Source organism: Dysidea avara, chromosome 1 (assembly GCF_963678975.1).
Source record: "Dysidea avara chromosome 1, odDysAvar1.4, whole genome shotgun sequence".
Lineage (NCBI taxonomy): Eukaryota > Metazoa > Porifera > Demospongiae > Dictyoceratida > Dysideidae > Dysidea > Dysidea avara.
The window spans coordinates 54,221,501-54,293,589 of NC_089272.1; the positions used below are offsets into that span (position 1 = coordinate 54,221,501).

Genomic DNA, 72,089 nt, shown 5'->3' on the forward strand with positions numbered 1-72,089 from the left:
TACGCACACCTAACTGTGCAATATCTTGAGTAAACGCGATACACGCACTACCTGAATGATATGTAACACTTTGACACCTTAGATCAAAGGAATTCCAGAGGATACAATTGCCATGTATACCTCTTTACAGGGAGACATTTAAATATACACCAGTGTACATTGAAATGTATCCCAGGAAACCAGTTGCATTTCTAAAAGAGCAAGCCACTTTCATCAAAGCAAGCATGGCCTTGGGATGAGGTAGTGGTACCACCCCATGTTTTATACCAAAATCAATCATCACTCACTGTGACTCAGAGATACAGTACCACGACTGTAGTATACCACGACTGTAGTGTACCACGACTGTAGTGTACCACGATTTGACGCCATTTTAAATTTCAAATTTAAACAGCGCCAAGGAGCGTGGCACGTACGTCTTTTACAGGGACTTCCCAAGGGATTTTCCGCGTAATGGATCACGTGATATACCATCTATCTCAATCCCTTCTGAAATCATGGTTCAAGAAATGAGGTACATGTTTACGCTTTACAGTATCAAAGTAAGGTGGTTTTGTGTGCTGCTGTGAATCCTCGTGTGAATCTTAAGATACTTGTGATGGTTGGGAAAAAGTTTGTGATGGTTGGGCAAGAAACTGTGATGGTTGGGCAAATGCCCGTCCATGCCCACCCTTGGCTACGCCACTGACGAAATGCGGTTATGTTATACTTGGTTGTATAATTCCTGAAACAAGCTGTAGTGCAAATCACAGTAAAACATAAATATCCCATTATACATTTCCGTTATGATACCTTGGGCACAGTATAGGGATATAACATGCATTTCTTATTGTTGTTAATAATAACAATAAGTTTACTGTTTTACTGTGTCGCGCACTACTTCAGTACTTTTATTGATGTGTTATGGTCCCTACTCTAGTCGAAAATTCCATTTTTTGTGTACTTGTATATAACTATTAAACCCAGCCTGATTCATCCACTGATGATTTGTCTCATACATGCTCTTTCCCAGCTTCTTTTCTATGCCCTGTTAAGTTTTTTTAATATTATAATTATTAGAACTTTACACTGACCAGCACTGAAGGTCTGACAGCAACAAGTGCTGCAGCCTTAGGATTACCTAACCTAATTTCAGGGACTTAGACCTAATGACTTAACTTACTGACTGACTGAAAAGGTGTAACAGAAAAGAGGCCAAAGTAAGGAAAAAATATCCCTCCAACCCCAGGATTTGAGTTTTATGCGGATAAAATTAACAGAAGTTGAATTGTACTATGAAGGAGCCATGCACACAAACAGTATGTGAATCTGCCCACTCTTTGTCCCGAGGAAATTGTGGTTACGCGTATAACGATTTTTGTGACGTAAAAATTAGAGCCGGCACCGGTTACACTGTTTTGCCGGCTATTTTTCCGGCAGTAGAGGGTATAATACTTACTTGCATTTTAAAAAAAAAACTTGTACAAAAAACCTAAGAAAGCGAAAAAAAAGTTGTGTAAGCGAGGGCTCGAACCCGGGCATCCGTTATCATAAGCGATGTTTGTAACGATCATACCACCGGTGCTGCAGCTACTCATCTCCTTTAGTTTCTACCTTATAAACATCTGACTGAAGTGACTTCTATATATAACAAGAGTGAAGAAGAAACCAAAGCTGAACACTAGCCTACCCCTAACGCTAAGGAACTACTTTTCGCGTCCCCTAAAGTTGAATGCTAGGGGAAACCTACTAGACGTGTGCCCTAATGTCGAATGCTCGGGGCATATTGGACGCATACCAACTCTAGCTCGCCTAGACACAACTGGTTTGTTTGATAGTCCAGCAAATGATAGACTTGTGCCGATAAAATAGCCGTTCACGTTCGTAACCGGTGTAAAAATTATCGCTCTATTTAATAGCGATCATCTATATGTATTCATCTCAGCAAGAACCCGTTTAGCTCGCACAACCTCCAAATTTAAAAAAAATATCTCAGCATTATCTGCATTGTCTATGAATGGTTCACCAAAATTTCAGCCTTCTGTGTTGAGTAGTTTTGGAATTATACAGCGCTAGAAAGTAGGAAGAACAACCGGGAAATTGATTTATACAGTGACTATATACTAAAAGTATACTACAGGCGCTTGCATTCACAGCCATAACGTCCGTTTGGATTAGTCTACAAAGTAGTGGTGTGCGATATCAGGATTTTTATTTCGATATTATATCGATACGATATTGGGAGTAAATATCGAAATTTCGATACGATTTTCGATAATTTTTAATTGTGTGGGTGGTGTAATTGCGTGGGCGGCCGATATTTATAAATATGCTTGAAATACAATTTGCACACAAACCATTGCAGAAAACTGGCAGGCAAGTTTTTAAAGTGGCTAGATAGTACAGAACCAACCTTCATTTCTAGCGTGATTGCGCAATCACACACTAAATGCTGTAGATTTATCGAAATAATCTTCGGTATTTCGATAATTATCGCAAATTATTACCTTTTCGATAAATATAGAAATCTGCTAAAGCTGTATCGAAAATCGATACGATAACGATATCGACAAAATTATCGCAAAAATCGATATTTTTCGATATATCGCACATCACTACTACAAAGTTGAATTTTGGCTTACAATGTTCACCATGGATTAGCAGATTAACCAAGGTATAGTTTTAGAGCCTTGCAGTCACTTACGCATAGGCGTGTGAAGGAGGTTTTGTACAAGAATTAGCGATAATTTTGTTTAGCTACATCTACCGCTTCGCAAACAAACGCATGTGACACGCAAACCATTGGGGCTATAGAAATGATACAAAGATTTTCGAACTCCGTATGAGTAGGCGAATAAGGTGGTGTATAGTTTTAATCGACTTGAGTCTTCCTTCTTCGAGTACTGGCCCGATAACTTTTTTCTTTTTTTGTAGCATGCGTAATTTACGGATTATTATTAAATTTCGATTTTCTCAAAAATACACATGCGACTCGTGCGAACTAGACGGGTTTTCGCTGAGACGGTCACATATTTTTAATGGAGTCGAATCCAGCCATGCATGATGCATGCAGATTCCTTGCTAAGGCGTTATTTGTGCCGCACATGATATAGCTAGCTAGGGACTTATACAATGCACATGCGTGAGCGGGCCGGTTTAGCTAGTGCTTCGAAACGCTTTTAACATCCGGCACGGGGCTAAAATTATACACATGGGCCTATAAACTACTTACAGTACTTAGTAACTACAAAATTAAGTATATAGTACTTATACAGCAATATAGGTGTCTATATAGCTTGCAAGTTTGCGTACTTTCTGAGTATCCACTTCATTGCTTTAACAGTATACAACTTTATTGATTAATGACAAACAGCTAAATTTCTGGTACTTCTCAGTACGTTGCATGTTCTACGTTAGATATCAAAGAAGGAAATCCTTATTTTATAGCCATGCATGCAGAATGCATGCAGATGCATGCATGCAGAATTCGATGCATGTATGCATGCAGACAATTTTGTAGGAGCTTTACGTTGGTGCGTCCGCCCCTTTGATTAAAAAGAATTTCTGATAGAAGGGGCGGCCACGCCAGACTACTGTGTTGTAATTAATTTTTATTACTGTGCAGGCTTCCTGGGGGAGCACGTATGCACAAAGTAATCATATTACAATATTAAGAATTAAGATAACAGTCCTGTTATTCCTAGCTTGTTAGAAAAATGATGAGGTCTGAAATAATTACAACATTATCTGGTAAAGAGTTCCACAGCTTAATACTGCTTGGAAGAAAAGAGTTTGAGTAGGCATTAGTTCTTACTGGTAACTGTAGGAATCTCTTTGAGTGTCCATGTGTAGAGTGGGTACAAGGGCAAGGTGGGAGTAAAAAGTCAGCGTTAATGTCTACAATGTGATGAATTATTTTGAATAGCATTATTAATCTATTTTCATTTTGCCTATCAGCAAGAGGACTCCAGCCAAGATTAGTAAGCATGTTGGATACACTGTCATAAGGTGAGTAGTTGTTAAATACAAATCTAACAGACCTCTTTTACACAGACTCTAGGGTTTGAACGTTTTTCTGCATGTATGATGACCACATGGTTGAGAATTGACCTTAGCATACTTTTGTAACAGGTGACTTTGATGTTGACGGGACATGATTTAAGGTTTTACTGGAGAGCTCTTAACATTGTTAGCTTTTGTTGTAATCTGTCTTATATGCTCATTTCATGTTAGATGTTAGACTATAGTAATAGTGGTGTGCGATATCAGGATTTTTATTTCGATACGATATTGGGAATTTCGATACGATTTTCGATAATTTTTAATTGTGTGGGTGGTGTAATTGAGTGGGCGGCCGATATTTATAAATATGCTTGAAATACAATTTGCACACAAACCATTGCATAAAACTAATAATAAGCCTAGAAAACTGGCAGGCAAGTTTTTAAAGTGGCTAGATAGTACAGAACCAACCTTCATTTCTAGCGTGATTGCGCAATCACACACTAAATGCTGTAGATTTATCGAAATATTCTTCGGTATTTCGATAATTATCGCAAATTATTACCTTTTCGATAAATATCGAAATCTGCTAAAGCTGTATCGAAAATCGATACGATAACGATATCGACAAAATTATCGCAAAATCGATATTTTTCGATATATCGGACATCACTATTATAGTAAACTCGAGTGCAGTGGAAATGTATAGAAGGGATGAAGTATGCTTTGGGACTATGAAAAATGTACTTTGATAGCTACTTTTGGTACTTTGTCTGTTTAATACATGCATGCATGCAAGCTGTAACTGCATTATGATTAAAGTACCTGGTAAAGGCAGAGCCTGTATACCAAAAGGCCTTATAAAGGCTTGAGATGTTTATATTAGCTGCACTAACACCATGCAAAACATTTGAAATACATAGGAGTATAACTGATGTATTATTATGATATACACCAAGGATACACATGTGTGGCACATCTGTTATACACCGTGGTTGCACCTGTGTATAGATACCATTTACACTACTATGTATAATATTATATAGTTATACAACGGCCACGAGTGCTCTGCCTGATATAAACGCATGAGCCTGAGGGCCGTCAGGCCCGAAGGCAAGTGTGTTTATACAGGCAGAGCACGAGTGCACGTTGTATAACTGTTATGTACCACTCACCTAATAGGTGGGGAGAGTCTCACAAGACAGCTGTAACACTTATAAAGGCCAGGTTTCTAACATCAATTGTGGGTAACCAAGCCGGATGTTGTGATGATGTTCCCCAGCTGCAGTACTGCAGCCACCTGAGATATTGAAAGCTGGTACGCTATGGGTTATATCACTAACCTGCATTCACTGTTCGACTCTCATCATGTAGTGCTCAGCATGCCATATAGACTAAGCGCCAGACTAATTTCCATAGTGATTCTCTCGAGTGAAAAAAAGCAGCTAAATAGACGGTTTAAGTAAATAAAACCTAATTACTAAACGATACTAGTCTAATTTTTACTATTCACACTGGCTAAACTCGAATCTGGTGGCATGATAAAACTGGTTACCACAATCGAACATAAAGGTTAGTATTATATAGAATATATTTGTTTTATTGAGTCATTGTCGAAGTCACTGCACGAAAAGTAAGATGTCCTGCTTGTGTCAGCACGTAGGAAATTTTTTTAATGATTTCCTTTAGAATTTCCTATTTGAGTTATCATGCAGGAAATGTTTTTGAACATTTTCTGTACAATTTCCTGTTAGTGTCACATTACAGTAAATTGTTTTAACATTTACAAGAAATGTAGATAAAATGAGTATTAAGATTTTCACCACATTCATGACTAGTGAAAATGCAGCTGTAAACTGATCAAATGGATAGTACAGGTTTCTTGTGTTTAGCTCAGTGTAATACTGAGCCAAAACATGGTTCTCAACACAACATAGGCTTTCAACATCATATAACAGAGTGTCTCTATAACAATGTGTAACACTGTAACCCATGTTATGCTGCTGCAATAACTTTTTAGTGGTATATGAATTGTTATACTAAGGAAGCTCTATTTTACTTTTAAAATTAACTTTACGTGATGCCAGAATTGTATCAAAATCATATTTCTCAGTGACTTACCATGCTACAGAAAAAACAAGCTATGGCATACAGTGATGATACTCAACCCTTTAGGGCTTTCAACATGACAATGTAAACAGTCAACACAGGGAGCTGGATAGTTATGTACTGTATGCCAAGGTAAATATTATGGCCTTAATTGTGTTACACTTTGTGTCTTTGTACAATATGGATGTTAGAATTTGTCATGAATAGTGACAGACAGCTGGGGAGTATGGCGTTGTGACAAAGTGTTTATTTTAGTAAATATCTAGCGATGGTTTTACTTACTGTTTCAGCGGTTCACCATCTTCATGCTATGTACTTTAATGTATACTACAATGATATACCTGGATTTGTGGAAAGGTACTGATTACTACGATAAAATAACCTGCACTTGGTTGCCAGGAGATAAAAAAGAAATAGTGCATTTCATGAATATAATAATAAAGGAAATGTAAGTGGCTATGAATATTATACATGTACACCATAAAAATTTCCCCTAGTGTATATATAAGGAATGGGAATATATGCCTTTACAGTTATGTGGGTGATTATGTGTAACATAGCTACAGTGCAGTGACTAAGTTGATGCCATCCTAGCATTCCCGGTTATCGCTCGGGTGACATATTATTGTAATGTTGCTTTACATTAATTTTATAACTGAAGCAAGCTATCAACTTAGCTATGATGATATCACATCATTTTACATATAGCTAGTTTCTGTGTGCAATAGCTGCATCGTACTGTCTACATTACCTGATACATGATGCACGCAAGTCTACATTGACAATATACAATATGGCTAATCTCAACTCTTTGGTCAGTTGTGGATGACGTTAACACAGTATACTGTAATGTTGTGACTTCCCCTAGTTTCTGTTGAGGCACCACAACCAACTGTGGTATAGTCTTTCCCGCAATCCTATAGTGGATGGTTGTCAAACTAAAAGGTGTTAGTCTTTGTGTCACTGCCACTGGGCACGTGTATGTAATGTATAACAATAAATTACTGATTTTTGATTGTATATGTGTACTATCAATAGTTCATAATAAAGAGATCTTATAGTATGGCCTCTTGGTACAAGAGGTTATTGGTAGAACTTTATTGCAGGAAAAAAAACACTAATGACACTTAGATGGTTTATTAATTGCAATGTTGGTTTACAGTTAAATAGAAGCCATGCAAGAATTATGATGGATTACAGCACTCTCATATGGTGATCTATATAGCTAGTATCACATTAAATTTTTTTAGTTCACAGATTTGCTATACAGATTTGGAGACCTGTATGCCTTAATAACATTATGAGACCAACTAGATGTGATCATCATTCACATGTAACTAGTAGCTTGTAATGTGCAAGGACTTGCATGAGGAATAAAGTTCTCTTAAAATTAGCTATTTGCTAAGAAACTGCATGAGTGAGAAGGGTGGTGGCAGCTAATTGGTCATATTCATAGAGTTGAAGAATTACACATAACTATATTCAAATGTTTTGGTAGACCTTTTGGTAAATACATAAACTATAGCTACCTGCCCATTTCTTTGTTCTGTTGTAAATGAGTTTCTGGTCACCTCTTAGCAGCAATGTGTGAACAAAATTCTATCATGTCAGCAAGGTAAGAGTTTAATCTCAGAGGCTCGTAAGATGGAATGCAATCCATCTGTGTACATGTGTCCTGCTTAACTATGTTACCTGATCCTGCATGGTGGTAGCTGCAGCTTTATGTGTTTAAAGTGTCAAGTGTTCACAATTTTCTCACAGCAATATGTGAAACACATTGCTCTTCAAAGCAGGCAGTGAAGTGTAGCTTAGTAATCTACTCTATGAATTTCCATACTGGGCATCCACCACAGCGCATTAGTGTTATTTCATTAGTGGTTATATCCAATTAGTGGCTTGAAGTAACAGCTGTTAGTGTGTTTGTGTCGCCAATGCTTGGAAGGGACTTATATACTTTGCTATTCATTCATGTAAGCATGGTCTATAGACATTTTGAATCACAAAAAAACTTCTATAGCTGCTAACGGTCTGTCACTACCAAATGCATGAATTTTAGTAGGCACAATCAAAGTTTGGTAATTGTAAGGTTTCAGCCAGGGTTGATGCTAAGTTGCTGTTGCTGCTTCCTTGAGCAAGAAAGGTTACTCACATTGCTCCGGTTTACCCAGTTGTTAAATAGGGACCTTTCTTAAATGGTGACTTTTTTGGTAGCCCTACTTTTAAATGCTTTTGGTTGAATACATATTAAACTATAACATTACTTTGTTCTGTTGTAAATGAATTTCTAGTCACCTGTTAGCAACTATTGTGTGCACTATAATACATATCTACATGTCAGGAACATGCATTAAGCATGTAGCAAAGTAAGTTTCAATCACAGAAGCTCTTAAGATGGAATGCAATCCATCTATGCACATGTGTCCTGCTAATGGTGGTAGCTAGCTTTTTCTATATTAAAACTAACTTAAAAGTGCCAAGTGTTCACAATAATCTCCACAGTGATGTGTGAAGCATATTGAGCAAAAGCTCTTCGAAGCAGGCAGTGATGTGTAGTGCAAAAAATTCTATGAATTTGCATACTGGGAATCCACCACAGCACATTATTTCATTAGTGTTAATGGTTATATTCATTTTAATGGCTTGAAGGAACAGCTGTTAGTCTGTGTGCCAATAGTTTGAAAGGACTTATACTTTGCTATTGCTTTTGACTCATGCATGCATGCAAGCACGGACATTATAAATCACAAAAAAATTCTGTAGCTGCTAACAGTCTGTCACTATCAAATCCATTACCTTTGGTAGGCACAATCAGTGCTTTGATACATGGAAAAATTTAATGTTGTGTAGTAGCTAGTGTGTGTGTGTGTGTGTGTGTGTGTGTGTGTGTGTGTGTGTGTGTGTGTGTGTGTGTGTGTGTGTGTATGTGTGTGTGTGTGTGCGAGAGAGAGAGAGAGAGAGAGAGAGAGAGAGAGAGAGAGAGAGAGAGAGAGAGAGAGAGAGAGAGAGAGAGAGAGAGAGAGAGAGAGAGAGAGTAAATGAGGCAGTTAAGATAAGTGGTCTGAGTTTGGTAATTGAAAGGCTTCAGCCAGGTTTGATTCCCAGTACAGTTACCCAGGTGTTAAGTGGCAACCTAATGACAACTGGGGAGGCAGACCATCCATAGCTCTAATATAATATATGTAGTGGGTGAAGGTACAGGTGATACTTAATTGGGCTGCCATACCCACACATTCACATGAGATACTGTATGGTACACCTTTCTGTGAGTTACGTATAATACTAGTCCTGCCCTCGAAGGATTATGCTTACGATGACTCTTAGCACCAGCCTACATGAGTAGCTAGCACACAGATGCAGTCAGGTAGGCAAGTGGTAGCTGAAGAGAAGGTATTGTCTTTTGTGTGTGTGTTTGTATGTGTTTGTGTGTTGGGCTTTGCTCTGTTAGTGTAGGCTAAGGCTGACCAAGAAGTTGACAGGAATGCATTCAAGTACACGAATATTTTTACTAATCAGTGTGGACAATCTAATTAGCCACAGTGCATCCACCGCACTAGCTATATGGCTGCGCATGGATGAGGTCACTGCTCTATCATGCTCGTATATATATACCAACAGCATACATGCATGCACAGATTGCACACAATCACCTTCGCTGCATGTTTCTTCCGACTGTTCTAGTCGCAGTTAATAACGAGGCTCTAGCAATGATGCAGCTTGTTGTCATCCAGAACTAGAACAGTGCTTGTGCTCCATGGCAGACTTACCTGCAGGTATAGCTATAAAGACTGTCACAGCATTTATGATCGTTCATAGATATCGCCTCTTCCATCCTTTTCCACCAATTTCTAGCGACGCCACAATTGTATACCTTTGCTACAGTAGCTAGCTACAGTGCTACACGCATTTGGCGGCTACAAAATCGCATGTTGCTTGCTGGCAAAAGGAGTAGAGGGTAACACCCCCTGGGTCGAGAGACAACTGGGTGCATTCCACAAGCACTCATCATCTCTAGTACAACTACCTCACAGTGAATTGGTTAAGTCTACTTTATAGATGACTGCAAGTGCAAGCTACCCTGACATAGGGAACTTTGCAGAAAGACATATAGGAAGAGTTGCATTTGTAGCAATTGTGAGGTAAGAAGATGTGGCTAATTCATGATTCATTATTAATTTGATATCTATCACTGCATGGCAGTGGGATCTGCCATCAACATCACCTAGCTACATAAAGTTGTCAAAGGAAGTTACAAAGTAGTTATATACTGATGCTTTCAAAACTTGGACTGCTGATGATGTCTTGTGGTAGTACTGTATCATGTAGATGAAATCAGATAGTAAGTTCTGCTATAGTTCTTGGAAATGAGTATTTTGTGGTCTATTGAAGTTAGGCAGTGGAGAAACCTGTGATCATGGCTGGATCTTGTGAAAGCTATGAATGACACTGTACAAGGAATAGTATACATTAATTCAAGGTTTGTCACAGAAAAAAATTGCTATAGCAATGTTTTTATTGTAACAACATTTTTACAGATGCTACCTATAAGAACTATATATAACTAGTGATGAAACAGATTAGGAGAAGAAAGCTGCACTCAACGGACTGAAGTAAAAGAGCAAATCTACATTAATTTTAGTGATGTAACATCCCTCAGAAAAAAAGAATCCTGAAGGTGTCAAGAACTTCAATTTGTGAACTGAAAATTATAGTTGCTGTACAAATGATGTGCTTTTTTACTTATTAATGAAATACGTATTGTGGGTAGTAAATACAATTCAGGAGCGAGACATTGCTAGCTATATTACTAGCGGAGTATAAAGCAGATGCACAATATAGAAAATGTTGATTTCAGCTACAGGATTTTTTACATCCTGTATGCATTTCACAGTGTTAAAATGTACATTTCTTCACTGCCTCATTTCCAGCACCATTCTAGATGCAGTAAATCTTTCTCTATCCTTTGTATGAAACTTTACTGAAATCTACTAATGTTTTAAGTATGAAATGTGGCTGAAATGACAAATTTCATGGCCATTTTATACGCATTACCTACAAGCGGACATGGAACTTTTCGCCCAGTGAGTGGACTACAGTTTAATCTGGGCTAAGATGGCACCAGACTAATAAGGTGTATAAGTACATTTATATATATGTAGACTAGAGTTGTGGCCACCCGCGTTGGCTTTTTCGATCGCCATTGGCTGCTTGTAAACATTATACGTATTGGTGACGTTATGGCCCACAATCGACCTTTACATGTCAGGCTATAAAAGAATTCGAGTGATCTGTGAAGTGTCTTTCCACCTATTAGGTGAGGTGACGTAGTGGTCTTTGCCACTGGCACTTGTGCTATGCTGCATAACCGCAGCCAGTGCAATATCTGTATATTGCGCTGCGGTCGGTGCATTATAACTTATAATGCACTTGTTGTGGTCTACAAAACTACAACCAGTGCGTTATAAGTTATAATGCAATCGCTGCGGTTTACAGCAGTGCAATATACAAATTATGGCATTGGCGATGCCTTTGAACTACCCACGCAGAGTGGTACATATGAGTATAATTGACTTATACACTACTGGTTAACCACATGTATAACCTCTGTTTACATAAGTATAATATGTGCATATGTAAGAAATACATATTTGATATACACTGTTAAAATGTAGGTGTTACCATAACACCCATATTTTTATAAAAATCAAGGGGGTGTTACTACAGCACCCTTCACAATGACAAGCACCTTGATGAGTGTTATAGACACACCCTTTGGGAGTTACATTTTGTGAACACCCTTTCCTGTGTATTGGTACACCTGTAATAAAGCACTAACACCTCATAAAAGGTGTCAGTATTTATGACATATCAATACGTTGCACTTACCCATGCCAGCAAATGTGATTGGCTACTTAAAAATTGACAATATGTTTCACTTCATGCATGCATGGTCATGCTATTTACCAAACCACATTCTTGTCACACTTGTATGGTTTCTGTGATTCTGCATGCTTTCTGGTTGGCTGCTTTATACAGTGCAATTACTAAACATGAACCATGAGATTTGGCACTCTTGCTATTGGAACTAATGTATGGCAAATTAAATCAATATGTGATTAGGAGGCGTTACCATTACAACTCAAGTGTACTGGTAACATGGTGCGAAAGTGTATAATAACATGTTCAAGGTGTAATACACCTATTCGTGGGTGTTATGGAACTACGTTGGTTTAGGAAACTATAAAAACAACTACATTCTACAGTATTTCAAACCTAATTGTTGTGCAATCAGTGGTATACACCAAACTATTTGGATACTGGCATGAAATGGTCCTGTCATAATACAGAAAGCACCACAAAACAATTGCATTTAAATATTCTAATAGATCAATCACCTATCTAGAGACCTTGAACTACTCTAATAGAGCAATCATTTTAATTGTCATGTTACACTATATGGCAATACTTCCACAATATCAAACCAATGAAGTCAAACATATCAAAATGATACATAAGAGTATTATAAAATGTACATCTGAGTAAGTAGGAGCTTGAGATACAAGTATTCCATTTATCCTCCATGCATGCATGCTACAAAACAAGATTATACATAAAACTGGCTCTTCCCACAAGTTAAATGACAAAATTTTGGTAGGACAAAATTTTGGCAAGTACAATGGAAACTCTTTATAGGGCACACACTATATAGGGACCCATGCAGCGATTACCCATTATGCTATATGCTGCACTGCTCAACATTTTACCTATTATGCTCAAATTATATGCCTCAGTAATATTATGCTCGGTCCAGTTTATGGATACATAATAAGTGGCTGATGCACAAACCTATATTTGTCAAAATGCATACCAAAGAAAAGATCAATATACTCTGATTGTTCTATTAGAGTTGCTGACCATTCTATTAGAGTATATCAATCTTTCTCTGTGATAGCTATTTTCATAAGCAAGAATTCATACTATTACACAAATATTCTACCTATTATGCTAGAATTATGCTCAATGCTCTCAGGCACTATTATGCTCATAATTATGCCAGCATAATCTGTGGGTCCTATATAGCACACACCACAAATGATTTGGGAAAACTGTCTCTGCCTTATAGAATGGGGTGATACATGCAGGATTCAAAAATATCAATGCATTATCACAAAAATATCACACGAGGTCACCTATAACACACATATACATATGCAGTGTATTTTTCATATCACATAGTTTTAAACTTGAATTTATATAGAGAAAAACATGAGGTTGAAACTATATATTACTGTAACATGAGCACTTATTCAATATTTGACATAAAACAGTAGTGCATGAGCTAGACTGTATGTTTTTCTATAAACGAGCCAAACTTATAATTCTAGTCTTTTCACTCAATGTTAACAACTTTTTTAATTTACATGTAGCTACCCATTTAAACCATATCACATGTACAGTTTCACACTATAGCTTTCAGTGACTTGGTGCATTAGATGAAGTTGTGGTATGGTACAAAGTTACTATGAGCGGACACTGAGGTTCTCCTCCCCTCTTAAATACACAACAAGGAAGCAAAAGACTCTTGTTACTAGAGTTCAATATATAATTGTGGTTTCAATTAATGTCCCTTTTGAAAAATTATGTTATATGTTACTTGTATACTTACTAGTTCTTTTATATCTTCTATAAGTCGTTGCAATATCACATTCATCCCATATTTCTTTACATGTTTTTGCTTGCATAACCCAATAAGTTTTATTCCTTTAAGCTTTGAACGAAACTTTGGCTGAATATTTCCCAGCATTAAAACATAGCTATAAAATCAGATGGAATTATGCAGTTGTATCATGGACCACATAACATACCTAATTTGTGCTTTATTCTACTGGAGCCAAGAGGATTGCAAACCTCCAAATCATCATAATACAACAATATTTGCAAGGAATTTGGGCTCGTTAACATTGTGTGATTTTTATAATATAATCCATCACAGTAGTCACTCAATATTTCTGGTGATGTAGATTGATGACCTCACTTTACCTGTAATTGTTTATGAGAGTATGTATATATAAGACGGCTTGCATGATAATGTGCCACATGCATACATGTGCCACGTGCATACATGTGCCATATCCAACAATTGTGCATGCACTCTGTATTATCCCCTAGCAATAGTGGAGTTCTGTATATGCTATCATTACATGTATGCATGTGTGCAGGGTTTAAGCCAAAAACTGCTAAATATACTTAAATTGACTTATACAGTTTGTAATAAACTATGAATTTTACGCACTTCTTGTAATATATCATCATTCTTCAACATAGCCTGTAATGTTTTTAGTAGTGGTATATAAACAAACTCATCCTTTTTTTTCTACAAGCCGGCGTTTATGTCCACGACCTCTGTAAGTTAATCGTGTTCCGAGTTCAATCTTCACTGGATCCTAAGTAAAAGTACATGTATTGTATTAAGTGTCGAGTATTATTTGCTTTGCACAACTTACAATTAGATTAAAGTGATTTCTGAAATACTGTAACTGTACACTTTGTGAGTGTGATCCTTGAAGTATGTTAAATCTGCAGCCAGATATATAGGTAGATATTTGGGCTTTTGCTTCTGTGAGATTGGCTGCTTCAGTAAGTATTGAGTGTAAGGTAGATCGTATGTTCTCTGTCAAAACATCAAAAAGTGATTGCAGGTCTTTTGCGATGCTATCCATGACAGACACCGGAATGTTATGAAGTTCTCTTGATTTTAAAATCCATAATGCTACTGCTCATTGAATCATTGTAGTCTCAATCCCTGTATTTGCTGTGATAAACATAGTACTTGCCTTGTATATGTGTTGTGTACTTTATGATAAACCTAACATTAAGAGTTTCCTTCACAGTCAATCCACTTGCAATGCATAATAGTTATATGCTGACATGCAATGGATATCATATTTTTTAATGCTCAAATATTAGTTAAAGTAACAACTGAAATTCAACTGTTCTATAGCCTTTTTATCACTGGATACCTATAAAAGTTGCCTAGTAAAGCAGTGCCCCTACATCCTTGTATAACTATTCTATTCAGACATACCCAGTAGGAGCACTGATCAATAATAATATAGATAAAGCCCATCAAAATGATCAAATAGCTATAGTGAAGCTACAAGACCTTACAATTAATCATGCCTTCTGTAGTCACCAACTAAAATTATAATAACTTGACTGGTGTGCTAGATGATACATGACAACACCATTTCATTTGAGTGCAACATACTTGTTCTAGACTGTGTATTTGTCTCTTCTACTGAAGTACTTTGATCATCCCCGAAAGGTAAGATCCCACCAACACTTGCATGTGGTAAAGATTCAGTTACTAATTCTGCTGCAGAGTTTTCACATAAATTATCTTCATTACTGCTATGTATTGAGTATACATGGTAGCGATAAGTGTGAAAATTGACAAATGTCCTTTGACATCCTTGAATGCCACAAGTAATTTGAAAACCTGCTTAATTGGAGTGTATTAATCGTAAATGAGTCAAAAATACTGAAACTTTAGCAAATCTGCTCCCACAGCAAGGACATATCATTTTAACTATGTTCAGGCATGTGGATATAAATTTTCTAGTGCAACTCTTTCTAGATATACAGAACAGCATGAATGCATGTGTGCATAAATGTACATGCATGCATGGCATGCACACCAATTATATAAATAGTTATATAGTCTACACTAAATCACTAAATTTAATCAAATTTTCACATAAAAGAAAACAATCTGTATGAAGGTGACAAAAATGACAAAAGTAAAGTAATAAAAGGAACAAAAATAACAAAAGCCTTGACCAAAGTTATAAAAGTAACCAAAGTGACTGAAGTAACTAAAGTAACCAAAGTGACTGAAGTAACTAAAGTAACCAAAGTGACTGAAGTAACTAAAGTTATAAAAGTGACTGAAGTAACTAAAGTTATAAAAGTGACTGAAGTAACTAAAGTTATAAAAGTAACAAAAGTGACTGAAGTAACTAAAGTAACTGAAAGTTAAATGTACACAGCAGCAGTTCCTTTATTCAAGATGCCAGCATTCGGGTTACTGCAGGTGGCACAGCTTGTTTATCTTTTATGCCCATCACAAATCTTTGTATTGTCAGCAGTACTGGGTATAATGTTGGTGGATATGTTATATCCAAAGCAAAGTAACAGCCTATCATATCTATGAGTGCATCTTGGAAAGTGATGCTTTGTATTATTATTTTCCTCTCCACCACAACCAAATACTGGGTTTCACCTGCCTCTGTAACCGCAATGTAGGGCTCATTTTGCTTGATTTTAGTTGTATCAAATCTCATGTTTCCCGAATTCTGTAAGTGTTTTAAAGTAATCATCCACATATGTGACTGGATTTTGGAAAAACGATCCAAATCGCACATTAGAAGTTTCGAGATAAACGGTTTTAAAGAATTGAAGCCAGCATAACTCTCCAAGGATAGCAAGCACGCGTATGAAATTTACACAAAAGATGCATCAATCTGTTACCTTTCAAGCCACTTCCAGTACTTGTAACTGCTTGTGCAGTTTCCTGCCAAATAAGATAGAAAATCTGAGCAGTTGGACGAGCGAAGTAGTATCACGAGTGCTCACAAAGGGGTGGAGGCTGGGGGGTGGCGGGGAGGGCAAAAGATAGGCCTCAAAATGGAGGCAGACCACGATTGGAGTCCAGACACGAGATTACAGGGCTGTGCTGGCTCCTTAGTGGCTGATATGTAGCAAAATCTACAGAGAACACGTCTGGCCAACATTATAAGGCTGGCCAACATTATAAGGCTGGCCAACATTATAAGGCTGGCCAACATTATAAGGCTGGCCAACATTATAAGGCTGGCCAACATTATAAGGCTGGCCAACATTATAAGGCTGGCCAACATTATAAGGCTGGCCAACATTATAAGGCTGGCCAACATTATAAGGCTGGCCAACATTATAAGGCTGGCCAACATTATAAGGCTGGCCAACATTATAAGGCTGGCCAACATTATAAGGCTGGCCAACATTATAAGGCTGGCCAACATTATAAGGCTGGCCAACATTATAAGGCTGGCCAACATTATAAGGCTGGCCAACATTATAAGGCTGGCCAACATTATAAGGCTGGCCAACATTATAAGGCTGGCCAACATTATAAGGCTGGCCAACATTATAAGGCTGGCCAACATTATAAGGCTGGCCAACATTATAAGGCTGGCCAACATTATAAGGCTGGCCAACATTATAAGGCTGGCCAACATTATAAGGCTGGCCAACATTATAAGGCTGGCCAACATTATAAGGCTGTCCACCAGTAAACCACTGATTCTTGCCAAGCCAGGTCCTTCACAAGGCCTGAAACCGCCATTTGGGCACTCCACACCACCCAGAAAAGACGTCTATTAAAACCAGCCTCGTGTAGTTTGAGTAGTGCTGAGGGTCAAAACTTGTAGTACGATAGTGTAGCTATCCACTGGTGGTGTTAGTTTGATTTTGCCTGATGTGCGATTTGGTTCGGTTCTGTAAAATCTGGTCACATATTATGTACAACTATTCATATACTTACAGGCAGTGTGAACTTGTAAAAAACCTTCACCTTAGTTCTAGGCAAAAGTAGTGTTGCAATCAAATCAATGGTATTCATATCTTTTATGTTAAGGTTTCCTGTAAAAATATACAGACAAATTGTGTGTGTGCCATGTGCTTGTGTATATACCTTCATCATTTGGTAGGCTAGCTAATGTCTTTTGAATTGCTTTAGATCGTTCTATCTGAGCTTGTGCTTTTGCTTGAAAATGGAGTTGATTGAGTTCTTCTCTGACATTTTCAATATTGTGGGTACACCCATTGTAATCCAATACCTTGATCATTTCACGTCTCACCTGTATGAATGAAGTAGTATTTTATATTTCCATGTTGTTATGCATACATACGTATCTTGACTTTTTGAAAACAGGGTACTTTTGAAGAATCACCGCCACAAGTGGACAATCTACTTCTTCTGCGCTGTGCAAATGTCGACTCCATAGCCTTCTTAACAAATTTTTTGTCTGGGCTTTCTTTCTGTAATTCAGCTTCAAGTCTCTCCAATTCTTCTTGGGCATTAGAATCAGATACATGTATCTTTTTGTGTGTCATCTTAGGTCTTTTAGGAGCATTTGGCTCAAGTTCTTCAGTATTTGTGGGAGGAGGACTTGGCTCAAATGCTTGACTATGTGTGGTGTCCAATGGTAGGTACTCAGATTCCCAAGGATCTCCGTGATCATCAACCTCAGAGTCATCTAACCCTCCAGATTTTCTCTTCTCTTGACCCTTTTCTGATGGCCTCCTCATGTTTTTTAATTTTTGTCGTATCTGTAGTTTCCAAGAGCCCTATATTGGCAAAGAATTGTACATTCCAGATTAAGAAAACTGAACATGCACAAACTTACATATCCATTTCCTATAGTGTCTTTGAGAATGGGGTATTCCTTCACAAGCATGGTACATACTGCATTGTATTCATCTGCAGAGGGGTATTGGGTATGGTTCCAAATTTCAAATGCCAAAGCAGTAACAATTTCTACTCGTACTCCCTTTGTAATGCTCTTAGCCTTTATTGAATCCATGGTTTTTGTAGAAAACTGTGGTAGTTGAAAGCTTTGTAACCATTGTGTAGTTGACAATCCAGCAATGGGGACTTTGAATGATCCACGTCTGGAAGCCTTTAAATCAAAACAAGTCATTTTCAATGTTTTGCCTAATATCATGCAAGCTTACCAGTGTAGTGCTAAATGAATCTAAAATTTCTTTTACTGCTTTACGTTCGCTAATAACTGGTATCATCTCACGGAGCTCATCTGCGCTCAGTTCTTAAAATGTCTTTCCCGATATTTTGTTTTCCTTCATGGCTGTAGTAATTGATTCTGGATTACCGATTTTTCCAGTCAGCCTGGATATGATAAAACTGCTCAACTCAGCAGTTGTAAACCTTCTAACGTCTTGAGCAGTTGCCATTTTTTGTCTATGCAAGAACTGAAAACATTATGATGTTGATGCTGTTCAGCACTCCTTTTATACTATGCAGGTGTATGGCAGGTTCCAACCAGCACCATTAGAGTGCTCATTGATGACCAAAGGCAATTATGCCTTATATACACAGGTTTATATAGTTAAAGAGTATTCATCTTGGGGAGTGTATAAACAGTGGAATGGAATACTGGAATGGTGGAATACTGGAATGGTGAAACGGAATTTTTTAAAGTTCAATATCATTTTTTACATCCAAATAAGTACAACTCGCAAATAAATAGGATTTCCCTTGAAGTCAGCTTATTTAGCATAATTCACCTCACCATATACAAAGTTTACCAATATAATGTAGTGTAAAGTCAGTTATGAATATGCACAATAGCAGTTTATTGGGAATACCAAGAAGACTCCTGACTTAACCCTTGTTCTCAAATGATAAAAAGTCAGCTAGCTAGCTAGCTGATTACATGAATGCATTATAAAAGTGCATTCACTGTATAATGAAGTATTCATTTATTTATTATCAACTTTATCAGTTAGGCACTGGAGGGTGAACACAGAAGGCAGAGCCTGTACGAGGTGTTTACCATTAACCTAGGAACCTAAGCGAAATCTTTGGGAAAAGTGAAATGCGACTATCTTGTAAGCATTTACATTGAGCCTCTTCCACAATTATGTCAGAAAATAAAATTTAAGCCAAAGTTCATTGTGGCAGTGTCATGTTGCACACTGAACTGAACCACAGTTAGTTTCAGACAAGTAATAAAGTATTGAGTTATAATTAAGTCATACAACAAGTGTTATGGTGAGAAAAAGTATGCTAAAAGAGCTGACTTCAAGGGGAATCCTATTTATTTACTTACATAAGGGGAGGAGTTGTACTTATTTGGATGTAAAAAATGATATTGAACTTTAAAAATTTCATTCCACCATTCCAGTATTCCACCATTCCAGTAGTCCATTCCACTGTTTATACACTCCCTTCATCTTGTTGACTTGCATCAAGCATCCAACAAACAGATGGTTATCACATTGAAAAATTAGTTATCACATTGATAAATTAGTTAAGCTGCATTAAAATAATAAATTACCTACTGACCATGATTAATTTGGTAGATATAACATATAAAATGTTTGGTCAGGTCAAGTCTTTGTGTCTCCTACACTACCAGTGCTATGGCAATCATGTTTACAGACATAAATTCTCCTCTTTTTCTTGCAGAGATGCTTTTCATACTATTTGAAATTTGTAACAAGCTAAACACATATTACTCAACCTTAGTGTTGAATATAGCACTACACACACCTATGCACTACAGAGCCACTATCAATCACTAGCAACACTTTGCCCTACAGTTTTTAGTAGTTAGCTATGAACAATAAAACAGCTAATAATGAATATTATAATTTTTCTAAAGGGGAGGGGTAGTAATGAGGTAAGTGCAGTTCAGCTACATTACAAGTTTGGGAAAGGGCTGTAACAGATTATACGCTTTAATCCATAAGGAAGAAAAGTGTGATTGGTCATGAATCAAATGTAAATCTTTCAATTTTTGCAGATCACAAAGTACCATAGTATTACAAATGACTCAGAAATTTCAAGTGGTTATGTGCTTCCATCCCTAAGTTATTAAATGTTTTGAGGATTCAGCTCAATGCTATAGTGGAGTGGTGTAGTAATTTGTTAATGAGAGCAGTACATTTACAACAACAGCCACAGGATGGGCATTTGTTAAGTTTACACTGGACTCTTAGTGTGCAGGGACGTGTACCATGTAGTGGTGATGCATACAATAATTATTGTTGTATGAGTCAGAGATATTGGTGGTGACTGAGTTCTGGTCCTAGCATGAGAAGTCTTTCAATCACTGCATATAACTAATGAAATGTTTGGTCAGGTCAAGTCCCAACCCTAACCTCAGTAGTCCTAAACTTAAAATATTAACTGACCATGATTAATTTGGTAGCTATAACAACAAAATGTTTGGTCAGGAATCCATATACCCTGCACATCAATTAACCTATACTCCAAACTGAAAAAAATAATATTGACCATGATCAATTTGTAAATGAAATGTTTGGTCAGGTCAAGTCCCAACCCTAACCTCAGTAGTCCTAAACTTAAAATATTAACTGACCATGATTAATTTGGTAGCTATAACAACAAAATGTTTGGTCAGGAATCCATATATATACCCTGCACATCAATTAACCTTTACTCCAAACTGAAAATATTGACCATGATCAATTTGCAAATGAAATGTTTGGTTAGGTCAAGTCTTTGTGTCTCCTCTACACTGCCAATGCTATCAATCATGTTTACAGACATAAAATTCTCCTCTTTTTCTTGCGAGATGCTTTTCATACTATTCTTTGTTTTAAATGTGCAACATATAGCTCAAATGAAGCCTTAGTGTTGAGCAGCATTAATTAACACACCCATGCAATAAGACACTACCATCAATCAACACTACAGCTTAGGAATTTTTTAAAGGAAAACAAGTCATCCAACCAGGTGACTAGTGATGACAGTAAGGAAGTAAAGAATAGATATATGCAGTTCAGGTACATTACAAGTTTGGGAAAAGGTTGTAACAGACTATACACTTTTATAGCTTCAGGAAAATTTTGATTGGTTGTTAATTAATGTAAATCTTTAAATAAAATGACTCTGTATCAAAGGCTGGGAGATCTCAAAGGCTGCAGCACATGTTGCTGTAGACCTTTAGTGCTGGTCACTGTAAAACTATGCAATAACAATAACAACATGATTCTGAAATTTGTTTTTTTGCAGCTCACCTAGTTCTACAAATGATCCAAATTTTGTACTTCCATCCCTGAGTTATTAAATGCTTTGAGGAGCATGTACATACTATAGTGGAATGGTGTAGTAATTCCTTGTGTTTGTGTTGATACATGTAATGTGTATGTACGTGTTGTGTGTGTGTGTAGTGTGTGCTATTATTTAATGATGATCATATTTATTAAACCAGGCGCACGCCCACAGCCGGCCGAAGGCCGGCCGGCTGTGGGCGTGCGCCTGGTTTACTGAAATTGTTTTCGTAAAAGTGTGTGTGTACCTATCTACCTATGTTTGTCCGTACACACCCACGTGAGCAAAATCGTTTAATAACGATAAAAGCAGCTTTTACGTAAGAAGTAAAAGTGAAATGAAGTCTGTATTAAACTTCTGCACAGGTGAACTTTGCTCTGAGGTGGTTTCTTTTCGGCGGACTGAAATACGGGTGTGGTGACTTTCCTCAGACTACCTTCCCCTTGAGGTTTTCAGGCATTTAGCAACTGAAAAACAATGGTGCAGGCCTCGTACACTGCCAGAAATAGCCTATCGCTTCGAGTTGAAAGGGGGCGTATCCCTTACGTACGCGAACGAAAATGAAGAGCAGCTTTGAGGCTTTGTCGAGAGAATTTGTGGGAAAAAACACGTTAGTCACACTATAAAACAGTTTAGAAGATAGTTTTGTGCGTAATATGTTGGTTAAAGCGGTTTATTTAACCGCTCGTATTTAACAAACGCTTCCTTAGCAGTGCATAGCAACGAAATTGAACGAATTACGAATATTTCATGAATTACGAAATACGAGAAATAGCTAATTATATTATTGCACAACCCAAACTACCCTATTGTAAAGTAGTAATACATAGTTGGTTAATTCATAGTAGTATATACTGTCTATAGTTATTCCAGATGAGTTAGCTAGCTGCATGGCGCCTGGTTTTTAGAAGTAGCACAACATCAACTTGTTTTTATTTATTTATTACTGTGTAGGACTCCATCAAGGAGTATAACACACAGATACAAAAATAAAATCAAAGTAAATTCAGATGATTTACCTGAGCTTGGATGGAGGTTTGATTATCAGTGCAAAGGTGGCTTACTGCCTCCTCTGCACTATTGACCCGTTTTTTATCTGATAAAGACGGCCATTTTTGTTTCGTTCTTTTAGTTCAGATCTTAGTTCTAATAGCAATGAAAGCCCTCAGGATTTATAACAAAAGCCACAGGGTGGGCACGTGCTAAGTTTAGACTGGGTTCTTAAGTGTGCAGGGGCGTGTACCATGTAGTGGTGATGTATGCAATTGTTGTATGAGTCAGAGACATTGGTGGTGACTGAGTCCTAGCATGAGAAGTCTTTCATAATCACTGCATATAACTAATGAAATGTTTGGTCAGGTCAAGTCCCTACCCTGCATTAATTAACCTCAAACATCCACTGGATCAGGGAAATGTGACATTTGTTGTGGCTAGCTATATACATCTTCTGTACGACTGGTAGTTAATGTTGGTGTTTAAGTCTTGCTAGGCTACACCAGTAAACTAGTGGTACTATGGAATTTGTACAAGTAGAACGTTGTTACAGTCATATACCTGTACTGAGTTGTGTTTCTGTCTGTCCGTGTGTAGTGTGTCTGTGCGCGTGTATGTGCGAGACAGATACACAGCATAGCCAAGTGGCTAGGGCATCAGCTTGTCAATCAAATGGTTACAGGTGCAATGCCCAGTGATGCCACTTTGGTATTGCTGCCATTTCCTTAAGCAAGAAACTTTACTCACACTGCTTCAGTACCCAGCTGTTAAATGGGGGACCTGGTGTTAGTTAGGGAAGCAGCCCACCCAGCTGTAACATCAATGGGTACCTGGGGAAGCTAATGCCAACTGTCCATGTTTCACACTGTGGGTTATAGGAGCAGGTGAGACTTCAAAGGGGGCCCACACTTTCACCTCTATGGCATAGACAATCTCTTTTGGGTTACTAGTTATGGATTTACTTGAGCTGGCTCATAGCCCCTGAGTATTGCACACGCCTCCCACTAGGTAAGCATGACACGTAAGTGGCATCTAAAGGTTATTGCTTTCGACTGTGTGTGTATGTGTAGTGTGTGTATTACATGTACAATGTACGTACAGTGTAGAACATCAAGTGCAGCTATGTACATACAGTATGTTACCACTATATCAAAATGGTGGATTGATATATCTATCTACCAGATTTTGTCTCTTGGTATGTACCTTACAAGAGGACCAATTAGATGAATGTCTTTCCTTACAAGAACTCTACCTTGACAGGATGATGACATCATTGAACTAAACTTTGTACCAAAATTAGCACTACTTCAGCATTATTCCCCTGGAGGGTCCTGCTTATAAAAATAAATAAATAAATAAACACGTGCAATATTTTGGTGCGTCTGGATTTAGTGGAATGGAATGGTGGACTGGAATGGTGGACTGGAATGGTGGACTGGAATGGAATGGAACGGTACTTTAGTAATTTCAATTGGTGGTCACCTCTTTATAAAGACCACCTTCTAACAAAGACCACCTCTTTATAAAGACTGTTTTACTTTAATGTTTAAAATGCTGCTATCTTGTTGTTTTAGAGTGTATCCCCGTAGAATGATCTTATTGATCAGTTGTGCGCCACATGCGTAGAAAAGTCAGAGTGATATCTGATTTGTAATACAGCAATATACCCCATGCAAAAACAGAAGTGACATCCCCGTCTAACTAAAAGTAACTGACAACTAAAGGAGCTAATATTTGGGTGAGGCCAAGAAATACTGGCAAATAACTTGCTATAATTTATAAAAGTTTGGTCCTTTATCACTGACTCATACAGTCTTGCTGCATTCCTGACTAATTCCCTGTAACTCTAATTGGCTAGTAATTTAGCCGCCTTTTTCTCCTCTACAATGCCAGACTATTGAGAAAGTTACCAATTTACTAGCCTATTAGATTTATATAAGGAATTAATTAGGAATACAGTCAGACTGCACAAGTCAATGATAAAGGACCAAGATTATTGTAAATTATACTTAGTTGCCAGTGTATATTAGCATTCATTTCTTGGCCTCATCAGATATTAGCTCCTATAGTTGCCAGTTGTTTTTAGTTTTGTGGACACATCTTTTTAGCTGTTTTTGTACGGGGTATATAGCTATTACTGTATTGTATCATAAATCAGATATCACTGGCTTATCTAGACATAACATGTGGGCACACAATTCATCATAAGACTGTCTTATATTAACTTAAAGGCTATAAAACAGCAATTCAGATATTAAAGTAAAACGGTCTTTGTAAAGAGGTGGTCTTTTTTAGAAGGTGGTCTTTTTGAAGAGGTGACCACTAATTGAAATTACCCAAGTACTGTTCCATTCCATTCCACCATTCCAGTCCACTGAATCCAGACGCCCAATATTTTGAACTGGTGTATATGTAAGTATTTCTCTAAGTATGTAGAGCATGTCTTGACGTGCAGACAATCCTTTGATATTAGTTTTGCAAAGTATGCAGGGTTTTTTATTCCACACTGAAACCTGTCTAATCAGGTCACTGTATAATAAGGTCACCTGTCTAAACTGACCATTGTAAAAATCCTCAACTGTATCATTTGTGTACAAAGTGACCTGCTTAATGCAGCCACCTGCCTAAGAGGTCACAAAGTTTAGGCCCAGAGGCGACCAGAATAGACAAGTTTCACTGTATATACTAGTTTAATACTTTTAACACAATATTGTTCTTTACTAGTTGTTTGGACTGTACAGAGTAGAGGGAGCTGGTAAGGTTATCAGGACACTCATCCAAATTCTCCACACTGGCCGTGGCCGTCCTCACTGGTCACAGCTGGCTTGTGGATGTCCAGCACAAATAGCACACTGTAGAAAGGACAACCAAATTCACTTATGTCAAACATACCAGTCCATCCTCAGACAGCAACAGTAGTGACAGGGGACTTTTGCAAGCTTCAGTAGGAGACACATACATATTCATAAGTGTGACATCACAGGAGCAGTATTCAACTTAAACATGTGGCATTTATACAGCCAGGTGCTGGAAATATTGCATAGTTTGCTGTCCAGACTGACTATCAGCCAAAATATTGTGAAGCATTTTCTCAGTCATGGAAAATTAAGCTATACCTTCAAGGAAATCTTAACACAATGTAAAAAATAAGCCACACGATTAAATAACAAAGCCCTAAGGTCTGGCCCCATTACAAAACCACAAAGACCAGTATGCAGAATACAATTTGCGGTATTCAGTAGAACCAGGTGTAGAACCAGGTGTCCTACAGACCTTCAGTAGTTGTGTTGTAAAGCCTTAATAAATAAATAAAAATTCAATACGGTGTTAGAGGTTTTTGCATGAAAAAGTTACAGGTGTTATGGCACATAAATCAAAAAGGCAAGAAGCTGTTGGGCTAGGGCCCAAGCAGCCTTGATCCTGCAGCCATCCAATTTACACTCAAATGCTTACAGGAGTCTGCCAGGTGGTCAGGTGGTTTTTCCTTGTTAATTTTCATGTATTTGTATCCAGGGTGCTAATAGTCAGCACAATGATTATTGGGACCAAGGTAATTAATGCCACAGCATTTAATTGAGAGGAACTCTGGTGAAGGTGTTGGTACTCAGCATGACGTGACATGATCAGTAGAACTATCCATAGACCACACCACAATCCTCCCACACTCCAACACATCTTTGTACCTTAGACAATAATTTAGAGTGATAGACAATAAATAGTTGTACGTTAGCTATTGTGGCACTCACTTCTTCTGTTGGTTTCTGCTTAGCAATACAACTTTTGTCCTTCTCCCAGGCCATCCGCTTGTGTACCAGTTCCACCTACAGTGAACACATCATTAACATGCTGTAGCCCCACCCACCCATCACATTGAAAAGGCCCCATTCATCATGCTGCAGAGAGCCCCCCCCACCCACTAGTTTGATTGACCAACATCTCCTCCATCTCGGGGTCCAAGATGAAGTCATCACGGGACAAGTGGAGATGAGAAAGCAACTCCTTGTTCTTCATCAACACTCGGTAGAACTGTTTCCTCAGTCCTGACACTTCCAGAATGAATAACGTCCTATTTCTTCTCCTCAGCTAACTTCATCTTATGATCATATTTGGCTTTTTGTTGGGCATCTTCAATACTACAATAACTGTGAGGGTGTGAGGTGAGGGCCACTAGGGCTGTGTGACTAACCTGTAAGCCTTGGGGTCCTCTATGTCTTTGAAATCTTTTGGAGGAGTTCGAGTCTACACACACACACACACACACACCACACACACTGCACTTACGTGATCAGTGCTGGAGCTGACAGCAACTTATTTGTGTACAAGTTTAACTCCGCCTCAACCTCAAGTACCAACCACTAGTTTGTTAACCAAATACACTAGTGGTGAAAACAGTATGTACATGTTATCCCTTATGATAAGTCATGCATACTAGTGCTCCAGTGAGTAGCGAGGTCTGTAGCATTGTACAAGTTAGCCATTGCCAGAGTCAGAGGGCGTATCCTGATCACATCATTGTCCATTCCAGTCAGTAAGTGCTGTCCCTTATGACTGCATCCAAGCGTCTCTCCTTTCTCTTACGCTCCTCAGCATTACGAGATGCCTCCTCTTTGGCCCTCTATGCCTCACTAATAAAGACCAGTTCATTCTGGCAACTTGCGCTATAACAACATGTTAAACAATTAAAATACAGCATTACAACTTACAGTATGGGAATGATGTAAATCTTCCATATATTGCACTGGTAGCTTAGCACTATGATTCTACCACAGGTGTGGGTAGTGTTCGTCTGCTGATCTTATGAGGGACTTGAGACTGACATCAGATCCCACCTACACAGTAACATTACACGTGACATGCCTGTAGTCACTATGACAGAAAACTATTATTGTCACAAATACACCATGTCAAAACAACCATCCTACTTAGTCTTGCGTGGCCAGACCTCTTATTCTTCGCATGGTGCTTATTGGTTAGAATTATTAGCGCCTGCTTTAAAAAGAGTCTGGTCCAGAATCAATAGCCTACTTGTTTTCGCACCCCAAGGAGTAGTATTAAAAGTGAAGCAGTAGTAGTGGAACTTCCAATCATTCTTCATTTGTAATTGGAACGATACAATACATTAGTCTGGCACAGCTGGCCCTTCACGTAACTTTCCTCTTTATGTGAAGGAATGGTCGTGCTGGACTTATCAATGCATATGGTTGTGAGGACCTTAAGCTTCAGCCAGTAGAGGTGGCAATACCAGAGCGATTTGCTTAGTGACTAAACACAGACCATGTGCTATGCACAAATTGGACTTCACAGGTGAGCTAATTCTTAGATCACATGATCATTGCTAAGTAACAATCAAGAGGCTTTCGGGCATATAATAGCTTATATACTCAATTTGTCCAATATACGATCACCTATATGCTACTCTGAATCTTTTCTTCAAAAATGACATACACATACCAACACACACACACACACACACACACACATCATAACAAGTACTTACATGCTTCGCAAATCTTATTCCCTCATAGACAGAGACGATGATGCAATCCTAGATGAAACAATGAATAAATGATAACACTTAATGATGATCCCAATACTTATAACATAACTATACCACCACTGGCATGCTGACAGGTACATGCACAATCCCCCAAAGCCTAAATAGATAAATGCATAAATTGTTGCTTGTAATAATGGAGTGCATAAGTATAGTAACACAAGCTAAAAGTTAGAATTAACCGCTTAGGCCCCTACTTGGTGATTATTAGTTTCTCATCTACCGCCTGCATCCTTCTTAAGCTACCACATGGTAAGCCATTATTTACTCTGCGCATGCTCAGAAGAACACGTGATATCAAACTGTTATAATTTTTGCTGATGAACGCTACAATTCGCTATATATCACCAGGAGAACTGTTGTTTTCCTTAGCAAATTGCTGCAGTGCCAGTTGCAATCGTGCTCTATCGACTTCATCAAAGCAGGCTTTCAGTCGACTGTCGAAAAACAGTTGGCGATCACGAAAAGTAGAATCAGCTGGTGAAGGAAATATTTTTAGTAAGAAAGAAAGACAATTTGGACAAGGTCTGTACATCAGTGTGTTAATATTATAAAATAATGGCATAATGGTAATACCCTCCCGCCCGCATCATAATAATTAGAAAGGCTGGATGAGAAACTAACAATCACTGAATAGGGGCCTTACTACTATCTTAGAGCTGACTGAATAATGCGACATGGGTACAGCATTTTATCTAGGAAGATACCATACATTTACATCATGCATTACACATTCACACTGCTCAAGTTTGTTGGCCACAAAATATTATGGAGTACAAATTAAGAGTGGCCTTGTTTATACCCCAGTGTATTAACAATGATAAAAACACGTCAGTTCTGAAACACGTAACATGCTTGTCACCTCACATGCATGGCTCTCCCCAGGAGAGTCCATTTCCATTCCCTGCCAGTCTCAGTCAATGTGAGATATCCCACAACATAGCAAAGGAGTGTTGAAAGGGATTTTAAAGTGTTTTAGACAAGGTGAAGGGACCCTCACACAAACAACACATGTGAGTCAAGGAAAAAATCATTAAGAAGCCTGTGCATCAGTTCAGTATCTATCAACAATTCCTGTTACCGCTATTGGGGAAATGTCAGCCCCCAAGAATGTACATATACCTAGTAATTTGTTCCCCAGAATTGAGTTTAAATACCCTACTGATTATGTGCTACACTTACAGCAGTTTAGCTCTGCGAATCTCCCGATGTACCCCTGTATCTCCGCACAAGGTGTTCTGTGCGCGAGCCCTGGTGCGCGAGTGACTCGGTCAGGAAGTGATCACGTGATATCTTTACTTATCGATTAGACATTATAAGCACCCCCTCTGTTTATTTTTTTGGGTGTTTCAGGAACAATCTGTGATTTTTTGTGTTGGTGTTGTTTTTCTGTCACTTGGTTGCTGTCTAGTTACGCGAGACTAGTTCCTGTCAGTCCTGGCACGCTGTTATTCTGTGGAGAAGTATATTATATTACTGTAACTAGTGCTTATGTAAAAATTTGACGAACTAAAAGGATTTGATAGCCCAAGGTTTTGTTTTCACATGCACCTTTCAATTGTATTCCCCGGTATCCCCCTGGGGCAGTGAGTGGGTAAGGGTGTGGGTTAAAAATACAGTGGAACCCCTCTAAAAGGACACCCCTGAATTAACTTGAACTACCGATTGTTTTCGGTGGAACTACTTATAGTACAAGGACACCAGTATATTTTGCGAACATACCTATGTTCCGCTTATGCTTTACTCAACGTTTTTTTTCGTTATAAACCATTCAATGGTTGAATGCATTACCATCATCTGTAACTGACTGTATTAATATTCTCCATTTTATGAGTACGTGGATGTCCTTAAGCAGCACTGTGACTCACTCCTTTGATAACATTAACATGATTGTGTAACTATGCATGTTTTTTGTGTGTGTGTGTTGTAAGTTGTTTACCTTGGTTGTCTTTGTATCAGTTATACCTTGCTTTGTTTAGTTTTGTGTATCATTTATGTATTGTAATGTGCCCCTCTGGGCAAGGAAGAACAGCTGCAGCCGATTGCTCGGAGGTTAAATATATAAATCAAATCAAATTAAGGACAAACTCTATAAAGGACACCTGTCTAGACTAGTATAAGTAGTACTTTATAGACCCCTGAATAAAGGACACCCTTTTTTTTAAAGGACAAAAATAAATTCTCCATTTGTGTTCACCTTAGAGAGGTTCCACCATTTGGGCAGGTCAGGTGATCTATCAAATCGAAGATCAAATTCCCCACCATGGGCACATTTTATTCAAAACTGATGTTCCTGTAAACAGGAATTAGAGCCCTACATACTTGGCAAATATCAAAGCATTCTTTGCATGCCATTGTCTAAATAATTTTGGTGTGATTCATAAGGATTCCATCAGACCTGTTGACATGCCCACACTGACAAAACAAAAAAAAATGTGATGATTGCACACTGGGAAAGCAAGGAAATTTGATAATCTCCACTTCTATCCCCTTGAATCACACAAATTCAGGATGTTAGATACTCTTCTCTTGTTAACTCTTGACACTATAATAAAAGCAAGAGTTCATAATATTATAGGGGGGAAAAGTATCCTACTTCAGTATAGCCTGTATAAACGGTACTGTGAAGTTATGATGCAATGCCTTGAAGAATTTCAGTAAAACAGTTTCTCTAGGATATCACTTTAACACTTCGAGTGTTGATAATACCTCCACTGGGTTGCTTATTGAAGCCACTGTACCGCTACCTTTGTTGCTATTTGCTGAGCAAAAGCCTGACCAACTAACACATTTTAAGGTGATTACAGTGTTGCATTATAATTTCACAATACAGTATGCATTTATACAGGCTATACTGAAGTAGGATACTCCCCCCCCCCCCCCCCCCCATAATATTATGAACTCTTGATAATATCATACAGTATGGTAGTACTGTATATTAAGGATCACAAAAGTTTGAGCTAAAATTTCACCCAAAAACCAGCCCAAATTTTGATAGCTTGGCAGTATTGGTTAGGTATAGCCGAGCCCAAAATGTCTTCAGATCTAACCCATTCCAAAAAACTTGCCACAAAATTAAAAATTTACAGAGTTTTCTACTAATTAACTAACTTATATATGCCTTCAGACAAACATAACTTGACTATGGATAGAGGAATTTTTCACTGTTCGACTCAGTTCATCCCGAGATGCACCTTTTCACCAATCGCAGCAGCTACAATTCATACATCATGGGGCTACCTTTGTTCTCCTTTGTGTCCTGTTCCTTTCTCCACTACTGCGTAGGTGACAATTTGTGGTACGCACATCATGACTTCCTTGCGAGACTTAGCGATTGCTTTGATTTCAGAGGCACTTCTCACCCATTCTTTGCTCGGAATGTTATGTAATATGTTTGACATAGCTGAAAACAAAACATAATAGCAGATTTGCTTTTCACTAATCAAAAGTTGGGGCACGCATTTTGATGAGTAAATCTTCTGTATTTTTCGTAATGTGTGTTTTGATTGTAGAGGTGCTTTTCATGCTGTTCTTCATTCATAATACTGTGTAATGGGCTGAGCATAGCTGAAAACGAAATGTACTGGCCTATAAACTTTCTACTAATTAATGCTCGGGGGTGCATTCAAAAAGGAATAATAGAGTTCACCTGACCATGACCGACTGTAATTACTTTTAAAAAATAAACAAGGAAACAGTTAGGGATCATAGAAAGTAAAGAAACAAGATGGTTGCCTACACCTACAGATATCTAGTAGACATTTAATCCCTAATTCAGTTTGTATCCCTAGCTATACAGACTGAATTAGGGATAAAATGTGTCTGCAGGTGTAGGCAACCACCCTTGTTTCTTTACTATGATCCTTAATTGATCGTAAAATTAATTTTTTCCTTATACTTGTAAAGAAAGAGTGTCAAACTGGAATACTGCCAGCAAACATACTGAGTAAGTAACACCTCTATATAGTCTGTTCAGAAAAAAAGCTTTTATCAACACCAACTTTCATCAATCGACAGTTCTGTATCACTATAGCGGAGGTATTGACATGATCAAAGTGACCTATGCAATGTGTTTGTACAGGATATATTGGAAGTTAGACACTCTCTCTATTATATTATGAACTCTTGATACAAGCAATCCCCCACCCTGTACATCAGGTCTAGAAATCGCTACTGCTGTATTTTGTACTTTTTATTTATTTATTGTACTTTTGTTCCTGATACAGTGTTGACAGAGATTATTTTAGTTTTGCCCTGCTGAAATGAATCACAGTGAAACAAAAGTGATCATAAACTATCTCCCCCAGTACATGACTGACGAAGACTTACAGTTATTGTTTTCAAAGTTTGGCAAGGTGACTAGTTGTCGGATAGTCCGAGATAGTAACAGAATTAGTTTGGCATATGCTTTTGTGCAGTATGACTCTGCAGCGTCAACCGCTAACAGTATTCTGGAACTAAATGGACACCAAATTGGTACCAAAAGAATTAAAGTCAGCTATTCACGGCAGTCATCACCAAATATTAAGCATGCCAATTTGTATGTAGCCCAACTACCTAGGACCTACACAGCAACTGAATTTGAGGCATTATTTTCTGAATATGGGCAAATCATAACCTCAAACATTCTTTTTGATGAAAGTGGAAGCAGCAAAGGAGTTGGTTTTATAAGGTTTGACAAAGACTACCAAGCTGATCAAGCCAGGGTGGCATTAGATAAGCACATACCAGATGGGCACAGTGAACCCCTCTTGTGCAGTATGCACATCACAAGGCACAAGTGGATGAGACAGGTGCTAGGAGGCTAGGATCACCTAGAAGTCAGTACCACTGTGTTTATATTAGTAATCTTCCTCAGGACAGCAGTGAAGCAACTCTGTACAAGCTGTTTAGTCCATGTGGGGCTATTGCTAATGTAAATATTGTGATAGATTACACGGCGAACTACTGTAAAGGGTACGGATTTGTGTATATGAAGACACTAGAAGATGCTGGCCATCAAACAACTCCATGGGTTGTTTTTAGGGAATAGACGACTGTATGTTACATTCGCTAATAAGTAATACAGCAATCATCTTTTGTTAATGTAATTTGCACATTTCATCTTTTGTTATATCATCTTTTGTTAATGTAATTTGCACATTTCATCTTTTGTTAATGTTATATCATCTTTTGTTAATGTAATTTGCACATTTCATCTTTGGTTAATGTAATTTGCACATTTCATCTTTTGTTAATGTTATAGCCATCATCTTTTGTTAATGTAATTTGCACATTTCATCTTGTTAATGTAATTTGCACATTTCATCTTTTGTTAATGTTATAGCCATCATCTTTTGTTAATGTAATTTGCACATTTCATCTTTTGTTAATGTTATATCATCTTTTGTTAATGTAATTTGCACATTTCATCTTTTGTTAATGTAATTTGCACATTTCATCTTTTGTTAATGTTATCGCCATCATCTTTTGTTAATGTAATTTGCACATTTCATTTTGTTAATGTAATTTGCACATTTCATCTTTTGTTAATGTAATTTGCACATTTCATCTTTTGTTAATGTAATTTGCATGTTTCATCTTGTTAATTTTCCTTTGTTGCACAGATAAACGGTGGGCTTTAATTAGAATTCTGGGCTTCATAAACACCAGAGTATAGAAGTCAGCCTAGGGTCATGACTTCAGTATTCATTTTAACTGGTTACTGGTGACAATTTCCTTGCAGCAATTAAGTCCCAAGCTACAGCCTGCTGGATGTGGGATTTTTCGCAGTGCATTCACAAGTTTGCTTTTCAATCCCGGCACAGGCCTTGCAGGCTTTCTCACAGGTCCCTAGTGGGTGATGATTACAACTCTAAACTGGCATTCAGCGTCAGCATTGTAAAGAATTTGGAAAGTTTGATGATGTTCTACACATCATGCAAACTTTGGCTATCATCAGTGGACGGCTCAATCCAGTAAAAGAACATAAATTTCCCTTAAGCAAGTTTATTATGGAAACAGTTTACTAGACTCTCCTATCCTGTTTGGTCCTCAACATGTGTATTTCACTCAGTGCCCTTCAACATATGCCAACATTAACAAACATTTAATTATCATAAACTCAAACATTAATTTTTTACCAGTATCAACAAGCAAAGTGGTGGAATCAAATTTATTAGAATATTTTTTCTGAATGTAATTTGATGTCCTCTCTGTATATGTAATTATGTATTCAGTAATACTGTTGTACGTGTGTAAAAGGTCATTTTGTACTTTACGGTTGTATTGTTTTGTATGTAGCTACATTATCTCGTGGAAGAATGGCTCTGCCGAACGTATTGCGTTTTAAATAAAAATTTCAATCAAGTGCTTTAAGGATCGTGCACATGGCTACATTTATTTAACTGACGCATCCATTTTGTGTGTTGTTGCTGTTGTGTTTTTTTTTGTTGTTGCCTTCATACAATGCATTTTGATTTTAATTTTTGCAGTGTAACCTTATATGTTGCATGGGACTGAATGTGCAATTTCTCAGCGCTGTTATCTTTGGGGAGGAATACAGTAGCTGGTTGTCAATCATTTGGCTATTATTTTCTCTGCTGTTGGCTATATTTGCTTGCCTGTTCTTTTTGTGGCAAAAATCTCAAAGTGGTGAATAGTGGTCTGTGTAGCCATGTGATTGACTGAAAATATGTAAGATCCATGCACTCAACATGTGCACTAATAAAAAATAATACGAACTAATGTAATACAATAACGTGTGTGACGTGAGTTTATCAGGGCTAAACTGACTCGCTCAGTAGTTTCTGGGCCTTCTGCCGCAACTACTCTGCTCTTGACACAATTGTATGGTTTATAATCAATCATCTAGTTCAGTAGTACAGCTGCAAGAAGTTAAAGTCAGCCTGGACGAGAGCAACAATGAACAAATTCATTTAATGAGCGATGTCAAGCTGAAACTGGGCTACCGGCAGTGACATGCTTGTAAGATGTGCTTGAAAAGAGAACTGAAATATGAAGTACAAATAGAATACTAAGTATGCTATAATATGTAAAGGGAGTGCTTCATGCATATGCCGGTTTATTCATCAATTTAGTTGGTGTAATGTATAATAAAATATTTTATATCTGCTAGAAAACTACTATGTCACTGATAGTGATGTTAACATGAAGGCAGCACCCACTACCAATTCGAAGACATGAAGCTTGTCATGATCACAACTCATATAGACATTTGCATGCAAGATCTCTCATATTAACTAGTCTTGATGTATATAGGGTGGAGTGATTGTCAAATTTGTTACCTTCACAATTGTGAGATGCAACATAATATTACAGCTATGCTAACCATCACAATGTTATAACGTCATGTATAATAGCGACACATATGAGTAGCCTTGTACAGACAATCTACATAACGACATTCAGAAACATCACAATTAATCCCATAATCCCCAAACCTTGTATGCTTATACCAAGAGTCCGACTCTTGCTTATACTCGTATCACAAATTTATATCTCATATGGTCATCTTAATGAAGTCAACAGCAATTAAACATACAACAACAAAAGATGATACAACAACAAAAGATGATAAACAACAAAAGATGATAAAACAACAAACGATGATAAAACAACAAAAGATGATAAAACAACAAAAGAATAAACATACAACAACGAAAGATTAAACATACAACAAAAGGTGATTAAACATAATAATTATAATGTCATTAAATGTACAAGTAACTAAAGCAAAGATAACACTGACTTTCTCACATATTTGATTAGAAAAGAATAATCCAATAACGAATATGTTTCATAGTCTGTATCACAGGAGAAAAGTTTCATAATAATAACCCTGTTTGAGCACTTGCTGACACAAAACACCTCCACCTGTAAATACAATAAAAGCCTGTAAACACAATAGTTGCATTTTTTTTACAGCTACTACCATATATATTTGTGACTGAATCTTGGAAAATCGACCATATGGGTGCATTGGTGATTTAGAGAAACATGCACGTATTTCAATATTTCAAAGTAGTGCAACTCACCACCCCTTTCAGTTATGCATACACCAAAGATGGAGCTATTCAAGACCTTTAAAAGTACCTGGCAGCCACGGTAATCCTTGTAGAGTTTCCCACTATTTTAGATAGTTTTATCACCAGTGTAGCAGTGTTACGAGTGCTCAAAAAAAGGGTGGGAGGCGGGGGTGGAACGGAGAGCAAAAGATAGACTACTATAAAGGATGGTTGTGGTAAATGAAGCCACCAGGCCCCAAAATAGCCCATTAGAGGCTGAAATATCACAAAACAGACAGAGAACACACATTTAGCTCTCTACTTGTCCATCCAGAGTGTTTCAGAGCTCCCCAGTCTTCACAGAGTCATGAATGCATCTGGCGTAGTTATGAAGGCCGCCTGAAAGCTACCTGGCAAAAGCAGACCAGATGAGTTTGAGGGATGCTTGGTGTGGAAATCAATAGCCTAAGTGTGGCAACTTCGTGATGGTCTCATTTTAGACTTGTGCGATTTCCCAAGATTCAGTCACATTTACTGAAAACTTGCCAGAAGAATGCAGCATACAGTAGAGTAATATCATACCATATTTGTTACTTAAAGCACCGCCACACGTATGTATAGAAAATACAGCACGAGGCACAGCCTAGTGCTGTAATAGGCCACAAGACACTCCACGAGTGCTGTGTTTTTCATACACACAAGCAAGGTTGTGCTTTGAGTGTTACTGTATATTGTTCTTCCTGGTCGTCTTGGCAAAGCACTTATCTCAAGTACCAGAACCGCTTCAAATTTCGTTGGTCAGACTATCAGTAAGTATTTATATAATCTATTTCTTGTTGTAGAACAAGTTGGTAGCATTAGTTAGGTTAGTTTTAGTGATGTATCATGTTACGTACATGATCAATCCTGGGTTGCGTTTATCTCAAGTACCTGAACCGCTTCATATTTTGGTGGTCAGGCCATTAGTAAGAGTTTATATGATCTGTCTCTAGTCGTATAGCAAGTTGGTAGCATTAGTTAGGCTAGTTTTAGTGATTTACAATGTCATGCACTTGACCAATCCTGGTGTCTGAGTGGGGTTGTTTTCATAATATTCCTGGCATAACCAATTATCCACATAATTATTCTGTATATGCCCAATTAGCTGCATAACTGTTCTGTATGGCTCATACAAAACAGTTACGCAAGTAATGAGTACTGTAAGGAAAATACAGCACACTTCAACCCTTTGATCTTCCCACTCAAAGTACAATATAACAGGTTATTTTCGAAGAATTTTAACTCTTCTACAGGTTCCACAAAAATATGATCACTGATTAATAACTGGGTGCATGTCCAGATGAAATTCATCAGTCTGGTGCCTCCCTCTTCAATTAACCCCAGAGATGGTACGATACCACGGCTCAACCAGAAAGATAAAGCTAGGGGAGACTAAGTAATTGGTTTGGAATACTGGGGATCATTCACCTATAAGTTTACTTAGCAATGACATTTCCTAAGTTAATATAAATAGTTAATATTTAAGCCAGGCAAAGGGATTCATTTTTTCCCATCAGCCACTTTCTAAATTTTGATCCAGGCGGCAGTCATTTTTCATTATTCATTATGCTGAAATACTTCACATGATCCACTATTTATAAAGCCTGAAAAATGTTTTTCCTGGCAAAATACTAGAACAGTCCAAAAAATAATAAGCTGTCTATATATCTATAGAACAACTGAAAATCACATGAGGAACTCAAGTGTTTAAGAATGACGTGTAAATAAGAGGGTGTGTCACATTGAGAGTACAATAATGAAAGTTAAGGCGGCAGTGTATTAGTACAGCGAGCACTGATGGAAAACAAGAAATCTATATTGCCTGGCCTTAAGCGTTACCAAAATTGCACATTATTTTCCTAAGGGGACAATGTTAAATGAGTCGATGGTCTTCCTTACTTGATGGTTAATACTCATTGGGATGCTCAAAATGATTGGTAATGTGCTTGACAAAGCTTGAAATGAAGTGTAATGGCATTCACCTATCAATATTTTTGGGTGTGCATTTTTACGAGTGAATCTTTTGTATTTTCTGTACAGTGGCTGGATTGATTGCAGGGGTACTTATTATATGCTGATATTGTTACGAAGCATACAGGCTTGTGAACTTTCCACTAATTAATACGTGGGCACATACTATGACAAAATCTTGTGGCCATTATATCTTTTGAAGCGAGTTCAGCAATTATGTATACAGGCCTTAAATTAACATGTGGTCAACAGACAAAGGACAAAATCCGCACAAATAGCACTACGTCTGCACATAATTAGTTTTGGGCGGACACATGTGTCCTTGCAAAACCAATAGTGGTGCCATAAAAGCTGATGTGTGCATGTTTGTTTGCAGTGCTAACAATAACTGTCACTTGGTTGCTAGGAGATACTACATTTTCCCAACCCAAGGATTTACCAATGCCAATGCCACCTCCCCTTTGTGTACTGCTATCACCAGTAGCTGTAATGACCACAGCCTGGTGATATGTTGCAGCTATGTGGTTGTATTTAACCTCAAAACTTTCAGTGGAAACTCCCTATTCCAATTCCAGCAGTGTAAAGTGCTCCTCTAGCTCATGTCGAGTCTGTACAATTTGACTCTATGTCTGTACATTTGTGAATATGTAAGGACATTTGTCCTCAGCACCTTAAAAATTAAATTAAGGCCTGTGTATAGGAGACCATCTTTATTTCTTTACTTTTTATTACTACCATCCCTAAAATCTCAGACACCTCATGCTCCACATTTTGGTAGTGACAGTTATTCTCTCTCATACTCCCGTATAGCCATAAACCTAGGATAAGATAGGGAGGGATGGAGGCAACAGCCAACCCACGAGTGACCAGTCCTTTCCCAAACCCCACACTACAGAGTGACCCCTGACTAAAACAGTCCACTTGTGGTACAATATGGAAGTATATGGTAGTTGCTTGCCCACTTTTATTTCCAGTGTACAGTATGTGCAGGATGGCGCTTAACTACAGTGTTATAAAAAAATCACATACAATTGACTAACATGACTAGGAGATAATAATACTCCATATATGTTGTGTGCTCCACCAGCTTGGACAAAGCTGCACAACATGGCCAGCACCAATTGTCCTTCGCCATTTATATGCTTATTTTCATCATCAACTGATTTGCCCTGTAAAAATTTGTCACAAAGTATGGTAGTAACATGTACACACATCATTACAAAAAAATGGTCTGTATTGGGGATACCCAGCCAAAGATGCTAAGCGAGAGCCACATACTATAATAGAACTCTTTATTTTTTTAAATAAGGGCAGCAGTGAAGAAAATTGTGCAATGTTTAATTTAGTTTAATAGCTGAATTCAAATAGATTAGTAAAATATGTTTACTAATCTATTTTTTGTTCATTGATTCAAAAATGAAGAATTTTTTATTATCCAGTTTTGAGTCAGTGACTTAAACCCAGCTTATATTTTTATACACTTTTTGCAGCACTGGTGAGTTATGCCTATCAAGCCCAAAAGTACCTCCAGTGCAACCAAGAAAGCTTTAATATGAAGATTGGATGTTTTTGCCAGAGGAGTACTTTGCTGGCTGACTTACTAATGGCTACTATTGCCTTCAGACAAGTAGTGCTTAAGGTAGTGTTAAAACAAGTAGCAAAAACTAGTGTTTAACATATTACTACTAAAGTACAGCATTGTCCTTACTTCACAATACAACACCTTCCGTGCTTTGTTGTCATGAGTCACAAAAATCCCCACATCTGGCACCCCCTAAAAGAAAGTTTATCATACCAAAAGGCTACGTCTTCAGAATTAAAAAAACCTTACCTTTATCACAATCCTGGTCCGGGAAGTTTGCGACTCATGTACAGCAACTGTACATAATCCTAGCATTTGACTGCTTGCGCAGTTGCTGGTGGACATCATTCTAGAGATATTGCAATGCAACATTATTTGTGACCATCATGACAACCCTCTACACACATGTACTGTAACAACAATAAAAAAAAGAATATTGGTATTAAACAGCACAGTACTACAGTACTGTATAGTAGGGATCCCCCCTAAAAGTGGCACACAACTCCAAAAGGCTTTCCATTAAAAAAAATTTAAAAAAAAAACATCTTACAAACATCTTGCACGACAAAAAGCACCTTTATGGTACAATCTTAGCATCACTAAAGCCAAATAAACAAGAGAAGTGTTGTTTGCCCTCTGCACCTTTTATTATCTTTCAATCATGCTGGTTGTCGTCTTCTTCACATAATGAAACCATGCATGAGCATAATTATACTGTATGTGAGGCATACCTAGTATATGCGTACCACCTAGTTTATGTAAGGCTGCATAGGATTTAGCTGATATACCCTATAGCTAAAGGACAGCCTGAGGGCTATTGGTGTATATATCAGTTGATCAATTCGGTGACTCACACTTGGCAACACAAACAACAAATTCATAATATAAAACTATGGGCAGGGCTCAACCCAGGAATCGAGAGCCAGAGGGGAAAAATACATTTTTTTTGAATGAAGGGGATTGCATTTTCATGGATTTACAAGAGAGGATCATAAAATAGTTAAAGGGGATCTAGGGACATTGCCCCTAGAAGAGTTTTAATACAGGTATAAAAGTAGTTGATTTTAGTCGAATTTTGCTAAATGTAGACTGTGAGAACATTGTATGCATCAATAAAGGTTTCAAGTATAAACCTAGAGGGGGCAGCAACTAACCCAGAAGGGGGGCAGTGCCGCCACCCCCTTAAATTAACCCCTCCCTGATGGGATCATAATATTTTCAAGTGTACATGACAAGATGCCACTAACCTGACTATTACTTGTGTTCAGGATTGAACACTCTGTACTCTGTTGGAGTGGCGTGTCGGGACTATCCATTCCCTCAGGCTGTGTCAATTGCTGTTGTAGTGACACAAAAAAGATTTGGTGACTCACACTTGGCAATACAAACAACAAATTCATAATATAAAACTATGGGCAGGGCTCAACCCAGGAATCGAGAGCCAGAGGGGCAAAATACTTTTTTTGAATGAAGGGAGTGTTGCGTTTTCGTGGATTTACTAGAAAGGATCACAAAATAGTTAAAGGGGATCTAGGGGCATTGCCCCTAGAAGAGTTTTAAATACAAGCATAAAAGTAGTTAATTTTAGTCAAATTTTACTGAATGTACACTGTTAAACTTTGAGAACATAATATGTATCAATTTAAGGTTTCAAGTATAAACCTAGAGGGCAGCAACTAACCTAGGGGGGCCAGTGCCGCCACTCCCTTAAATTAACCCCTGATGGGATCATAGTATTCTCAAGTGTTCATGACAAGGAACACAAGTGCCACTAACCTGATTACTACTTGTGTTCAGGACTGAACTTGCAGTATTTGGTGATCTGTCACACTCTTGGATGTTAGTAGGGATAGGGTATTTGGCCATACGCTGTTGGTACAGCTTGGGTTTTGTTACTCGGTAGTCCCGATAGAAAATCTGAGTTTGAGACTGTAGGAATAAATCAGCAATTATTAGGAATACATCAGCAATTATTAGGAATACATCAGCAATTATTAGGAATACAACAGCAATTTACTCACTAAAAAATCAAAGAATTTGAAGCTACAGTTTTTGAAATATTAAAATTGAAGATTTTAGTGAAGTTATATTCAACCTTAATTAAGTTGATATCCCATAATTTACGGATTACTTGAAAAGTCAACCAACAGTCTTTTATCAAGAAAAAAAATTGTTTTAAAATATTAACAGTGTGAACTACAGTTGATTTTGTAACTCAAGACGGACCAATTTTTCATAAAATATTTAAAATATGTAGTTGTGGTCATAAATCAGAAACTATGTGGTGTATGGGGCTATAAGTTGGTATTGGTGATGAGACCCATAGGTACAACAAACACATCAAGTTTCGTCAAAATCCGAGAGGTGACCCAAAATTCCTTGTTGATTTGACACAGAATGACCCAAAATAATATAGGTTAAATATCTAAATCAAATCAAGCTAGTAAAGTCAGTGTATTCAGTCAATACTGAAAAAACCTGTTTCTGAAACCAGCAACCATTATAGAGCACTTGTCTGTGGTAATCTGTGGCTGCACTTAGCATATATGGTGTAACATACATTCCACTGAAACAACAGCAAGAGTCCATAATAAAGTCCTCTTCTTTATTATGGACTCTTGATAACAGTAAACGACACTCTAACAATAAACGCTTCCAAAAATGGATCGGGGACGCTACCTTAATCCAAGAGGTGGTAGAGATAACAACAACTATTGTCTAACAAGACTTGTACACAAGGAATGTCAACAGCAGCTGCACTATAATTTTGTTCAGTTGGTTTGTGAGAATGAATTAACATTCGAGTGTTTCTGTAACTTATAAACTACGCAGTACAATGTGCAACACTCACAACTTGAGATGTAGGTAGCTGTCTCAAGCCATCTAAACTCCAGATAAAACATACAAGTAACAACTCGCGAATCAGGCACTAATATAAAACGTAAAAATTAAAAGTTTAATTAGTGCCCCACCCATAGAGTTCCCCGCCCCACTGAGATTGTCAACATTTGAAACCAGCCATGGTAGTTTATCACAGCCTCTTACAACACTCAAAAGTACTAATATTGATACAACAGTACGGAGAAAATGCTACACGGGTAAGTTCTTCAATGTGATTGTTTTCCTGCGTGGGTGTAAAATGGCTGTGTAAGACTATGTCTTGTTCAGAGGGGCTGAATGTAGGTGATCCGCTGGAATTTTTCACACACAGTAACATTTTAAGTAAGCGTGGTTAGTTTTTATCTCAAAATATGATTAATTCCTGTAGGCCTGTGAAACAAGAAGAAGAATATTACGGAGAATATAATATGAACAATCCGGCCTATTTTGGAATCCTCCTGTATTCAGGTATGAGTTCTTTTCATTATCCTGAGGGTATGGCTGGCCTACAATAACAATGTGAATGCTGTTTTAAATGCAACTCTGCTTTCTAAGGTGGTTTTTCGGTGAGCGTTCTATTAGAGTTTTGGAAAAATTCCCCGTCGATCCAGAAGTATCTACAGTAAAAAGTTACTTGTTTGTGTTTTGCCTTCGTTTGGGATAGCACCAAACTGCTGATATCTGCCCCTTCCTGCTCCTGCACCTTAACCAGGTAGTATGCATGATATTCATCATCAAGCTAAGGATAGTGATATGTGTAATTTATAGAGTCTACACTTGAATTCTAGGAAAACACAAGCATATATGCAAGTATGAATGCACATATACACACAAAATGTATCATACATACTGTATACCGTATAATAGGGATCCCCCTGTTCCCAAAAATTCTGTCCATTGTAGAAACATTGTTAGCCTTACAAAAGAGTCTTGGTGTTAGCAATAATTGCCAGTGTGCGAAATAACTTCTGGACACCTGGACAATTCCAGTCAAATTGTCAGCCATAATTGCATTTGTCCAGAAATAGTGTCCTTTCAAAGTTTATTGAGTGGCCATGGGCTGGGAGGGAGGCCTGACATAATGTTATTGACATGGGGTAGTTTGAAAAGGCGGATATGGTCGGACGCGGACACTGACGCGGACACAGAGATTTTCAAAAAGGACTTTTACATTTATATAACAGTTATTTTTCATACCTAACGCTGTTTTTGCAGCAGTCTTCGCCTCCAGACCCAGGCGTCGATCTTTTCATAGCACTATCCATTTATAAGCGCACGTGCGAAGGATAGACTAGCACTCTAAAGACCATTATGGTGTTGTATACGTGCTCTAGAAATCTAATTCAGAGTCACAGAGATTAATCTAGCATGTCCCAACTTAATCTCGTAGGCCAGGTCCTTGAAATCCTCAACAATCGGTATAAGCACCTGCGCCTTATACTAAAAGGAGTAAAATTGTGGATTTGGCCTGTTAAGCTAAGTTGCATGGGGCATACAAGCTAATCTCTACAACTATATAACTCTGTATTAGACTTCAGAGCATGTGTACAGCACCATTATGGTCTTTGGCATGCTGTGGGGTGCTGGTCTGGTCCTTCGCACGTGCGCTTGTAAATGGATAAGCGCTATGAAGGGATCGACGCCTGGGTCTCGAAGCGAAGACTGCTGTAAAAACAGCATTGGGTATGAAAAATAACTGTTACATAAATGTAAAAGTGCTTTTTGAAAATGTCCGTGTCCGTGTCCGTGTCCGCGTCCGACCGTATCCGCCTTTTCCAACTACCCTATTGACATGTAATTGAGGTAGCTGTTGTTTATTTGTGGTAACCACAGGACATGCCCAAGATGTACTCTAGGGTTAGCAGGTTGCTATAGTGTGCCAGCCCGCTTGTCTCAGTTGCCTGTACTGCAGTAGTAAAAAGTATTTATAAACTGATGGTCGTTAGTAGCTTTTCCTTGTGGGATTCATTTGTACATCCAGCTTGTATTTTAAGATAGAGTGACTGATCAGCATTGAGCAACACTAGCAAAGTACTACACATAGCTACTACTAAGGCAGATAAAATGCCTTGTATTTCCTATTCTGTAAAAGCTCCTGTAATGGGACTGATTCCATATAGAACTTAATATGTGACCGGTACCCTTTAAAATGCTACGCTTTACAGTTCTGTTACTATTAGCAAGGGAAATTGAGTAGTACAGTACATTAGCGATCTGTAATAAAAATTTACTATCTAAGTTGACAGAAACACATGCAGGAAAGGGTAAACAACAAAAACTTGAAATGTCCGGACAAATGGCTTGATGTCCCCTTAACTTTCAGATTGTCCTGACACTGCATAAGGACATGTTTGAAAAGTTATTTCGCACACTTATTGGCAGTGTTGGGAGTAACGCGTTACATAAGTAACGCGTTACGTAATATTATTACTTTTGTGGTAACAAAGTAATATAACAAAATACGCTATGAAAACAGGTAATATAACGCAAGATACTTTACTTACAAACGTAACGCGTTACCTAAGTAATATAATTACTGTAACGAGTCTAATATGATGTAATATTATTACTAACAGTAACAAAGTTACTAATCTCGTTAGTAATCCTCTGAGTAACGCCTAACCAAATGGAGTAACGAGGCCTATTGAATGAAGCTTATTCACTAGCTTCTTACTTATAACCAAGATTTGTACATTGTCCAACAACGCAATCATGTCATGTTATAAGGTGGTAGTTTCACACGTGACAGCTTAAGGCTGTGGACACAAAGTAATATAATATGTAATACTATTACAGTTACTTTATTTTATGGGTAATATGTAACTGTAACTAAATAGTTCTGTTGCAAGTAATATGTAATATGTAACTAGTTACTTTTACAAAGTAACTTGCCCAACACTGCTGATTGGCAATATAGAGTTTTTTTTAAAAAAAAGGTACCTACAGATGGCCAAACATTCAATTAAAAAATAAATCTCCAAAGCTCAATTTTTGGCCATGCCTGCCCTGTACAGTCGCGAGGCTAAAGACAAAATATTATTACTTATACAGTACATACCTCAGATATGATGTTAAGTTTAACCACCTTGTCCTTGGTCCTGTCATTGAACATCCAACAAGACTACATATTAACAATACCTTCATATACGTATTAGCCAACGTTTCATTTCAATCTATACTAGACAGGCATAGAATATTCAAACATTTGTTCTTTTAATTAAAAGTATTCCATTTGTTTATTCGTTTTAGCCTTGGACACCAGCTTATTGGTGGTGCCTTAGCTAAAATATAGTGAGGTTGAGTCACACATAAGTAGCTCCTTAATGTTCTTACTGTCCTTATCTTAAGGTGGTGATCAAATCTTCACCCACACAATCAATTGAATTCAAATTTCCAGTGTTTTCATTTTGCAATCCAAGGTTAGCTTTGTTACTGCAACAGCCACAAAGAAAATGTGCTGTTCTGCATTTTTGTTATAGTGCAACTAGGTTTAAAACTGATTTTAAAGGAGGATGGTTGGTGCAACTTTATTCTATCAAGCCGCTTGACCACCACCTTAAGTTGTAAATATCTTGGTGTTGAAACATTTTAATGTTAAATTATTTTCGTATGGATCTGTGATTAAAAAAAATCACTCCAAACTTTAGTGATTAATTTTATAACCCGAAATTTCCCGATCTAAAGTACAAATTGGTGCTATAACACAAATACTCTACCACAACCACACACCTCTCTATTCACTTCACCACAGCCCACACGGCACTTGATGGCCTGTAACAGGACAATAGTGATTATTTAAGGAGTGGGGGTAGCAAACCTGCTGGGGATAGTAGAGGTATTTATCCGGTAGGCTCCTCAACTGGGATACTGCATGTTTTTCACTATTACCATAGTCAATGTAGCAAATGTTCACCTGTAGGTAATTACACATGCATATAAACGTTTGGCTAGCATATGTCATATCAAGGCAAAATATCAATTAAATTGAGGTCTGTATGGATGTGACCATTGGTCAATGCATAGATGCATTATTACGTATATTACATAAAGAAAGTAGTAGTGACCTTGTTGTTACAGCCAAGTGCCATCTGGCTATTACAAGTAATTAACTAACTATAACAGCAACAGTGACTAAGCAATATCATAAGATCAGTCAGTATACAGTAGATGCCAGCTAAACACAATACTACTGGAAGGTCCTGTATGCTATACAGCAGGGATGAGAAACAATCTGGGTGATCACCATGCTATGTATTGCCTTTATACTTTTTGAAATATTGCAATATTTTTGGAACTGCTCAATTTAGCATTTTGTGCGAAGAACACTGCAAAATGAGAAGCATGAGCACTCTAAGGGGTCTGGGGGCAAAAATTTTACTTACCAAGATGTAAAAAATAACGCGAGCATTCTACTCAGCTGTTTTCGCTCTTGAATTTGTGGCTATGTACAGGTAGAAGTCAAAATAATAGTTATACGGGCACAATGTGGAGTCTATGAAATTTATAAACCCGGGCTGTAGCGCACGAGCAAAGTGAGGGCGCTACTAAGGGCCTGAGGGTTTATAAATTTCATAGACTCCGCATTGTGCCCGTATAACTGCTTTAGACTCTATTTCACATTACACTCAGATTACTTACCTCATCCACGGCTGTTTTTGCTGCAGGCTCGGCTAAAGCAGCTGGTTTTCTTACGATAATACTAGCGCCAGGGCAACTATGCATCTTCACGTGACTAAATAATCGTGCTCGTTAAATCACTGCATGTGAACAACGCATAGCGATTGGACAAACCCGATTTTGAGCATATGTCATATTGTGCTTGAAGGCGTGGAGTATATTAGAAAACAAGGTGGAGTATATGAGATTTATTACCCACCCAAAACAGCCTAAATAGAGTCTAAATAAAGTTAGCGCTTTGTATCAAGACACACGGTAGTGTGTCGTGCGGCCCAAGAAGCCGGCGCGCAACCCCGTGAGTATATTGACAGGAAGAAAGAAAACGCAATTTTCGCACCTCCGTGGCTCTGTGCTGCCTTGATGAAACTAGACAAATTTTGCTGTGTACATTCCCTCCAACTTCAGTACTCCACATTCCAAACTTGAGCGAAATCGCTTCAGGCATTCCTGAGATATGCGACTTCAAAAATTGGCTTAGTTTCTTCGTTTTTTTTTTCTTCTTATTTTTCTTCCTCTTTTCGCACACTTACAAAAACTGCTATAAAACGCGAACGCGTTATCCGATTGCCTTGAAATTTGGCACACAGAAGGGGGATATAAAGGCGCATCTCTGTACCAACTTTGGCTGGAATACCATAAACAGGCAAAGAGTTATGAGCGATTATGCACGAAAAATAACACCAATATGTTGTCACGCCTACAGGGTAAACCGCGTATGCGAACAAGCTGAAAATCGGTGGGTGAATAGGTTAACTATTGAACCTCAAACCTTTTGTGGTTTGAAAGAAATCGATCTAAAAACCAGGAAGATACAGCGAAAAAATCAACAGTGTGTAACAATTACGCAATGGAGATTAGCTAATTTTAATTATTATTATTATTATTATGCTTGCCACGCCTACCAGATAAACCACTTGGGGTAATGCTTTGAAAATCGCTGTACAGATGGAGTTATCATCTTAGAAAGGCTTTTCAATGGTGTAGAAAAATCAGACTTAAAGCCACGGAGTTATAACACAAAATCCAACTTGGTGTAGCAAGTGCGAGATCGAGATACTCTAATAGAGCAGTCATCCTAATAGAGCAGTCACCCTGAACAGAATTCAAGAGATCAGTTAGAAATAAGTAACCTGTATAGAGATCAGCTATAAACAAATCACCCTGTAGAGAGTTCAGCTACCCTGTTCACACATCAGTTAGAAGAAGTTTTCTTGTAGAGAGTTCAGTTACAAACAAATCACCCTGTTGAAAGATCCGCTAGAAGATGTCACCTTATAGATAGTTCAGTTACAAAGAAGCCACGTTGTAGAGAATTCAGCTACAAACTAGTGACCCTGTAGATACATCAGCTAGAAGAAGTTACCTTGTAGAGAGTTCAGCTACAAAGAAACCATTCTGTAAAGAGCTCAGCTGCAAACAAATCACCTATATAGAATTCAGCTACAATCAAATCACTCTGTAGAGAGATCAGCTAGAAGAAGTTACCTTGTAGATAGTTCAGCTACAAACAAATCATCCTGTAGAGAGATCAGCTAGAAGAAGTTACCTTGTAGATAGTTCAGCTACAAACAATTCACCCTGTACAGAGCTCAGTTAAAAGAGGTTTCCTTGTAGAGAGTTCAGCTACAGACAAATCACCCTGTAGAGAGATCAGTTAGAAGAAGTTACCTTGTAGATCGTTCAGCTACAAACAATTCACCCTGTAAAGAGATCAGCTAGAAGAAGTAACCTTGTAGAGAGTTCAGCTACAAAGAAACCATCATGTAGAGAATTCAGCCGCAAACAAGTCATGTATAGAGAGTTCAGCTACAAACAAATCTCCCTGTAGAGAGATCAGCTAGAAGAAGTTTCCTTGTAGAGAGTTCTGCTACAAACAAATCACCCTGTAGAAAGATCAGCTAGAAGAAATCACCTTGTAGAGAGTTCAGCTTCAAAGAAGCAATCATGTGAAAGTTCAGGTACAAACAAATTGTCCTGTAGAGAGATCAGCTAGAAGAAGTTACCTCGTAGAGAGTTCAGCTACAAAGAAACCATCATGTAGATAGTTCAGGTACAAACAAATCACCCTGTAGAAAGATCAGCTATAGAAGAAATCACCTTGTAGAGAGTTCAGCTACAAAGAAACCATCATGTAGAGAGTTCAGCTACAAACAAATTGCCCTGTAGAAAGATTAGCTAGAAGAAGTTACCTTATAGGGAGTTCAGCTATGAACAGATCACCCTGTAGAGAGTTCAGCTACAAACAAATCACCCTGTAGAGAGTTCAGTTACAAAGAAACCACCATGTAGAGAGTTCAGCTGCAAAAAAAATCAATCACTCTGTTGAGAGTTCAGCTAGAAGAAGTCACCTTGTAGAGAGTTAAGCTGCAAATAAATCACCCTGTAGAGAATTCAGCTACAAACAAATCACCCTGTAGAAAGATCAGCTAGAAGAAGTTACCTTGTAGAGAGTTCAGCTACAAAGAAACCGCCATGTAGAGAGTTCAACTGCAAACAAATCACCTGTAGAGAGTTCAGCTAGAAACAAGTCACCCTGTAGAGAGATCAGCTAAAAACAAGTCACCCTGTAGAGAGTTCAGCTAGAAGAAGTCACATTGTAGAGAGTTCAGCTACAAAGAAACTACCACGTAGAGAGTTCAGCTGCAAACAAATCATCCTGTAGAGAGTTCAGCTAGAAGAAGTCACCTTTTAGAGAGTTCAGCTACAAAGCAATCACCATGTGAAGAGTTCCGCTGCAAAAACTCAATCACCTTGTAGAAAGATCGGCTAGAAGAAGTTACCTAGTAGAGAGTTCAGCTATAAAGAAACCACCATGTAGAGAGTTCAGCTGCAAACAAATCACCTATAGAGAATTCAGCTAGAAACAAGTCACCCTGTAGAGAGTTCAGCTAGAAGAAGTCACATTGTAGAGAGTTCAGCTACAATGAATCTCCCATGTAGAGAGCTCAGCTGCAAACAAATCACCCTGTAGAGAACTCAGCTACAAACAAATATGCAGTGTAAAAAGATCAGCTAGAAGAAGTTACCTTGTAGAGAGTTCAGCTACAACAAAAACACCATGTAGAGAGTTCAGCTAGAAACAAGTCACCCTGTAGAGAGATCAGCTAGAAACAAGTCACCTTGTAGAGAGTTCAGCTAGAAGAAGTCACGTTGTAGAGAGTTCAGCTACAAAGAAACCACCATTTAGAGAGTTCAGCTGCAAACAAATCACCCAGTAGAAAGTTCAGCTATGAACAGATCACCCTGTTGAGAGTTCAGTTAGAAACAAGGAATCCTGTAGAGAGATCACCTAGAAGTATCGCCTTGTAGAGAGTTCAGCTACAAACAAATCACCTGTAGAGAGTTCAGCTACAAACAAATCACCCTGTAGAGAGATCAGCTAGAAGAAGTCACCTTGTAGAGAGTTCAGCTATAAAGAAACTACCATGTAGAGAATTCAGCTGCAAACAAACACCCTGTAGAGAACTCAGCTACAAACAAATCGCCCTGTAGAAAGATCAGCTAGAAGAAGTTACCTTGTAGGGATTTCAGCTACAAACAAAATCACCCTGTAGAGAGTTCAGCTACAAAGAAACCATTCTGTAAAGAGCTCAGCTGCAAACAAATCACTTGTACAGAATTCAGCTACAAACAAATCACCCTGTAGAGAGATCAGCTAGAAGAAATTACCTTGTAGATAGTTCAGCTACAAACAAATCACCCTGTAGAAAGATCAGTTAGAAGAAGTTACCTTGGAGAAAGTTCAGCTACAAAGAAACCATTTTGTAAAGGGTTCAGCTGCAAACAAATCACCTGTACAGAATTCAACTACGAACAAATCACCCTGTAGAGAGATCAGCTATAAGAAGTTACCTTGTAGATAGTTCAGCTACAAACAAATCTCCCTGTAGAGAGATCAGCTAGAAGAAATTACCTTGTAGAGAGTTCAGCTACAAAGAAACCACCATGTAGAGAGTTCAGCTGCAAAGAAATCACCCTGTAGAAAATTCTGCCAGAAACAAATTGCCCTGTAGAAAGATCAGTTAGAAGAAGTTACCTTTTAGAGAGTTCAGCTACAAAGAAACCATTCTGTAAAGAGCTCAGCTGCAAACAAATCACCTATACAGAATTCAGCTACAAACACATCACCCTGTTGAGAGATCAGCTAGAAGAAGTTACCTTGTAGATCGTTCAGCTACAAACAATTCACCCTGTAGAGAGAGCAATTAGAAGAAGTCACCTTGTAGAGTGTTCAGTTACAAAGAAACCACCATGGAGATTTCTGTAATCAATATAATATTATGTGACCGGATTTGCGAAAATGGGTCTTCCACACACATCCAATTCCGTAACCGTTGGAGACCATAACTCAGTATTCAAGTAACATATTAACCTGAAATTTTCACCACGTATTCAGCTATAGTGGTGCTCACCACTGTCCAAAATTTATGGCAATAGCTCTTTCCAATCTGAAGTTATCAATTGTCAAAGTTGGCAAATTGGATGTGTGTGGAAGACCCCTTTTCGCAAATCCGGTCACATATGTATTATACAGTATATATAATTTGTACATTTACTAATAAAATATTTAAAGTACATCTACTTCATCTTCTTCTTCCTGTAGTAAAGAAAAAAACATAGGTTAAAAAAGTCCCAAAGCTGGCCATAGGCCGGCTTTGGGGTATACAAATACAAAAAGAAATGAAATCTAATCCAAAACAGCCAAGCTGTAAAAAAAGGGTGCGGCCCTCAGAAAGGCTATGGTGAAAAAAGATGTGAAATCCAAGGTGGCGGCCAAGAAATGGCTGTGATGGTAGGTTAATGGTAAAAATTTTAATAACGACAATTCAGGTGAATTTTTGTGCCGCTTCACAAAATTTACCTAAATTGTCATTATTAAAATTTTTACCATTAACCTACCATCACAGCCATTTCTTGGCCGCCACCTTGGATTTCACATCTTTTTTCACCATAGCCTTTCTGAGGGCCGCACCCTTTTTTTACAGCTTGGCTGTTTTGGATTAGATTGTAATTACAGCAGCTACTATTACACAAATTGTAATTTGCCCATAGCATTCTCCATGTAGGTCTTATTCTTGAATATTATTTTGGGAGGTTGAAGAAGCATATGATATCAAAAATCCTGGTAATGAACAGATCATCAAAGACATCAAAATTTCTACACAATGCAATTACAGTAAAACTACAATCATAATTACTGCGGAATTACGATTACATTACGTTAACTTTATTTTGACTTCTACTGTATGTAGCTGCATGTGTATACTATTCAAATATTACATGTATTAGGACTGTACAATACACATGCATCTTTTTTATCATATTGTATTGCACGAGAAAATATTGCAATGTATTAAGATATTGTTGCTACATATATAGCAAGGTATATTTCAGAGATTAAATATCATGCTACTTACTAAAAATGGTGATATAATACTTGTCACTTGTGCTCTGTGCCAATGATCGTCCCACTTAAAAAAGGCACTGCAGAACTGACCGACCTTAGGATAGGTGATCCGCTGAGCAATGCATTGCTCTACATCAACTCTATACAGGTGTAGATAAAGATCAAAAATGAATTATCAGCATCTGATCATCAATTATCAACAACAGATCCACATACTTAATGGAATGACTAATAACAGACAATACTCCCTCGCTGCTTTGTCCACTCAACCTCACCCAGAAGAATCCTTGTAGTGTCATATTGGTGATCACCATACCTGATACTGATTCTCCTATGAGTTATACGTATAACCAAAATCATGTAATCACTAAGGGGTGAGTTTACCAGGTTGCACTTGTGCTGCTCGGAATGGCAACACAATTTTATTGCCTATTTGATGTTTCACCATGCTATTAGCATGGTCTAGTGAAAACGTAGTATCACTCTCAGGTAATACCAACTGTTCTAACATATCTGACACCTACCAGTACCACAACAAAATATTACCATGATCCTAATTATTGCATACTTGATGTAATACAGAAGCCTTCTTGTTCGCAGTTTGGTATTGGACACCTACTGAGTACTGCAGAGCCTCAGACATCACCTGATGACTTACAGTGAGGAAGGTTACTCTGACAGCATAGCTGACCTCTTTAATCTTGTCATTCAAATTAGTACATTGTCTCCTTAACTGTTCAATCTTGTCATTCCGCATCTCGGTCAGTCCAGCTATTAACATCTTTTTAGGGAATAACAGTAATAATAGTAGAGCTGAGTGATAGTTGCTATTTGATTGTCATAACAACTGTGGTAATTTGATTAGTTAAGCAAATCCATGCTTTGTCACGAAACATGGACACGTGATAAAAATCAGAAATTTTTACAATTGCTTATGGAACTGCAGATATAAAACTTGAGATGTCAAATTAATGAACAAACGCGAAGTGATGTTGAATTGCCCACCATTTTTGTAACCTGTTAATCATAACAGTCTTCGTGTTTTTATGTATTAATATCAATATTGGCATTATGGAAGGCTTTGTACAAAACTCACTCTTTGCCTTGAAAAAGTAGCTCTACTGTTAAAATTCCTAGCTGCAGCACGATGGCCATACAAGGTCACATTCAGTAGCCTATCCACAACTAGCATTCAAAATTAGCCTATTATGATGAGCCATTGCAGAAAAAACCTGCTCAGCAGGTTTAGTTGTGGATTATAACAATAAAAGTTTATAAAGTGATTCCAAACTCTGTATGTGAAAGTTACAAAAACAAAACCTACATATACAATGCACATGTATTATACATGACTGACTGATTGACTGACCTGCACATTGCTGATTAAGTCCAGGTAGAGCTACATCGCACCTACCTTTTAAAGAACATTATTATGACTGAAATGGCACAAACCGCTTCAAAAGAAAGAATGCTGCCAAGCTAAATACTTTCATCTAGACACGAGCCTCAAAATAATTAGTAAGTACATAATATACTGTACTATTCTGCTTTGTTTTCAGCTATGCTCAGCCCATTACACAGTGTTACAAATGAGGGATAGTAGGATAAGCACCTTTGCAATAAGTTCTGAAAATACCAACAATCCACTTGTGAACGTGTACCCCCAAATAGCGATTGAAAAGCGAATGGCCAAGAACGCTTCGTTTTCAACTATATTCAAGCACACTAGATTAGCATTGGTACCAGCCTTACATACAGAGAGAAAACCGTCAATGAAAATGTACAACAGAGCGACCTCCTAAGAAGGAGCCAGCATTTATGCCTAATACATAGGCCTGGTCATGTCTAACCAATACTGCCAAGCTGTCATGAGGAAAAGTTAAGCTTGTTTTAGGTGATATTTTTGACCAGAAAGGCTGCATAACTACATGATCACTAACCATACCAAGAGTTTACGAACTCTTGCTAACCATACTTACAATTATGATTTACTGTTGCTTAGCACCATGCATGCAAAATGGCAGGTAACACTGTATATACGTAGCAACACACAGATAGTATTCACCTTCTCTTTATCATTGATATGTTCTTTTAGTTCAATTATCATCTTCTTTACATGTCTCACTGACCGGCTATAGCTATATACAATACGGTGTAATACTACTACATCACGTAGGCAACATACTAGCCATGACACACTACTACATGATAGGGCTGAGCGATACTACCGTTTTAGCGATATATCGCGATATTTTGAAAGTATCAATATCGCGATATTTTGTTATTAACTATCGTGATACCATGCCTGTACATTACTGTCATTAAAAATCCATTTGTTATGAAACACTAGGCTAAGAATCCTTGTAGATAGTTCAGCTACAAACAAATCTCCCTGTAGAGAGATCAGCTAGAAGAAATTGCCTTGTAAGCAACCTCAGATGCTTAGCAACCCTGTAGAAAGATCAGTTAATTTGTAAACTTCTGAGATTGCTAAGCAACCTCAGATGGAAACGGTAGTAAAACGTAAGTACTAGTTCTTAAAAGGCTTTAGCTAAACCTGTATAGTAACAGGCAGCTTGATTTGGACTTGGAGTATTTTCTTTAATAATGAATATTGAAATGAATTCCTGCCCTCATGTAAATCCAATTTTTGGTGGATCAGAAACAAGTAATCTGGCCTAAGGTGATAAATGATAGGTACACTTGTAAAATGGGAATCTAGGAAACATAATTTCTGACTCCCGGCCTTCTGTAGCCTCCTTGCAGGATCTTAGAGGGGTAGTTACTAAATAATAAATACATTTGCATAAAGAGCAAGACACTCTAATGGAACAGTCATGTAAATATTGGCAATGTGTAGGAGATTATGTTGAGCATAATTAGGGAAAATGAAAGAAAATAGGTAGGACAAAGCTTACCAGTGTAGGACTTAAGGTCTATCATAACATCAAACAATCTAACAATCTTTGTTATTGAATTGTATTGGAATATGACAATTAAAAAGAAAAATTATTAGTAGCTACCACTTAATTATTAATTCCATCTCCTGTCCACATTCTACTGCACCAGTAATTATTATTGTATTTAAGATTTAAATTATCCAGAAATACAAAATATTTTTGTGTTGAACATCAAGATACTCTAACAGAGTAGCAAATACAACACTCAGTTAATCTGCTACAGCAATCAAAAAATGTTCCTTTTTGACAATATACTACTATAAGGGTAGCTGAGACCAAATTTGCAAAAATGTACCATTTTTGCATGTTGTATATATACAGTATAGAGATATAGTCACTGTGGTTTGAAGTATTCAGTCCAGCAATCACAGCTTGCTGATGACTTAAGCCATGTGCACTATGAGTGAAGGCCATCTGTCTACCAAGAACACTTGTATCAGTTCTGGGAAGCATTCAGCCAATTGTTACTACACTAATAACTATTATATATCCTTCTGCCATCTACTGTCCGTGTTTTTGAACCCATGTATATCCATGGGTGATGATCTGAGGTCTTGATACAACTCTGACTTGCTGGAGCAGCTTGGATGGACTCAGTCTCACTACTATTATAATACCTAGTGACTGTTTGTGACATATAATACTTATTAATGTAATGATAGGGTCACCCATGGGACCCACAATTGGTGGCCGTATTAGTGAGGTGATCCTATCACTGAAAACCTCATTAAAGCAGCCATAAAACAAAGTGGCCTTTTTATCAAGGTTCTCAACAAGCCAGCACCTGGATATTTGTTGAAACAATTGGCATAAATACACCATGACTGTACAATAGAGCTTTATCACAGGGAAAGGTAAGAATCATTAGGTCATACCAAATTAATCATATGCTTCACAGATTTTTTGCCCTCTAGTAGTGACCCGACAGGTTGTAAAATAATAAAATGTAAACCATTTCAGCTGCAACTGCCTGCCTTGTTAGAGTTTATATGACTGTTCTATTAGAGTATCTCAAAAAAAAGTGATGGAACTCCATTTCCTTTCCTTCTGCTACTACACCAGTTATTGCTTGTACAATATTAAATAGTCTACAGCCATACTAGCAATCTTTTAAAGAGATCATGTGATTTACATTTATTTTTGGGTTTGCCAAAACATTGATCCATCGCATCTGTGAAACACAACATTAGGCATAATAGTTAGTAAAAGCATGAAGTACAGTATGTTGCTAGAATACTAAGTATGGATATTGGTGGCTAAATTTGGCTTAGGAGCAGCTGCTTTTACAGTGATATATACTGTACCTTAACTTGCTACTCAGCTGGCCCTTTATTGAGGGAATATTGTGTTACATAGTTATACCACTTTGGTATGTGGCCACTGCCCTTATTAATAAAGTGGCCTTATTAACAAAACTAAATCAATATAATATAATATGGAAGATACATCTTGATTTGCTGGACCTGGGAACTATAATGAGGTGGCCACTTAATGGGAATTCATTGTACAATGTATTTTCTGTGTGGAAATGGTAAAATTTGCAAATCTGGTAGCAGATTTAGTTTACAGAATGGCTGGATATACTTAAATAGAACATCCAACCTCTGTTACAGGGTACTAGGTATTAAAACAATTAACCTTCAATCTTAACAGATTCCCCATTGATTTAACTTTGCATTGCACTTAAAAGTAATGTCAGCAACCAAATTTATTATCATACTTGCATACATAGTCCTTAATGTTTTTTCTCTTGAATATTTGACTCTTTTAGTACAGTGAAATGTTTCCTTCCCTGCATGGCGGTCTTCTACTTTTTGTACCTCAAAACATCATAGCAGTAACAGTTTTACAATACATACTAAACAAAAAGGTTTGTTGCAGTTGCATCAGCTACAGCTGTTTTATTTGCAGCGTTATTTGTGCATGGAAGGCAGAGTTACAGAGCATGAAAGTGTGGCCACACCTTTGAGTTTTAAAATATACTTTTCTTCCCAGTAACAGTAGTTTAGGAGAATATAAAACATACACTTCATTGCTGAGGCTGCCAACTTGCTTTCTGATCAATGTTTTACTGTGCTTGTAACAATGAATGTGCAGAATAAAATCTACCAAAGAAGGTTCCTGCCTAGACAACGGAAGTTCCACTGTATAATCTACAACAATGTACATTGCAGAATTATCAAAATCAGTAAAAGTGGGACCTCTCTATAATGGACATTTGGTGACCCAGAATTATCAATTTTGCTGTTCTCCTCTTTCAATGGTAAAAATGTATGGAGTCAGGCCTGTTGAGACATACAGACTGACTTGAGGATTTTAAAAAATAGTAATTTTATAAGCTATATAATATTATGTTTGCTGGGGATAAGGAATTGTCTTAGCTGGCAACTTTTACACAGTTAGATATATGGAATATCCTATGACGACTGATCATCCTAATTATACATGGACCTAAGCTTATGTGTATTCAATGTAATCTCTGTAAAATATCAGGACAAAATGTTATATCTCTAGTAGATATGTGCGCATACTAGCTCTTTACTTCCTTCCCTAGAAGTATGTATGCTAGCTATACAGTGTCTGATCACACTGTTATATGAAATTGTAAAGCATTTAACATAAATCAAGTCGGCTTGTGGTTAACATACTATACTTCATCCTACAGTGAAACCTCTCTTACCAAACTCTGAATTAGGCACAAAATAGAAAAATCTCCATAACAAGGACAAATCCTTTTAATGTAGGCCTGAATTTAAATAGCAAACCAAACTTGGCTTTTCTAAGAATCAATTAAAGCCATACAAATTAGTTTTAACAACATTTCTAGGAATACAATTTTTATTCCCTTCTGTCCCCAGAATCCTAGTAAATGCATGCTTTGGGTTGTATATATGTAGCAGACCCCAAAATAGCTCAAGTGCAATAACGCACAACGCACTCAGTGAATGGAGAGCCCAAGCAAATGCACATTGACTATAATTAACTAAATGCAAGTTATAAAAGTTTGAGGGAAACTTTTTTTCTTTTATACATGATTACTTTAATGCTGTTTTAAGAATAAAGTGAAAGATAATTTCAAAAAAATGGCAAACCTTCAAATGACATACAATCACACTGTCACAGCATTCTGTTAATTGGGTGCTGGACAGTTAATAACTTGTTTGCAACAGTTTGGTTGAAATTGATGTATAACCTTGATTTAAGCTTGATGTGTGAATGTGTCCATCAATTTCAACACCAAACATACTGCCAAATTTTAGGGAAATGTCACAAAGATGTACATATTGCTTTCATTTGTGGATGATTTGGGTGACACACTCAAAAAGGCTTGTGAGCATAACCATGATAATGATGTACTTATTTGGTGTGAGCTACAAATGTTGTACAGAAACATTATTTTAATAGGAGATTCTCTCAAGAGATGTTGCTGCACACTATATTGCTAGCCCTTGTGAAAATGAGTCTGTTTTTGTCTGAACTTTTAAGTAACTCAATGAACACAGCAGTGTGTCAGAATCCCAGTAGATTTCTTAGCTCTTAATGTAATTCTGTGTCAAATCAACAAGAAATTTAGGGTCACCTCTTGGATTTTGATGACACTTGGTGTGTTTATCACCCATACCAATATTTAGTCCCATATATCTGATTTATCACCACAAATATTCATAAAAATTTGGTCCATCTCAAGTTACAAAATTGATCGTAACTTTGTGCTGCGTTGATGTCTTAAAACAAAACTTTCACCAATCGAGAAGACTGTTGCATGACCTTTCAAGCGATGTATAACATTTTGGGATATCACCTTAATTAAAGGACCATCCATAATTTTCAGTCTTTATGCAAGCATACAAAGAGTACTCTTTTTTCTAACCCCCTCCCTCCTTCACAAAGCATACTGCATAAATGTTGATGCTATGTACAGTATATACACAATGATTATTCATCATTTTATAAGCGTACGCATGCTTTAACCGCCTCCCCCCTAGCGTACTCTTTGTACTCTTGCGTAAAGGCTGAAAATAATGGATGACCCCTAAGGGTAAAAGGTAAAACTTTAATTTTTGATATTTCTAAAAATGCTGTTTAAAATTCTTGGGAATAAGCATTGGGTCATGGTCTACGTTTGATAAAATTTTGTGGTGGGACCACAATGGGTTCAAGAGATACTGTGGTATGCAGTGGAACTTTGTACTCTATTATTACTGTGTGGCCTCCAGTAACCACTCCCATCTAGGTCATGTCAAGTTTGTCTTAAACAATTGAGGTGTACAAGTGTAGTGCAACCTGCACTAATGACCACCTGTATTGAAGGACCACCTTTATGCAGTACTGTTAATTCTTATTTCTTTAGTTGGACATTAATGTTATACCAGTAGATTCAATGCAGCCATCCTGTCTGACGGATCCAAAAATGATCCTGATAAACAGGTGAACTTCAAAATAAAGCCATGATGTGCTCCAGAACAGTGAGCATTATGCTTTCTTTTCAAAAGTACCTTCTTTATTAAGTCAATCCCACCACAGTACACTAACATAGGTCCACTCCACACTACAGTACCATGTGGGTGCATTGTTACAGTGGAACTCCTCAAATACGACACCCTGAACAGCAGGCACTTAGGAGGATACCTGCTATTTTAATAGTATATACATTTTGTACCACTTCTATAGCTTCTCTAATAATGAACATTTTATCATGGTCCCATGCAGGGTGTATAATACTTTTTACTATTTGAAGTATTTGTTTTCACTCATTGAGCTGCAAGTGATGTACATGTGCTGTGTCATGTGCTTAGAAAAAAACAAGTCCTGTATTCATGCAAAGGAGATAAATATCCAATGCCGTAAATTTTGCATGGGTATTTGTGTGAATTTAAGACTTGCTTGTACTGATCTTCAAAGTGCACATGGATGTTATAAAATACTGTAGCATATACAGTAATTACTTTCACACACTGGGTTACAGTATACATACAGTGAAGCCTTACTATAATTTCTGGGACCATGATAAAGTGTTCGTATTAGAGAAATCACAGAAGTGTCTGGGAACCAATGTATACCCTGTATGCCATTAAAATGAAACAAGTATCCAGGTTATCAAGTTGACCACATTTTCAGGGTGTCCTTTTCATTGTAACGACACAGTCACGCATGTAGCATAAAAGGTGAGGAATGGGCCTATGTATTCGATGAGGTACAGAGAATATTTCATGTGGGACATAATTCCAGAAAAAAGATACTGTTTACAAAGAGTATGGTAGTGTACCCCTCTAATCACCACTCCGAACTACTGTAGGTCATACCAAGTTTGTCCTACATAATGGAGGTGTACAAGTACAGTACAAGTACAGTACAGCCTGTATTGGTGACCACCTGTATAGTCCCCCTTTAGACAAGTGTCATATAAGTTTCTATGTAATTAGGAATCTGTTGTAGAAGTTCATTTAATTCCTTTGTACTGATGTGTATGTATAGTTCGCCGTGTTTTTTTTTGTATCTTGTGTTTTTGTAGGTGATAAACCTATAGGCTTTTGCCTTTTGTACCCTTGTTAAATAAATAAAAATAAATAAAAATAAATACAGTAATAATAGAGTACAAAATTCCACTACATTCCACAACATATTTAATTATATCTCTTGAACCCATTGTGGTCCCATCACAAAAAAATTTATCAAACATAGACCATGATCCAGTGCTTAAACATCCACCAAAAAATTCAGAGAACTTAAAACAGCAGTTTTGAAAATATTGAGAATTAAAGTTTTCACTCAAGTACTTTTTTAAGGTGATATCCCATTATGCACCACTTGAAAGGTTAATCAACAGTCTTTAATCAATAGAAATTTTATTTGAAATACTGATACAAAGGTATAGTCAATTTTTTTTTCAGACGGACTAATTTTTTAATGAAATATTCAAAATATTTGTGGTCATAAATCAGAAACTATGTGGTTTATGGGGCTAAAAATTTGTATGGATGATGAGCACCACAGGTACTACAAACACACCAGGTTTTGTAAAAATCTGAGAGGTGACCCTAAATTCCTTGTTGATTTGACACGGAATGACCCAATAGTGACAGATACAAGCCTCAGGCGCCTCTTCACAGAACATACTCCAGTCTATGTTGGACTAAAGATCTATTCTCGAGCACAAAGAATTGTCGTTAGTAAAACTTTTACCTATCAAAATCATTTCTTGGCTGCCACTTTTGATTTCATAACTTTTCCACCCCCTGGCCTTTTTAGGGGGCCACACCTACTTTTTTACAGTTTGGCTGTTTTGGCATTAGATATCATTTCTTTTTATAATTGCAAGCCACAAAGCCAGCTATAAGCCATTCCTTTCAGCTTGTGTTGTTTCATTATTACAGGAATTGTCTAACAAACAAAGAATCTTCTATATATTTGTGTGTATACCTATGATCCTACGTAATTGAAATATGAAATGGAATATTAGTACATTGTAAGGGTGACTTGTTTGTAGCTGAACTATCTGCAGGGTGACTTTTGTAGGTGAATTATCTTTCTACACACAGTAAAAACAAACTAGTGAAGGTCACTACTAATTTCTGCTACAATACTCACTATTTTTGTGTAGCTAGTGATGTTCACTACTTTTGTAGTGACCCTCACTAGTCTATTGTAGTGACCCTCACTATATAGTAGTGAACGTCACTGCACAAAAATAGTGAGTATTGTGGCAGCGACCTTCACTTGTTTGTTTTTACTGTGCAGGGTGACTTGTTTGTAGCTGAACTCGCTCCCTTCGGTGGACTTAATAATATGTAAATGTAGTTGCCACGAAGATAATATAGCACAAAATACCAAGCAAGGTAAAAAAACTGCACATAGGATAATTTTGTAAATTTCTGACAGTGAGCCAGCAAGACAACCATGTAACACTACAATAAAATGTATATTGGTGCATATGTGATGAGCTCTAAATGTGATATGCATAAAATGCAAGGGCGAATTTTGGGGGGGAGGGGGGGGGTGCTTGTGGGGCTGAAGCACCCTCCTCCGAAATTTTACAATGAGCAAGCTAGGAAGCTTCTAGAAGCTGTAGTACAGGTGCAGTTGCATTTTAAGCACATGTATGGGTAATAAAAAGATGGAAAGAGGAAGGGGAATAGCTAATCTTATCCAAAAATTACTAAGAAGGGTTCAAAATTATACTTTTGGAGTAAGTTTTACTTTATAAGCTGCTAGAATCAAAATACTCTAATAGAACAGTCAACTACTCTAATAGAACATCCATCATTAAAACTATAATTTTCAAGAAGTTACCAGAGTGTAAGCTGAAATGAAACCTATTCTTCCAGACCTGTGCACTGCTACCCTCACCACTGTACCAAACATCCTGCCATATACTAGTCACTTTAGGTAAAAGATTTATACCTTTAATGTATTAAACATCATTAATATTATTGAAAATCTATTCTGAAAACAACTTTTTCTGTCAAATAATTTAGGCTCTGCTACAAACCTGATTCTTGGGTTGGAATGCTTTTCTCACAAGTAAAACAATAGTCTTATATAATAGTGAATTTCATAGCATTTATAAAGTTCACAAGGCTGCAACATCTGAGAGCTCTTTGTTTTCGTTTTCCATACTTGATCAAATCCCATGCTACATTTACCTAAATCTAGCAGCTTCTGGAGTTTGCACTATCAAATCCCTTGAAGCTCAACTTTAAGCTTAAATGACACTGCAGCATTTATGTTGCCATGATCATTGTGAAGGGTTTGTTGTGGTCAAAAATTAGTTGTATTTGTAGGGTTTTAAAACAATTATGCATGAATGGATCCATCATTTTAAAAGTTAGATTGAAATAGCAACCTGCACCATAGAACAGTGGCTAAATATGAAGTAGATCCAATCCTGTGTTTTAAATATTCTCACATTCAATTAAGCATACACTCTTTATTCTCTTTGACAAGCCACTATTATATATTTTCTTAAATTCCAATAACAAGAAACAGTGTATAGTTCTGTTTTTTTAAATTAAAATTACTTCCAACTGAACTCATTCATCTTGTACCCACATTTGGTTAAAAATAGCTTCTAGATTCAATCTTGTGATAGCCATTTTCCAAAAATTTCCAGGGGAGTATGCCACCAGAGCCCTCTAGCTGGAGAATTCTATACATGCTGAGTGTACATGCACTCCACACACTGGTGAGTTTACTTGCCCTCTCCACTCACATTTACCCTCTCTACTGTTTTGACAGCTAGTGTAGTTTGAGCCTTGAGACTGTAAATTATGCTATATTTCAAAACACTAAAATTGATCATGTGTAGCTGATACCCATATGTTTCCACTACTAGTTCTTTAAGATGTTAGTCTAAGATTGAATTTTAGCTACTGGCTGTGCTCTTTAGCTGCGTATATTGACAAACTGTAGGGGAATAATGGTATCACATAAACAAAGTGACATCATTTTCACTCAAATCACTCCAAATTCAATCTCAGTAGGCCAAATTCGCTAAATTTCCTGTGGGGGCATGCCCCCAGACCCCCCTAGATAGAGCATGCTCTGCATGCTGAGTGTGCTTTGCACACTAGTTGTATTAACGTTCATGCCACATAATATAAATGTCCATGTTAGCACCCCCCCTTCTGAAATCCTAGATCCGCCCCTGAAATGTACTTAGGTGGGGTATATGATGTGTAGGAGATGATAGTTCACATTTGCTATTTATTGAGGCAAATGTGAACTATCATCTCCTACACATCACATACACCACGGGAGTGCATGCTATGTACAACACATTTAGAGCATACCACATATGTACAAATACACTTTTCATTGTAGTGTAAGAAACCAGTCTTACAAGGCTTGTTAGAAAACATGGTAGAGAAGCAGACCTGTCCTTAACTCAGCTGCAACCACCTTGTAGCACTGCATTAACTCAACTTCAATTAAAATGATTTTCAATCAGTCAGTGACACTGATTGGCAGTGTTGGGCAAGTTACTTTGTAAAAGTAACTAGTTACATATTACATATTACTTGCAAATAAACTATTTAGTTACAGTTACATATTACTCATAAAATAAAGTAACTTATAATACATATTATATTACTTTGTGTCCACAGCCTTAAGCTGTCACAATACCATTATGGAAAACATTGAAACTAAAAATAATTAATATAGCATTGCTGACACTAGTAGTGCTGATAGAAAACTTAAACGCACTACAGAAATAGAAAAAGCTAGAAACTTCCGATTTTGTATAACGTAGCTCACTGGTTATTGACCACCTAAGGTTAATGCACCATAACTCAAGTATCCAACTAGAACAGCAATTTTTTGACAGAGTTATATGCATTATCTGCCAACACTTGCAACAAAAATTGATCCCATGTGATGATTATTGTGAACAGCATGCATCCATCAGATATCAACCATCTCTTACACCTATTATTATAAAATGTGACCAGACTTTACAAAACCGGTCCAAATCACACATCAGGCAAATCAAACTACAGCTAACACCAACAGTGGATGGCTACATTATTGTGCTACTAGTTTTGACCCTTGGTACTACCCAAGCTACTTGAGGCTGGTGTTAACTAGTGTTGTTCCAGTATCAGCTAGTTATTACAGTTCTAGTTCCAGTTTTGGAACCATAATCTTTAAAATTACAGTTCTAGTTCTGGAACCATAACCTTTAGACTTACAGTTCTAGTTCCAGTCTGGAACCATATAATCTTTAGAATTACGGTTCTAGTTCCAGTTCTGGAACCATAATTTTTAGAATTACAGTTCTAGTTCCAGTTCAGGAGCCACGACATTTACTTGATATTCTAGAACAACATTTATTTTAACTTAAGTATTACCAAAAGCCCATAATGAAATATGGAGACTCACTATTAAGTTATATAAGCTAATATGCTACAGGTTTACTTGTTTCATATACGTAGCTAATACTGTATAGTATGTAGCCAATACTGTATAGTAGTTATCAGCATTATTACACTAACAACTATAACCCTAACACTCTATAGGGTGGTACTAAAAGACTTGTAGCTACATGTAATTATCAAACACTGAACCAGACATAACATGTGACTGAGCCAGCATTTTGCATTCTGTTCTAATATTATAGCTAATCAGTTGTTTCAAGCAGTTTTTAGCACATTGATGTATACATGGTTGTAATACATACATCTTTTATGAAGTTATATACTATATTAAGTGCTTTTGTCTGCAGATAAATTCTGGTCTTATAAGAACATAAAATCTCATTGGCAAAAGCTGTATGGTTATGACCAATTCCAGTTCCAGTATTAGTTCCAGTACTTGATAAAATTTCTTTATAGTTCTAGTTCTAGTTCCAGTCTTGAAGAAAGTAAAATTATAGTTCTAGTTCCAGTTCCAGTCTTAAGAAAAGCAAAATTATTGTTCCAGTTCCAGTTCTAGTCCAGTTCTAGTTCTAGAACTGGAACTGGAATAAAAAGGGCAGAAACTGGAATTATTTTTGTTCTAGTACTGAGAACTGGAACAACACTAGTGTTAGCAGACATCTTTTTTGAGTGGTGTGGAGAGCTTGAATGGCAGTTCTGGCCATGTAAAGGACCTGGCTTGGCAAGAATCAGTGGTTTACTGGTGGATGGCCTGAGAAATTGACCAAAATTAATGTTATTTCTTTGCATATAAGCCACTAAGAAGCCAGTACAGCCCTGTATTCTCATGTCTGGACTTCATTCGTGGTCTGCCTTCATTTTGAAGTCTACATGTATCTCTCACCCACCCCACTATCCTTCCCTTTGTGAGCATTGAGTGATACCACTTCGCTCATCCAACTGCTCAGATTTTCTATCTTATTTGGCAGGAAACTCTACAAGTACTGGAAGTGGTCTGAAAAGTAAGATTGATGCATCTCTTGTGTAAATTTCATAAGCGCACTTGCTGTCCTTGGAAACTTGAATTCTTTAAAACTGTTTATCTCGAAACTTCAGATGTGTAATTTAAATTGTTTTTCCTCCTGAGATGACAAATTTACAGCATTGAATTCCTTGTTTGAATATATTCCTTGCTGAATAAGTGTTCATGTACTAGATAAAGCAATGGAATTTGCTTTAAAATAGATATGTTCCCTTGTATCGTGATGAATTTATGCAGGCACCTAGTGGTGGCTGTTTTGCACTACTCAGTGAAGAAACATGTGTTAATGTGTGGCTGTTTTGCGCTGCTCAGTGGAGAAATACATGTTGTGTTGTAGGAGGCTCAGGAAAGAGAACTCCAGCATGTGAATACTGATTACTGCTACTTATCATTGTAATCTCCTTGACAATACTCAGTTATCCAAACACGACCGAAAGTGACTAAATATTTTGTTGCTAGTGTGTGTTCTATTAGGGTAATTGTATATTTCACAGCTACCTCTGTAACTGTTGATAGTATTGTTTTTCTCTGTCTCTGGTATGAACGTTATGGTAGTAGGATTTTACAGGTGACCAAAAGTTTAAAGTTGATATGACATACCATGAAGTCAATAAGTTATAAACATCAGATAGATGTACTGAACTACAGCAATTATTAGTTGGAATGGGGACACTGATTGAAACCTTGCAAAGGTAATGCTTACATACACACATCCACATATGTACACACACACACACGCATACATTTCATCGTATGCATGTGCTATATATTTTTCCAGGTACAGAACACTAACTTGTAAACAGTACGTTCATACATTCTTGTAAACATTTCAGAGCCAGAGGTGAAGTCTAAGAAACATGAAACAACCAGCTGGAGAGCTCCCCAGTAGTAAGAGTTATGCAATATTGTACTTTACTGATCAACTGTACTTTGTTATAGATAGGAGAAAACCAGTTCCAGAAGAGGAGGACAAAGCTGGTGGCTAGCATCTTCACAATATAGTTTTATACAACACAGCTGCATGCAGTGTGCCTGTGACCCACACCAGCGTTTTAAATATAGGTGGGACCTGCGTGGACCTGCTACATATATAAGAGCTAAGACATGTAAGGGTTGAGATTATGAATCTGAGAGTGCAACACAATAAGCTCATAGGCGTACTAGGAGTTTTTGGGCTCCAGAGTTGCTGGAAATAAATACCTCCGTTTGTTTGAACATTGTATACTATGCATTGCAATTCATGTGATTAATGCAGCTAGTAATATCAAGAGTTAATTATAATTATTATGAACTCTTGGTAATGTGCAATACGCAGTGTGCAATGCTCAAACAGAGAGCCCACATGTACAGTATAAGACCAACAAAACACCATGCAAATCCTGTCGGCAAGAATTCATACTCTTGCTGTCAGTCACTGGAAGGAGAGGTGGGTAGCCCACCTGCATGCCTGACTGGCTGCATGCCTGACTGGCTGCATGCCTGACTGGCTGCATGCCTGACTGGCTGCATGCCTGACTGGCTGCATGCCTGACTGGCTGCATGCCTGAATGGCTGCATGCCTGAATGGCAGTGGTTGTTTAGTTAATCTGCTGACAATGTGTTGATGTGGTTACTCACAATATAATTTTTTTGTGAACTTGAAGCCCTGTAACTGTTTGTACACTGAAAGAAGGTGCAGATGACTCCTCGACTATCACATCTGCATGTGTACCATTTAAGGATCTTTGATATCTTTAATTTTTAAAACGCTTTGTAAGCATGGCGCAATGTAATCAAAGTAGTAACATTTCGTTTATGACAAGAGCAAGTAAAGCTTTTGCTGTGCTGACACGACGGACTTCAGAACTGCGCGCTACAGCTTTTCTGCATGTTCAGGAGTTTAAGGAGACTTGGTGGTACGGAGGTATGCGTAACTGTTGGTACATTCTCTCTCAATTCTTTCAATGTTGCGAGGTGCTCAGGGCAAGTTGGTACGTTCTTTCAATATTGATGTTGCGAGGTGCTTGTTGCACTGATCGAAGTCCTATTATTATTAGTCGGGTTTGGCATAAGTAAAACCAGTGACTCCTGTTGAGTGCCTTCAGATAAGTGGGATTTCTTGGTTAGGTGGGAGACTTCCACCAAAATCTGGTTACAAATTTCATTTAGCTATTATTGACTGATTCCAAGAAATGGAGCTAGACTCGCTATGAATTTGCCCAAGTAATAAAATTATACAAACAACTTAATCACAAACATGACAAGGGTCTACACCTAAAATGTGAATGAATTTAAACATACTGTTGAAGAGATATGCACATGTTTAGTCAGATATTTTTTACATGCATTCACATATAATAGTTAATACATGTACATATATAGGCCTTAATCAACTTGTATAGATTAGCTATGTAGTTGTATATTCAGAGGTTCTCAATAGTTCACTAATTCCCTTAACATAATGTACACATTATTTCTAGTCAAGTAGAGTATGGTGAAAAAAATGTTGAAATGATGTTTCATGCATCCCACAAGTCACTGGAAAACAGGTTTAAAATGCATTTTGCACTTTCAAAGCTGACGTGTACAAGTAGGCTGGTATTCAAACCTCAAAGTTGGCTTGAGGTAAAGCTGCTTGTGGCCACACTTGTCCCCGGAATTTGAACATGCAAAGGTCATCTGGTGACTATGGTCCACTTTCTTGGCCCTAGTGGAATATTGACGCAAGTGTGCTAGTTGTGCTTATTCATGCATACATACATTCAAATGAATAAACTTTCCAGCCACTTAAAGTGTTCTTTATAAAAATTGCTGGCATGACTAACAATTAATGTTGATTAAAAATTGATGTACAAAAACCTCTTAACATTTGACTTAGAACAATAATCAATGGCAAAGACCTTTAGACAACTACTAAGCTAGATTGTAAGGTATACTTTATTAAACTTTCTGGGCCAAGAAGTTGGGCTAATGTCACCAGACAACCTCGGGTGATCAAGCACGTGGGTGGCTATGGATGAGACCAGTCAAAAACCATCAACAAGTACAAGTAGGCTGGTCTACAAACTTCAAAGTTCACTTCAGGTAAAGCTTGAGGCCACAAACCATCAACAAACTGCTCAATTAAATATTACTGCCCTTGTATGGCTTTGACAACCAAACGGTTTTTGGTCATGGCTAACTTTATTATTGTTCAGACATTGTGTCTGCATAACTCAGAATGCTACACTACTGTAGGAGAGCAGGATAGATTTTGAAGGAAACATTGTGAGATTGGTAGTTTTGATCAATTGTGCATACTCTGAAATGAAGTACTGGACCCTGATACGATTTACACACTGAACGTCCCTGGATATGGCGGAAAATTAATCATCGCTACATGTCTGCTTGTTCAACATTCATATTTGCTATCAATATAACTCCTTCAACAGCGGATACAGTACTATGTACTTTCAAGTCAAAAATGGTTTAGGTAGCTCTATATGCCATTGCAGTGGAGTCTTCTGTGGCTTGTTTCGCAGATCTCTATAATTCTTCTTTGCTATCCTATTTACCCTTCCTCCTTTTTTGATGACGTCTTCCTCTCATTATCTTTCCACTTTTCTTCTTGCTCCTCATTCTCTCTTTCCTCTTCTATAGTTGTCACCAAACATATAAAACATTTATGATGCATGCAAATGATTACAGCAAAATGCAAAATCCTGCCTGATTGATTGACTGACAGTCCAAGTAACTTGGGAGCACATGAAAATTTCTGTATACACAATTATGCACTACATAAACAGAAAACTCTGACATCCCAGAAAATTTCCTTCCATAGGAGCAGAACAGGAATTAATACATGCTATCACTGTAAACACAAAAGATGCTGACGTTGTGACTACAGCCTCTGAAACTGATAGTGTCATCATGCACAGCCAAAGACACTGCAATGCCTTCATAATAACATTGCTTCTTGAATCCAGCAAGCTATTCAAAAAGCCACCATTATTTGGAGCCTGTACAAAAATTTAGTTGATAGCTGGGTAGCTCCAGCTATAAATAGCTACTCATACAAAATGTACACCTATAACTTCATTCACAACCCCTCTTTTGTTTTATTCTTGGTTGCCACAGATTGTGATACTTCTCTAACTCCTTGTTCCTATCTTGTATTCCTTGACCAATTCTTTTATCTTGACATTTCATTCTCCTCAGGCATCAGGTAGCTAACCGACCTCAAATGAGGGTTTTCCCATGTTTCAGCCATTGAGAAGTTTTGATGAAACACCATATTGTTCTTCCGCTTCATTCACCCCATCTCATCAACACCTGATCTTGTGATGACTATCACCTTTTAGGCTTAGCTTGTTATTCCAGTCCAATGCCACTACACATTATACCTTTCGAAAATTCATTTCTTGTCTTTATAACATTGTAAGAATCCTGAATTGTCTGAAAAGAAAGTTAAATAATCTGTTAACTTAAATAAATCACATGTTTATTTGGATACTACTGGTTGATAATTGGTTTATTCTACTGTTTGATAACAGGTAGTGGTTGATAACAGGTAGTGATTGATAACCAATGAGTTATGCTAGGTAATCACCCATACCCTGGTACTTGCACCAGGGACGTATGACTGTGTATCCAAGGTGGTTTCCGGATCTGGTAGTGAGTTATTGGCGCAGGGGTACAGCCCCAACAGATTATGTACATTAAAATTATTCAAAAGTTAAATGATTTATGATGTTAAGGAAAATATAAACTATTTTCAATATATTTATAGCGTAAATAATCAATTATCATCAACATTTCATGAAAGCTGTCATAACTTTGTACATGAACAGCCTACGAAGGTCCTGTTTTCATTGTCTGATAGACCATGCTTCACTCTCCATAGAAAACAAATTTTGAAGCACTACCAGAAGTAATCAGCTAATTTCGTCAAGAAGCGTAAAACTGCAGATCAATCTATTATCAACATCATTAATCTATTAAGTCAGGCAAACTTGACTAATTATTTCTCATCCCCACCCACATCCTTTTTACCCCACTGTCTCTAATTTCATTATTACTGTTATCAATTACATGCACACGTATTTTGATGCTAAGAAGACTGGCTAATAGGACTAGTAGAGATATTATACAAGAAATACTTTCTAACACTTACCAACGAAGAAAACCACACATTTCATTCCTTGTTTATTCTGTATA

General features: G+C 37.5%; 3 protein-coding genes and 4 long non-coding RNA genes across 10 annotated transcripts; 2 read left to right on the forward strand and 5 right to left on the reverse strand.

Annotated features, from left to right (window-relative positions):
* Window positions 1-6,405: 6,405 nt before the first annotated feature.
* LOC136236338 (uncharacterized) lies at window positions 6,406-10,856 on the forward strand. 4 transcript variants are annotated; one of them, XR_010692098.1, is made up of 6 exons: window positions 6,406-6,538; window positions 9,769-9,860; window positions 9,904-10,226; window positions 10,288-10,426; window positions 10,477-10,564; window positions 10,623-10,856. It is a non-coding gene; the product is annotated as an uncharacterized lncRNA (long non-coding RNA). The 4 variants fall into 4 exon arrangements; XR_010692100.1 differs by lacking the exon at window positions 6,406-6,538 and having other exon boundaries at window positions 9,713-9,860; window positions 9,904-10,117; window positions 10,175-10,226; XR_010692099.1 differs by lacking the exon at window positions 6,406-6,538 and having other exon boundaries at window positions 9,713-9,860; window positions 9,904-10,117; window positions 10,175-10,426.
* A 6,815-nt stretch (window positions 10,857-17,671) lies between these two features.
* LOC136236457 (uncharacterized) lies at window positions 17,672-18,105 on the reverse strand. Its single transcript, XR_010692135.1, has 3 exons — window positions 18,039-18,105; window positions 17,822-17,987; window positions 17,672-17,769 (listed from the first exon to the last, which is right to left on the reverse strand). It is a non-coding gene; the product is annotated as an uncharacterized lncRNA (long non-coding RNA).
* LOC136247585 (uncharacterized) lies at window positions 18,106-19,258 on the reverse strand (the record flags this gene model as incomplete). The annotated part of the gene is made up of 3 exons (XM_066039349.1): window positions 18,865-19,258; window positions 18,537-18,809; window positions 18,106-18,477 (listed from the first exon to the last, which is right to left on the reverse strand). Coding segments are annotated over exons 1-3 (711 nt in total), but the record flags the coding sequence as incomplete, so codon positions are not given.
* A 6,338-nt stretch (window positions 19,259-25,596) lies between these two features.
* On the reverse strand, window positions 25,597-27,496 carry LOC136236443 (uncharacterized). The gene is made up of 5 exons (XR_010692130.1): window positions 27,372-27,496; window positions 27,224-27,318; window positions 26,689-26,763; window positions 26,396-26,625; window positions 25,597-25,794 (listed from the first exon to the last, which is right to left on the reverse strand). It is a non-coding gene; the product is annotated as an uncharacterized lncRNA (long non-coding RNA).
* LOC136236451 (uncharacterized) lies at window positions 27,491-29,759 on the reverse strand. The gene is made up of 4 exons (XR_010692133.1): window positions 29,679-29,759; window positions 28,440-28,487; window positions 27,646-27,771; window positions 27,491-27,600 (listed from the first exon to the last, which is right to left on the reverse strand). It is a non-coding gene; the product is annotated as an uncharacterized lncRNA (long non-coding RNA).
* Window positions 29,760-31,382: 1,623 nt separating this feature from the next.
* Window positions 31,383-33,484, forward strand: LOC136236244 (ELAV-like protein 2). The gene has a single exon (XM_066026374.1). The coding sequence runs from the start codon at window positions 32,759-32,761 to the stop codon at window positions 33,302-33,304; it is 546 nt and encodes a 181-aa protein (XP_065882446.1). The 5' UTR covers window positions 31,383-32,758; the 3' UTR covers window positions 33,305-33,484.
* Window positions 33,485-36,134: 2,650 nt separating this feature from the next.
* Window positions 36,135-53,928, reverse strand: LOC136236172 (tudor domain-containing 6-like). Its single transcript, XM_066026282.1, has 15 exons — window positions 53,750-53,928; window positions 53,627-53,704; window positions 53,443-53,578; window positions 53,275-53,389; window positions 53,069-53,198; window positions 46,792-46,887; window positions 46,704-46,745; window positions 46,033-46,095; window positions 43,609-43,713; window positions 41,871-42,023; window positions 41,342-41,431; window positions 40,344-40,443; window positions 40,221-40,286; window positions 39,553-39,681; window positions 36,135-36,371 (listed from the first exon to the last, which is right to left on the reverse strand). The coding sequence occupies exons 1-12, from the start codon at window positions 53,837-53,839 to the stop codon at window positions 40,378-40,380; spliced, it is 1,164 nt and encodes a 387-aa protein (XP_065882354.1). The 5' UTR covers window positions 53,840-53,928; the 3' UTR covers window positions 36,135-36,371; window positions 39,553-39,681; window positions 40,221-40,286; window positions 40,344-40,377.
* Between the last annotated feature and the right edge of the window lie 18,161 nt (window positions 53,929-72,089).

What these genes read in the sequence shown, in the direction of transcription:
- LOC136236244 (XM_066026374.1), top strand. Translation starts at nt 32,759, where the DNA reads ATGAATCACAGTGAAACAAAAGTGATCATAAACTATCTCCCCCAGTAC.
- LOC136236172 (XM_066026282.1), bottom strand. Translation starts at nt 53,839, where the DNA reads ATGTTAATAGCTGGACTGACCGAGATGCGGAATGACAAGATTGAACAG. An exon ending in GTTATTAGTCATTCCATTAA is followed by an intron (nt 53,199 to 53,274) that starts GTATGTGGATCT and finishes ACACCTGTATAG; the next exon opens with AGTTGATGTAGAGCAATGCA. An exon ending in GTATTATATCACCATTTTTA is followed by an intron (nt 46,888 to 53,068) that starts GTAAGTAGCATG and finishes AATTACCTACAG; the next exon opens with GTGAACATTTGCTACATTGA.